This window comes from Rhamphochromis sp. 'chilingali', assembly GCF_963969265.1.
Source record: "Rhamphochromis sp. 'chilingali' genome assembly, chromosome: 11".
In the NCBI taxonomy this organism is placed as follows: domain Eukaryota; kingdom Metazoa; phylum Chordata; class Actinopteri; order Cichliformes; family Cichlidae; genus Rhamphochromis; species Rhamphochromis sp. 'chilingali'.
This window is the reverse complement of record NC_137938.1, coordinates 31,752,211-31,806,617: the sequence shown is the minus strand read 5'-3', so window position 1 is coordinate 31,806,617 and position 54,407 is coordinate 31,752,211. Positions and strand designations below refer to the sequence as shown.

The 54,407-nt window shown below is 39.5% G+C and overlaps 3 protein-coding genes across 3 annotated transcripts; 1 reads left to right on the top strand and 2 right to left on the bottom strand.

Annotated features, from left to right (window-relative positions):
* The first annotated feature begins 9,595 nt into the window (after positions 1-9,595).
* onecutl (one cut domain, family member, like) lies at positions 9,596-20,475 on the top strand. Its single transcript, XM_080895697.1, has 3 exons — positions 9,596-9,989; positions 10,433-11,810; positions 18,118-20,475. Exons 2-3 carry the CDS (start codon positions 10,766-10,768, stop codon positions 18,426-18,428), a joined length of 1,356 nt encoding a protein of 451 aa, XP_080751823.1. The 5' UTR covers positions 9,596-9,989; positions 10,433-10,765; the 3' UTR covers positions 18,429-20,475.
* A 2,877-nt stretch (positions 20,476-23,352) lies between these two features.
* LOC308405740 (cathepsin S-like) lies at positions 23,353-35,335 on the bottom strand. Its single transcript, XM_080896464.1, has 8 exons — positions 35,200-35,335; positions 30,973-31,088; positions 30,729-30,851; positions 29,087-29,239; positions 27,935-28,159; positions 26,360-26,525; positions 26,074-26,176; positions 23,353-24,608 (listed from the first exon to the last, which is right to left on the bottom strand). The coding sequence occupies exons 1-8, from the start codon at positions 35,216-35,218 to the stop codon at positions 24,509-24,511; spliced, it is 1,005 nt and encodes a 334-aa protein (XP_080752590.1). The 5' UTR covers positions 35,219-35,335; the 3' UTR covers positions 23,353-24,508.
* An 8,246-nt stretch (positions 35,336-43,581) lies between these two features.
* LOC308406055 (cathepsin K-like) lies at positions 43,582-48,925 on the bottom strand (the record flags this gene model as incomplete). The annotated part of the gene is made up of 6 exons (XM_080896857.1): positions 43,582-43,694; positions 43,876-43,984; positions 44,368-44,533; positions 45,487-45,633; positions 48,132-48,350; positions 48,914-48,925. 6 exons carry the CDS (start codon positions 48,923-48,925, stop codon positions 43,595-43,597), a joined length of 753 nt encoding a protein of 250 aa, XP_080752983.1. The 3' UTR covers positions 43,582-43,594.
* Between the last annotated feature and the right edge of the window lie 5,482 nt (positions 48,926-54,407).

Here is a 54,407-nt window from a genome sequence, read left to right as displayed (position 1 = left end):
GAGGAGGAAAAGAAGAAGCACGGGGGGTGGAGGGGTGGGGGGATAAACTGGGAGACAAATGTAAAAGGATCTACCTCACACTGTAAGCTTCTTTGCACTGAGACAGAAGTTACCAGAAGGCAAAAGCAGCACAGAAGGGGTGGGAGGTTTGTGTGTGTACTTGTGTGTGTGTCGGGGTGAGGGTCATGGGGAGAAACCCATTCAGTCAGCCCTGAAAGGCCACCTTGCATTCTTGCAGTTGCCTGTGTTGTTCCTGTATGAAGGATTTCCCTTCATCCTGTGCCATGCCTCTAATGTCCTCCTCAGAAGGAGCCTGAGTTTTTTCATGTCTGTTGGAGTTCCATATCCTGAGGAGGGAGGACTTATGTGTCTTTGTGTGCGCGCTTGTGTATTTTCCTTCCTGCTATCTATTAATAATATTGGGGGAGAGACAGGGAGATAGAAGTGGATGTTTGCTTTGGTATAAGGCGAGATGTTTCTCTGTTTGCAGCCCTAAGCTGTGTGAGTATTCAGCTCTTAAATATTCCCTCCCTTGTGATTTCAAACTATCTTGTGCCCTAAAGGGATGCATGGACCTCCCTGGCCAAATATCCACATACCTTTAACAGCAACTGGCAACTGACTTTTTTTTAAATGGGAGAATTTAGGGCTTGGTGGCTGGAGACAGAGTTAAAGATGAGAACAAATGGAACAGAGCAAAAGTACAGTGCTGGATATAAAGGCAGCCATTTATTAGGAGAGATTGGTACCTTAAAGCTTCAAAACTCAAAACTGTAATAAGTGAAAAGCATGAAAAGTTCAATACAAGCTAAATGTTTTAAATTATCTGCCTAAAACCTTTTTTTTCTATTCCAATCTCGTCTTTGAGAAGCATTCAGTCCTACAGTTCAGTCCACCTGCCTACAGCTGTGAATGTTTTCCAAAGCATTTTTTTCCCCTTTCATCAGGAGAAAGTTACACACTCTCGTGTTTTGTCATGTAGATCACTGTAACTTTAATGTAACGATTGAATTGCTTTCAGTTTAGTCAACTTGATCAGAATGCTTGTACTGATTTTAAAATGACGATGCTTGTTTGTATGGCGTGTATTTGGGAGTTCATGCCAGGTTTCATGGTGAAAAATCAGAACAGCTGCTCTTTCAGAATTGATTGACATAACAGGTCTTTTGACTTTACCTCCAAATTGCTGATACGTGATCAGGGCTTTTTCTTATTAAAAGAACAACTTTGCTTGGTGCATGTATAACCAGCCTTTAAAAAAATTATGATATGCATGACCATTTTCTCATCCACCATCACTCTGTACGCTCCAAAAGCATATGTCTGAAGAGTTAATTTACAGGTGGAAGAATAGTGTTTGATAGCACCGAGTGTGGGGCTTGGGGTGCGGCTGAGTGCATGTTATGTGTGTTTATAGCAGTGCAGCTCAACTTTACTGTCTGAGTTAGTTTGTTTAAGGATCAGGCAAAAGGGCTATGACTCTAAAAGTCACTGCTTTGAGCTGACCCTCTAACCTGAATTTATCTGTCACAATCACTAATGTGACTCTGAGACTAGCAAAAGGCCTCACTCTTAACAACCAAATGATTCTACAAAAAAAAGTCCTGCATCAAAGGTATTTGAGCATTTCTTTAACTTCTTTGTCAGCTGCACTCGAATCACTATCAGTGTACGTCCCAACATCTGATTACTCACACATGAGAAGAGTTTTGACATAATTTTAGGTCAGGCTTTGCTGTTTATTAATGTGCCTTCTAAATAAAATGACTTGAATAAATTACCATTAAGGGCCTCTGCACCCAAGAGAGTCCTGCAGTTGTGTGTCCGTGTGTGCGTGTTGATCCGTATGTGTGCGTGTGTGTTTAGCAGCACAGAGCGAGGGGGAGGTGGATGGAGATCGTATCAATCGCCAAGCCAGGCCATTGAATGTATTGATTAGTTACCTTTCTTATTAACATGCTGATTAAAGAGAGAGAGAGAGAGAGAGGGAGTGAAAGAGAGGCAGATGAGGCTGCACACACACACGCACTCCTTCCCTCAGCTCGGATGGACGGAGAGGAAGCAGCAGCCGATGCCGGGGAAAAGAAAAGGATGCAGAGTGGATTTAACAGCCGAGCAGGGAAGGAAAATCAGGGAATAATTGGGAAGAGGAGGAGAGAGGGAAGCGAGGAGCGGATGCAAGAGAAGAGGAGGAGGGTGAGGAAGAGGAGGAGGTGGTGGCAGTGGTGAGGGGGTGGAAGTAAAAGGGAGGGGGGTGGTGGTGGTGGGGGGGAACCTGACTGGAAAAACCAGGAAAAAGAGAGAAACCCTGCTGCCTTTGATCCCCCACCAAGTTACACTGGCTGGATAGGCTGACACACAGTTTTCAGCTGGTAGACACACACTTTTACACCCACACACACTCTCACAAGCTTATACACACACACCTGAAAGCTAGCGTAGACACACACTCACACACCCTTAGAGACTGACAGGCCTTGGCAAACGCATGCATTACCGCAGCCGAAAATAGCTGCGAGTTTTTATGTGATCAATATGTAGATGCTTTTTAAAAGGTATTTTTATCTGTTAGTGACCATGTTAAGCAGCATGCAACAAGGGATTTCTTAAGATGCACACCAAGGTTGCCTGAGAAAGGGCGTGTTTTATTCCGATAGGGACCAGAAGGTGTGAAGGGCAAGATGGAGGAAGAGAGGGAGGGATGAAAAACAGGATGCAAACTTGTTTATGTGTATGTTTGTGTGGAGGCATTTGAGTTGGTGTGTCTGCTTGTTTCTCAGTAATTTTGCATGTAAGAGAAGAACGTGGGTTTCAGTGTTTCACCAAGGAGCCGACTCTCATTAGAAATGGACATGTGCATGTTGTTTCATTTAGAAAAATAGCTCAGGCTGTTTGCCGCATACAGTAATATGGTGACATTTTCGGTAATGTGTATTTTGTGCAGTGTTGCTGTGAATGTATACCTGCAGCTTGCAGTGCTAACAATCCAGGCCCAGAAATGCATGTGTGTATTATACATTAGGCCATGTGTTGTTCTTGCGTCTTGTTTTTCTTTAGCATGCGTGATCTTTGTGTGGAATCTTTTTAAAATTCACTCAAAGTATGTGTCTCTCGGCCCTGGCATTAATCTGATCTCCAATCAGAAAACAAGTGGAAAATGACAACAAAACAAATCCACTGACTGAGACCAAACTCTTTTTTTTTTTAACATTATTTGGTTGCCTAATTACTAAAGTATATTATTTTATTTTTTATTGGAAGGGAAAAGGGTTGAAAATGACCTTCACAGTCCTTTCCCCCTACAAATGTTATTTTTTTCTTCTTTTTTCCTTTTTTTTGGGGGGGGGGGGGGGGGGGGGTGTAAGTGTGAGTGGGTTTGATTAATTTTGCAAATGATATTCATGTACATTCATGTGACATCTTATTGGCCTCCACTTAACACTCAAGCCCCAGAAAAATAAATTGGATTAATTATTACTAAACCCCTGCACTTTCAGCAACAACACCTATATGCAATTAAAGCTTAGACAAAAAAAAATTGTAGATGTAAAACACAGTTACAATTTAACATATTTGTCTCAGTATAAGGTGATGAACATGAAAACATAATTTCTGACCGACCTGCACAGTTAAAGCACCAAATTTAAATCATTTTTCAAAACTTGGTGAAAACGTCTGAGTGCAGGGCTTCGTTTACTTCCACTGCTCCCCGACTAACATGGGAAAGCGCTAATTGTTTAACTTTTACGAACTTGTAATGAGCACTGACTCAGAAATAGACACATGCACAGAGAAGGGGGGGGGGGGGAATAAACTCAGACAAGTTGCAACTTATCGACCTTTGCACCCCCTTGAGCTCCATTTTGCATAAACACTTTTTCTTTTCTCCCCTCGCGGACGGGGGCCAGCAGATAATTTCATTTACATAAAGAATGCAGAGCCAATTACAGAGGGACATATTTGCATTTTATATGAAAAATAGTTGTAGGGCAAATAGGAGGCTGTTTAAAATGCACGGATCGATATTAACTGATGTGCGCTCACACACACACACAAACACACGCACACACCTACACTTTATCCCTTACAACTTCACAAAATAAAAGCTTTTATCTTCCCATAAATAAAAAAAAATTATAAAAAGTCCGAGAGATGTTTTAAACACCTTGATATGCTGTTCGAAGGGAAAATATAACAAATGAAATCATTTAATTTCTCCTCATGTTTTCTTTGCTTTTTGCAAGTTTTGTAGATTTTTTTCTTTTCTGTAGTGCATTATTGGCTCGTGAGCACAGGAGGCGAACTCAGTGAATTAAACGAGTGAATTTGCATTAATCCAGATATGATCGATAATAACATTATTCACGCTGCGAAGTCAAGTTCCACATCACGGCGTACACGATCATTACTGCAACTAAACCTGCAAATAATAGACGAAAATAATGTGATTATCATTCATTCACTTGCTCAAACTTTCCAGCAGCAGCTCCAGTAGGCTATTTTACATTTTCGACCTGATGGAGGATGGGGCCAGGTGGACTCCACTCTGTGTCGAAAAAATAGATTTTTATTTATTTATTTAGGGTTTTTTTTTTTTGTTAAACATATTTCTATAGCGTGAGGCATCTGTTTTGAGCTGTAGGCTAACTTAACCACCGCTGAATATGGTGTGAGAATAAATATCTATTATAAATAATATAGTATAATATTAGGCTTTATTCATTTTGCTGTAATATTTAGTGTGAAATCGAGTGTTCATATTCAGTTAACAGTGTGTGTGTTTGTGTGTGTGTGTGTTTTTTTTTATCAGGCCATACACTGATAAATTGTAGGCCTGCATCATGAAAACATATTTGCCTGCAGCTTATTCTTGTTTGTTTCAACCCCCCTTAAAACAGCGTATGTGAAAAGGCCATAAAAGGATCACCCAGCATCATATTGATCACATTTTCTCATATTGGTGAACAGATCAAATGCTGAAATCATTTTTAACTTCATAATGAGCCACATGTATGTTGCGCAGAATCAGTCTTGCAGGTTAATGAGTGCGTCATTCATTCAGCTTGTCTGATAACCAGCTAAATGTGTTGAGTCAATATGGTGGTTACATCTGTGCTCATTTCTACCATTATTATCATCAGGTATATTTTGTTCATTTTCTTCCCATTCAGGTCTCATCTAGCCATACTTATTTAGTTATTGATTATTCACATTGTGATCTGTGTAACGCCAGGTCTCGTGGTAATAATTGATTCTATCGATCAGTTAGGGATGGGAAAGGGGAGAAAAGGCAACAACAGGGGCAAAGGAAGAGAAAAACAGCGCACTGTCAAAGTGATAAAATATTATTATTCACTAGTGAAAGTTTTATTTGTAAATTATAACAGGGTAAATTTCACTGAGCTCGTGTGATGTCAAAATTAAATGTTTTTGTTTGTTTATTTTTCAGACGCAAATTGTTACATTTTATTTATTAATTTTTTCCCTTTGTCTTTTCTAGTTTTCAAGTTATAACTTAGTTATTATGTGCTTTAAAAAATACAAACATTGTCAGGCACCTTAGTAAAAACCGGTTAAATAATAAACATTTTTAGAAAATAATATAAGGAAAGTTGTTGCTTTAATTACATTTGTTAACTCTTTACAAAGTCAGTCTAAAGATGTGCATGACAAGAGCATTAAAACTAAGTCTCAGTCGGCACAAAAACGTCAAAGTTTGATTAATAAGTTTTAAATGTCTGCTTTAAAACTTCTATCTGACACAAAAAAATCAAATAACAGTGCTACCAAAATTTCTGAAGTCAATTTAATAGATAGTTTTTTGTCTACATATGGAAAAACCATTATTATTATTATTTTTCTTTTTAAATATTTCCGCTGGTAAATAATGCCAGGTATCTAATAATAAAAACCATCTTTGGCAGCATAAGGAATTTATTACTTTATTAACAACTGTAGTTGTGATTTTTTTAATCGTCTCGTGAAAGCCATATTTGCGTGTCTTGCAGAGGAACAGGTGATATTTGTTTTTTCACGGTCGCCCTTTTCTAATGATTTCCATCACATAGAAAATCCCCCACTCCCACATATTTGTCTCACATGGTTTTAGTTTGGATCATATATAAACTAGTTGTAAATAAATGTGCGACGTTTATAGCAAACCCTTCATGGCACATTGTCATTGTCAAGCAAAATAGAAGTGACAGGTAACGGGGGGCGGTGAAATGAGTGAGAAAGTTAGACTTGATGAATGTATATGTGTGAATGTGATGAACAAAACCAACATTACTGATGGAAACTTCAGGTATGAAAACTGAGCTTTTCACACCTGAAGCTTTTTTTTGTAATATCCCTGATGAACTTTGTTTCCAGTACGCGTGTTTATGAAGTTGTTTTTTGTCACAAAAAAGATGAAAACTTGTCCACTGTATATTTTTCTTTCAAAATAAGACATGGGGGAATATTAACTGTTCTGTAAGTTTTCTTACATATGACAATAAATAACTTGAAAATCAACTTGTGTTTTGTGTTCATTGTGTAGCGTATGCGTGCTGCGAGCTGAAGTGTTTACACACCCACGCAACACTCAAGATTGTAGATGCCACATATACCAGCCATTATCGCGCGCGCGCGTGTATGTGCGCTTGCGTGATTAAATGACGCATGGGTGTGTAGATGAGATGAAAACAAACTAATCTAATATGAGAATGAAACCTTGAATCTTCCACCTCATCATCAACAAGAGATTTTTAAGGATGCATGAATATATGAAATATATATTAATGTCTATGTTTGCAACTGAACAGGCAAAATCTCATGACTTAAGTCACCAGAATGAGAAGGATGCTGCTTTTTGTCGTTTAATTCTTCAGAATAAATTCCTTTTCCCTGAAACAGGCTGCATAAAATCGTCAATTTGGGTGCTTATTTTTTTTCTTTTTCACGGCTGCAAAGAGAGCGTCAATATCTCATTCAAAACTGCAACCCTGCGCGTGCGCTTCATCCATTATGATTTACCCATAAGTGATCACGTTTACTCGGTGATTAACCAGAAGATTTGAGAAGGGAGTGTAAGTTGCAGGATGAAAACAAAAACGTTGCTGTATTTTTCTCCTACAGATCAGTGTGGTGGATGTTTGCAGGCCGTCGTGTCCAGCATTCATAGCACGTCCATATCTGCAGACATTTTTTTTCCTAATAAAATATGAATTTATGAATCTTGACAAGCCAGATGCTGGAAATTCATCTGCTCGGGAGAAGCTGTCTCTCTCACACCGTCCTTAATCAGTGCAACAGAAAATCAGCCGCTTCTGTTCCTTTGACTGATTCTGTTTATTTTCTGCTGCATGCATGGTCATTTTAAGGTCAGGACAATGTCCTTTGACCCCCTGACCTTCCTGCTATTGCATGTTTGTTTTATTGGCGATGGAGGACTGCAGTCATATGTGTCTTTAATGAAACTTCAGCTAAACGGTTGCAATCTAAAAAGGCTCAGCATTGGATTTAGATTAAAAAGTCTTTCCCCACCCACCGTATCTATAAAGCAGGCCTTCCTTTGATAAGAGCTGCAGTTAATACTCAAACAGAGCATCCTTCGGTATATTTATTGCCTGTATTGTAATGGGGAAGTTGGGCATCCACCGTTTCTTTTCCCAAGTCCTTCTGAGGGCATCAGCTAAATGGCTGAAATGTAAATGTTTTGGCTGCAGTGTTGCTGATCCTGCTGCCGCTCTCATTGTGAGGAAAGTGACTCTCAGAGCATCAGCTAAATGCCTAAAATGGAAATACGCTTATTATCTGTGATCAAAAGATTTGAAGCTTGAATAAATCAGATAAATCAGGTGGATAGAAATGCATTTTTTTCATCAGAACTCATTAGGCATAAGACAGAAATATGAGGCTTTTTCAGCATTGTTATGACTGTATGTGGCTAACTTCAAAACCCAGTGTTGACAAACCCACACCCTGAACATCCTGCTGTGTGTCAGTTTCCCCTCTAGGCCCGCTGCGTAAAAGTTGGGGGCGTTTTGCAGCTCGGGTGTCGGCCTGCTTTCTCGGGTTTTCCAGCCACAGCAGGTGAACTTTCACCCCGACCTCCGAGAGGACCTTTTATTTTCGTTCTGTAGCCGTTGACCATTTTTACCTCCAGCTACTTGCCATCCATACACGCATCCCTTCGTGCTTGCTGTGCGCGGGGCGGATCGATAGGGCAGCATCTGCTCCAGGAAGCCCGCGGTCCCACACCGCGCACCGCTTCGCTGTTTCCAAACGCCAGAACTGCTCATCTCTGAAAATTAAACTGACAGACAGATATGATTAGTATGCGCTCTGCCTCCCTGCTTCTGTCTGTCTCCCTGTTTCTCTCTGAGGCCGATTCGCGCGCAAACATGCACGCTCAGGTCTCGCCACACAGACCAGATGTAATTTGCGCATATTGTATGCGCATGCAGGCACTCTCATGTAAACACACAAGTTGCACAAGCCACACCATAAGTGCACAGAGCCATGTATGCAGGCGCGCATTAGCGCGCTCCCACACACAAAACGAGAATAAACTAAAAAACAAACAAAACACAAAACAAACAGAAAACCAGGTATTGTAAGATGCTAAATTTACACACGCACGCGCTCTCCGTATTCCGGGCCTGCATTATATGTGTCTACGTGGTGCTGCGACAGCAGCAGGTCGTGGGGCTTCTGGAAAAAAGGGTCGCATTGATCTTCTTTAGGGACTTTCCAGATTGAAGTGTTGGCAGTGTGAGTGAATGGAGGCGCGTGCTGAGTGCTGATTAAGAGCTGAGCAAAACACGAGCGCCACTTGACACCATTGTTTTCCTGAGAGGTAGGATTTACATTAAACCAACACAAGATATTAAGACCAAAAGCACAAATCATTTTCTATTAATAGTTTATAAAGAAAATAATAAAAACAAATAAATTGTGGCATGGGTTGAATTTTATACACAACACACTGCTAAATGAGATATGTTTATATTATTTATTTATTTCTATTTTTTTATATTTATTTCTATTTTTCCCCTCAGTTAGTGAAGTGACTCATATAACTACATATTCACTAAAAGGGCCTCCTGTTCTGCACATATACTTGAAATTATATTAGGGGGGAAAGCACAACTTTTGACAAAATCATGACATTAATAAATGAAAATAGCATTAATAATAATTTCAAAAACAAAAGGCTCGCGTGTTAGCTAGCGTGGTCTCTTTCCGTCTTCGTGATATATTATTTCATACTGACAAAAGGAGCAACAGCATTACTTGTTACATAAAAAGGACAGAATGACATTAGCTGCAGCCAGTGAAATCAATTGATCAGATAAACAGGCGAGCGCAGCAGAATGACCAGGCTGTGCGCACATAATTCATAAGTTGTGCTTGCAATCAGCTGAAGAAGGCTTAACCTGTGGGGTTATGAGAAAGAGAGCATCTCCACCTCAACGCTTCCCCCGCCTCGTCACACCCACACCCTCTCCCCTCCTCCCCCCGGAGAGAAAGGGTTAATTGGAGTAGGAATTTCATCGCACATCTGTCAGATTTTTAAGGCCGTGACGCACTGAAAGCAGAGAGTCAATGTGAGCAAGGGGGAGGAGGAGGAGGAGGAGAAGGAGAAAGAGTTGGTGGTGAGATCGATGAAGTGGCAGGCAGAGGGAAGAGGAGGAGGAGGAGGAAAATCTCACGAGATAATGAAAGAACAAGAAGAGAGCTGCTAGTGTAGAGCAACAAACGAGGCTAGAACGGGACATTTTTTGGAGTGAAAACCAAAGACTGGGAGAAAAACAAGGACGGAAAGACCGAGAGAGGCTCGTTTGTGACCGCAGATGGTTTGTGGTGTCTGGTTTTAGTGAATGTTACACCCCGGGGCGCAGCGGACCAATTGTGTGAATCTGCAGGCTGCTCGCTGACAGAGTCGGAGAGATGCACAGGACGGACAAGAGTCGCGGACGCGCTCTGAGAAGTGGATAATAAAGGTAGGATTTTGCACGTTTTTGTAAAACCAATACGTGGTGGTGATATATTTTCTGAATCGCCACCATGTGTGATAGTTAGTTTACGTGTCCTACATGTGGAGCGAAAATGCAAAGGAACTGGTCATTTACAGCGCTTCGCATGCGCGCTGTGGGCTGCTTCTGTATCATAACTTTGCATAAGATTCAAAAAGAGCAAAAATATTACATTCCAAGAGAATATTAGGTTGGAGTGAAAAGTGATATCTGTGTTTTCTGGCGCTTTCCGAGGAGTGTGTGTGGCAGAAAAACAAAAGTGCTTTTTAATTAATTTTTTTAAATTATTTGTTGCTCTTGTTGTTGTTTGGGCTACATTTTATTTTCTCTCACTGGGCTGCTTTATTTTTTCTCTGTAACGACTGAAGTTTAAATAAAGCGAATAACAGCGCCTGTCTTGTCTCACGCAGGCACAAAAGCGAGGCTTTTGCCGAGGAACCCAGCTGAGCACCAAAGAGACAAGCAGAGCGCTGATGCACAAGCGAGAATAAAATCTCAGTTAGAGCTCCTAATGTTGTTGCAATCTCGTTTTCCGGGAGTTTGAGGAAGTACTTAACGTTATCAGATAATTAATTAGACACCCTATAAGCCCGGAAATCAATTAATTCACAAATCAATAAATCTATAGTCTGGTGTAACAAGAGACCTTACAGACTGTTGGCCCAGTTGTCCAACAACAATAACAAGAGGAGACCAGCCACACATCACGGCAAGAAATACAACTTTATTTGTTGAAATTAACGATGGATGGGAGTCTAGGGGAGATGTCCCTCCACAGCCACTCTGATCTGGCTCACAGCCAGGATGGCAGGGCTATGCTGCACTCCCGGGACCTTTCAGCTGCTTTCCCCAGGCCTTCCCTTGGGGGCTCCTCCATGTCTCTGGAACCTGAGCCCCGTCCACCAGGCTTCGATCACTCCATGTCAGCACTGGGCTACAGCGGCGACTCCCCATCCAGCTCTGGCAGCACATACACTACCCTGACCCCCCTGCAGCCCTTTGACGACAAGTTCCACCACCACCATCACCATCACCCCTGTCTCCCTGTCAGCAATGTTATTGGTAGCTTTACCCTTATGCGTGAGGATCGAGGCCTCAGCACCAACTTCTACAACCCTTATGGCAAGGAACTGGCCATGTCCCAAAGCCTGTCGCCTCCATCCACAGGATCAGGCCTGGGTTCCTCCATGCATGGCTACGGAAGTCTGGGCAACAGCCCTAATGGTAACGGCAGTCAGATGCTCCCTGGTGGTTATGATGTACATGGAGGGAGCCTTTTCTGCCGAACATCGGATTTTGGCCGAGAGATGTCACCGCCAGGCCTAGGAGGAGGTGATGTTTCAGTGGGGCATCAGCTAAATAAAATGGAGACTCACCAGCATGCCCCAGGCCATCACCCACACATCTATAGCCAGCACTACCAGCCACACCATCACCCGAGCCAGCAGGCCACCAAGATGGGTGACCACCTGCACTTTTCATCGTCTGCTTCATCCTCACCCAGCGAGGGCATGCTGCTGGGCTCACAGGGCAGTGGAGGCAGCACTGGAGAGGAGATCAACACCAGGGATGTGGCCCAAAGGATCATCACTGAGCTGAAGAGGTACAGCATCCCCCAGGCCATCTTTGCTGAGAGGGTTTTGTGTAGGTCACAGGGCACACTGTCTGACCTCCTGAGGAACCCTAAGCCCTGGGGCAAGCTCAAGTCTGGCCGTGAGACCTTTAAAAGGATGTCCCGCTGGCTCCAGGAACCGGAGTTTCAAAGAATGGCCTCGCTCAGGCTGGAGGGTAAGATCTGGCTTTACTCTGTATTTTTTCCACACACACACACACACACACACACACACACACACACACACACACACACACACACACACACACACACACACACACACACACACACACACACACACACACACAGAGGCTCAAACAGAAACCACAACAACAGACACGCTCACTCTCCTTGTTTTCCCCAAACGCCTCCCTTCTCCGTGTCTTCCAAAAAAAATCTCCTCTCCAGCAATCAGTATGCAGCTCAGGTTGGTACATGAGTAAAAGCAAAAGCATCATACTGATGTTTCCCTCCTTCCCACTGCTGTGAATGTACAACCGCTGTGTCTGTTGTCTCATCAGCCTGGGTAATAAGAACTTAGCAGCACATTAAGGTCAGTTTGATCAAGAACAGGCCATATGTGCCGTTCCTTTGTTTACTTTGCTCCCAAACAGTTCCTATTGATTTGTACAGTAGCTACAATAAAAAAAACCCCACAGACATTTGCCCTCCTCTTAAATGAACCATGAAGATCAGTGTGAGCAGCGATTGGCAATTTAATCGCTTTTGAGCCCACAAAATAATTTGCGCAGATATGCCATTCTGAAGCGATTGATTAATTTCAGCAGTGATTTATATCTGCTCAGCGCCTGACTCAAGTTGAGTTGGCAAGGTAACTGATGCAAATTAGACTTGAGCTTTTGCCAGACACCTTTTATCAACGTTGTCACTGAGGCAATTACTGCGGGGCTAAATACGGATGTTGTTCAGCTCTAAGGCAGCTCCTTCCAGGTTTCTCACATGTGGAAAAGAAGATGTTGCTGCTTAAGTGAGGTGCATGTAGTCATTAGTGCAGAATCACTCAGTCATATGGAAAATTTGACAACAGTTTTGAAAGTTAATAGAATTTAGTTACAAAGTAAAAAAAAAAAAAGAAAGTTTTTTCCAATGTAGAACACCAGCTTTCTTCTTTTGCTATGATTTGCTACATCTTTTCAGTTAAATAAATATCATAATAATAATATTTCATTGTAATTATTTCTTGCTTTTTATACAGATTTCATGGCAAATTTTAATTATTACTAGTATTATTTTTTAAAGGCACATTACAGTGTGCTGCTTGCCATTTAATATTCTTTGGGGATGTGGATTCAAGACGTGACAGCACGCCGTACAGTGCCGTGTTACAGTGTAGTCCCTCCACAGGGATCTAAGACCCATCTGATACACGCAGCACAGAAAGAGATCCAAGTGAACGCGGTAATATGAGATGAGCATAGACGAGTGTGTATCTGCAAGTGGTCGGCTCACTGCGGGGGTCTGTGAGCTGTACGTGTGTGTGAGCCTCCCCACTTGATCACCGCTTCTTTCGTTTCTGTTGGCAGCTCGACTGATTAAGCCGAGCAACACAATAGGGTTCATAGGTAATGATTGTGCGCTCTTGCAATCCCTTCACAATTATTGATCTTTGATTGTTCAACTCTGAGAGCACATGTGTACATCCTCCATTCAGCAAAACGTTAGCGCAATCACAACCAAACCTCTTTTCTAAAGATTAGTTATCTTGGGTTTTGCTCTGTAATTTGACCCAAACGCCGTTTGATTAATCCCATCCCGTGATGTGTGAATGCTTTGTACGCAAAACACCTATTATCTCCCCCACGAAAAGGCAAATCTTCATCATGATAAATCAGCCCTTTGTTCTTTGGAGCAGATTTAATCATCGTTCTTTCTTTATGTGCAGCATCCTTGTTTCTTCATTGTCACAAACACAAACATTATTTTTAACGAGTCAGACCGCCAAGTCCGAGCAGCCGATCAATCAGACTCATAAAAAAGTCCCTACACAGAGAAGCGTACTAATGTTTGACAATGCTCCTACTCTCTCTCTCTCTCTGCTCTCACACTCTCTGAAATTGCATATTTAGTTCTTGGCAAAGCCACAATTTGGACAGCTCGGCACTTTTCTACATAACCTACTTTCCGAAGGGGGTTGTTGTGTTTTCCCCCCCCTGGCCAACCCCCTTTTGTTTAATTACAAGCCTCTATTGATTTCCATGGGAAAGAGCAGCACGCTTTGCCCACACACACCTCGGCCGCATCGGCAAATCGAGACTGGAATTAGAATGCGCGGTGCCCTGTGCTCCCCAGTCTGAAGATAGCTCAAGTGCTCTCTGCTTCACGCCTCAAGTTTTAAGATGATCCTCCTTAATGCAGCACTTGCTTAAATACATAGAAGGCCCTTTAGTGTCAGCCAGAAGCACTGTTATTTCCATAATGTCTCTTCTATAGAGGGCTGCAGAGCTCTCTCCAAAGCTTGACGCACCGTAATTGTGGAATTTAGTTGCTGCCATTTTGTATTTTCATATGTCTTTTTTGCAGAAACCTTTTGGTAAAAATGCTGTGATCCCTGGGATTTATCTGCAGTATCTTGTGTGTGTGCTGTATGGATTACTGCACTGTATATGAGATGCATCTCCAGCCCAACCTCAGGCTGTGGAGGAGGCAATCAGGATTTAGTCAGAGAAGAAGGCAGGATAAAGACCACACAGCCTTGCTCTGACACTTAAAGTCAAGGAGGGGGGATCAGAGACTATAACTTTAAAGATGATGGCCGAAGCCCTTGACTAAAGGTCTAAATGAATAAGAAAGGTCAATGCGGTTTACGTGTCAGCTCCAGTGCCCGCACCACCCCCACAGTAATGAAAGCCACAAAGCCTTGTCCACCGCTCGCTGCGTACAGTTCACGTTTTGCTAGCGAGGCTCAAAGGTCAAACCCAATGCCATTTGCATATCAGGAATTGCAAACAGGCCGGCGTGACCTTAGCTGTGCAACATCAAACAAACAGGGTTGTTGTTTTTGTTGTGTTGTGTTGTTTGTTTTTTTTTATCTGACTCTTGCAGCTCCCCCCACTCTGGCGCTGAAGGGGTTAACCAGCCTCTGTGGGTCGAGGAGTCTGAGCTGCACAGATTTAATCAATAATTTCTATCAGCCCCTGGCCCAAGAAATCAGCAGGGGGTGGGCTGGGGCTGGGTGGGGGGTGGAGGGGGTGTGGAGGGAGAGGACAGGGAGGGGAGTGGTGGTGGTTGTGAGGGGGGGGGGCTGAGACGCCAGGGGGTAGGGAAAGGGCTTTCGATCACGTTTCAGCAACACGAGACAGGGGCATACATCATGATTAGGGGCTGTTCCCACGATCATAAGAAGCCTATAGGGGAATATTTATGTCTCCAAGAGTAGCCCCGGTGCTGGGGATTTATAGCATGGTAATTGTGAGCCTTTTACACATGATTACAGCATAAGGAAGCATTTACTTAATGGTCGGCGTTATGATCGTCAGTAAGGGAGAGAGCTGAGGATAGGATGGCGGCGAGGAGGAGGAGAGCGGCAGGACACGGCAGCTCCTCCAACGAGCCATAAATCCACGCTACAAGCGAGCTAGCCAGCACTATCATGTCATTCCTTTCATTACTACATGAGCTCAGAGTGCACCACTGTATATACATTCCATAGCTGCAGCTCACATCCCAACACCCCCAACCCTGAAATATTGACCGTGGTGATGGTATAACTCATATGAAGAATGCAGCACAAATACTATATATATATATATATATATATATATATATATATATATATATATATATATATATATATATATATATATATATATATATATATATATATATATATATATATATAATTTCACTTGTGGTGATATTGACATGTTGCTGACATCTCGGCCTGTTCAGATTTTAATGAGACGTGGTTCGATAACTCTCAGAAATGCAAACGAGCTCTGGATGCCTAAAAGCTAACAGGCCCCTGTAATCTCAAGTTGACAAGAGTGCATCCCCGAGTCAAAACACTTCCTTCAGATAATGATTTTAGAGGAGAATGTTCACAGGGAATTCATGGGGAAATTTATTCATGTCCAGTTGAGTACTTAAGTTTCAGAAACTCAGCTGGATGTTAGAGCAATCAAAGCCAGACGGTGCGAAGTACACACACACACACACACACACACACACACACACACACACACACACACACACACACACACACACACCCTTTAGACCTGCGTCTAATTCTGCTGTTGTGATTGCACTCTGTGAAAAAAAAGATGGCGGTGAGGTCACACTTTTTCCTAAAACGCTCTGCTAATGAGAGAAATTTGCCACTGTGCGTTTGAAGAGTGAAAAGACAGTCATACAGTTAACATCAGCAGCACCCCTCAGTATGTGAGATGTTTCTCAATGGGAAACTGTGAGCCAATCAATTGGACGCGTCAGTGCTGTTGTGAGAGCAAAAGGCAGCATCTGTGTTTTATATAATGTATGTTTGCAGCGTGAGTTGGGTTGTGTTTCTCCGTGTGTTAGGGTTTGAAATATTGGATCTCAAGGTTATTGCGAGCTGAAATCTCCATATAATCACATATTTTTTTTGTCAATAATAGAACTCCATACATATTTCTCTGTGTTTTCTTAATATAAGTTAAAAAAAAATCTGCCTGTGCAGCAGGATTATTTCAACCAGCTTCAACACGAATACAGCTTATTCCTCTCTTGCTTGAAAAATGGTGTGTGTTAAATCTCGAAAAGAAAGAAAGAGTTTCTCTTTTCTTGCAATAAAAATGACACGTTTGTTACACTGAGGGCTGTTTTGGTTGGCTAAATGCTCAAAAAGCCCAAAGAGCATGTGTAACCCCAGCATCTTATCTTTCTGAGATCGAGAAAGCTTCTGACACAACATGCCAAATAACATGCATATCTAATATCATACCTATTAGAAGAATTCATATTTTATACCCCCCCTGAAAAAAAACCCACTCTCTATATAGGCACTAATCCATCTGTCCTTGCTCATTTGTGTGTGTGTATTTGTGTCTTTGTGTTTTTTGTGCACGTACACCAGTGTGCTTACACTTAGAAATGCATTTGATACCATCAGCAAAATAGTCGCCCAGCAACCGCACAGTGCTGATTGAAACCTCTTAAAAGTGTGCATTTAGGTAATTGCACGACTCTCCCAAATATGTTTTAGCCCACTTAAGGCTTCTAAATGCCCTGGGCAATGCCGACTCTGCTTGTTTCACTCACCCCTGACGTAACCTGCCTTTAATAGAAAATAAATTAGTTCCCCCTAAAGTGATTATTACTCACTCACTGCCGCCACATGTAAATGACTTTTATGAGAAACTAATGATGTTGAAGTGTCCACTAAGGGAAAGGAAAGAGTGGAAGTGGAGGGAGATGGTTAGAGAAAAAGAGCGGGATGGAGGGTGGGAGGGAAGGGAGGAGAAGTTGGCTCGGTACACAAAGGCAGAGGTTGGTGTTGTGTTTCCTGTAAATACAGAATTACAGCGTGTTAGAGGTGAAAGGTTCAGCGATGGATATGCAGAGGAACATGCAGCCTGAATTCAAAATGCTCGTCTGATTCTCAAAATGGATCTGAGCTCAGCCCACACGCATCAGGCTATTTTTCTCTCTCACTAAACAAAACTGTTCTTTGCACTCTTTTTTTTCCCTTCAAAATAAATTTCAGACTTTTTCGCGAGAAAATATCGATTATATAATTGGGCGGGCTGCCGCAGCTAGAGTGGTGTTTAACCCAGACCCCGGGATTTTATTTTGTGGTTGTTGTACGCAAGACTTAGATTAAAAAAAGAATCACCAGAAGACTTAACTGTTACTGTAGATTGGATTTGGATAACTTTGATACTGGACAAATGCTGCTAAAGCTTTTTATCTTCTGAGGACTAAAGATGCAGAAATATACGGATGTTAAATAAGGGAGAGTCTAAGAGGGACAAAACGTGACATTTGATGTGATGAAAGGTTATATTTCAAATTTTTAAGGGGAGAAATTTGATATACATCTGTTTTTGTGTTTGAATTCAATTTTTGTTTGGAAGATATTGCCATTATCAGTGCAACACCAGATTTAGTTTGTCTCCAGGCCATATCTATGTAAAAAATTAGACCATTTTCCAAAATGTAATTAAAGGGAATAATGAAAAACATCATGGAAGACTTCAGGACTTTGGTCTGGATGTAGTTATATGTTTTTTTCTCCCTAGCAGCTTAGAGCAGCTCACTGGTAATAAGATGTGATAGGTTGAACATCTTGATTCCTTTACTGCACAGTGAAACAAGTTGCTGATTCATCTCTTTTAACTAATCAAAGTTGCTTAGCTAATCTGTTTTCTTTCAACAAATCCACTTTCCCACAGCTTAATCCATTTGTCCTAGTTAGCCAGCCAGTCTGTTAGCTAACCTGCTTCCCCTTTCCTTTTTTTAATTTATCTTTTATCCATCTGCCTGCAGCCTGCAAGCGTAAGGAACAGGAGCAGAACAAGCTGGAGCGCAACCAGGGCCCGAAGCGCACCAGGCTGGTGTTCACAGACCTGCAGCGGCGTACGCTTCTGGCCATCTTCAGGGAGAACCACCGCCCAACCAAAGAGCTCCAGGTCACCATTGCCCAGCAGCTGGGCCTGGAGCTCTCAACTGTCAGCAATTTCTTCATGAATGCCCGCCGACGCAACCTCAACAAGTGGGCAGACGAGGGCCGTCCTTCTTCCACCGGTTCCTCGGGCTCCAGCATTTCCTCCTCCGCAGTGTCCTGCAGCACGGCGTGATGCTAGACCGTCGCGGAGGTGCGGTGAGGAGGGCGCTGAGGGAGCAAGGGGGCACATAGACTGGTCTAGGCAGAGATCAGCCGTAATAAATGTCCTCCTCGTTATCAGAAGGAGAGATGGAGCCAGCTATTATAGATGAGTTTATGAAGATGAAGCATTTTTCCCAAACCAAAGTTAATTGCTCCCTTGAAAAGGAAGGGGCAATGCTTAGTGATATGATTGCAAGATGTGAGGTCTTGCCTGTATAGTCAAGGGTGCAAAGATGATTTGACTCAAAGAAGAGTCACACCCTTACATAGACACCATCTCATTGCATTATTTTGATTATGTAGATTAGAGATAATGAGGGTATTGCAAATCAGGAGTAAGCATATTTTGGTGTACCTTCAAATCTTTTCTCATCTCTCCAAACGTGAAGAATCAAGAGGTGTCGTTTGCTCACATCTGGAGAGCTTCATTGTGTAACTTCCTAATCAAGTGATCGCCATCATCCGAAGACATTAATCCTTCCCCGATGTTATTGTAGTCCCTTTATTCCTCCAGAATCAAGGTGAAAGAGGAAGAAGAGGCATTTTTTTTAAGTCCTCTTTTTTTTTTCTTGGAGAACTGAATGCCCTTTTCTTAGCATGTGTTTCCATGGTAATGGTTCCCAGGACTGTATGGCGTTGTTCCAAGCTTGGAGCCTGGAATAATCAGGAGGGTTCTGTAGCGCCTGTGACTCCCAATTGTCAATCATTTCCCATCAACAGGAGCCTCTTCTGTATTGTGTCAAGACGGTCCCACCTCGAATGAATCAGAGTTTTCAAGGGGGAATCGCGGCACATCTCACCGTATGCCAGGACAGAATCGATAAACACAAGTAGGACACAGAAACAGACTTGTTGGTGCAACCGTCTAGCTTTAAGACTCTCACTGAGCTTCCAAATTAAAGCTCCAGAGCCATTTTTTTGGACTCCAAATCAAAAAGAAAAAAACCAAAACACACACACAAAAAAAACGAAAACAAAAACAATTTGAACACAAAGGCTCTCTGGAGAAGAGGTACACCTGACACAATGTATAGTGACATTGTAGTATTTTTTCCACTCATTTCCAAACAACTGTATACTCCTCCATTACAAAATCTTTTTTTTACAGATGTCTAGAAAATGGAGGAATGTGATTCTTTCCAATGTTTTTGTACAGATTTCAAGCACATCGCTCTATTTATAGTAACACGTTGGAAGTGTGGGGCAGTTTGTTTCAGCCCTGCTGACGTACAAGGTCATTTTTTTGGTCCACAAAGGAATGGCTTTAACCATGCCTCCTTATAGCCAATAGATGAATCAAACCAAGAACTTTTCAAATGCAATTAATGATCTGATCAACATATTTATTACTGCATTTGTGTATTTATTGGTTTCCCTTTTTCTTTCCTTTATTTATTTGGTTATTTATTTATTTATGCTATCTATATACTGTAAGTATTTATTTAACAATGCTCTGTATGTCTGTGTGAAACTGAAAACTTTTTGTGATGGGCACTTTTAGCTGTAGAATCCCATCGTAATACCAAAGATTAACATTGCCTCCCTGAATGTACGGCCTGAATCCCTAAACCCAGTACCCGATCCACCCGGATCCAGCCCGACCCACCCAGTGATGTTAAGTATCTCTCTATCTTTAAGGCCTGGCCCTTTTTGTTTTCTTTGTTTTGTTGTAGAATTATGGGGAATTCTTTACTCTTGCAAATGTCTCTGCTGTCAGCTCTTAACGCCAAGGCCAAAGCTTGTTTGAATGTTGTGATAATATTTATAATTAATAATACTACCAATAATGACAATAACAATAATAACAAAGATGATGTGGCATCCCATAGGCTCACAAGTTGCTTGTAAAGTTGTGTTCAGACCAATGCCATCTGGCAGAGTGCGTAATGTGTCTGGGGACCCACTTAAAGCACTGTCTAATGTTGCGTAAGTCCTTCGGGGTCACGCGCAAACATGCGTACTGTGCATCTGCCTGGGGAAATGCATGGTTATGACCCCCCACCCCGCCCAATCTCCCTCACCTAACCCCTTCCCCAGTGCAGTGCAGACACTACTGTCTATGTCCTTCTCAGTGTGATCTCACCGTCCACCACACGCAAAGGCTTCTGCTAGTTGTCTCAGTTCCAAGACGTTTAGTAGGGTTCACTCCTGACTCCTCCCGTGTTTTCCTCAACTTGAATTGAGATACTGGAGTTTTTTTCTGGGTTTGTTTGCTGTCCAATGTGATTCTTAAAGGGTGTTCCTCATCTTCCGGGGAATTGGATTTATGTACCCGTGGTTTTTAAGGTCTTTTGAAGGTTTTTCCCATTCTCGTTTTCTGGGAATCTTTAATTTCTTTTGTAAGATTCTTTAGTTTTATGACCTATGCCCTCTGCCATCCAAAGTTCAGTGTTTGAGAAGTCTTAGATTTTGTTGTAAGGCTTGTGGGGCTTGTCCCTGACCCTGTAAGAGCTTCATGGATCTTTCCAAATCATTTGGAGTTTTGGCATTTGTTCTAGGTCCTCCTTCCTTACCTGGATTTTCCATTCTGAGTAGTGGGTGCTGAAATCAGGAGAAGTCACCTAAGATTTAATTTTCTCACTCTCGACTAAATGCTGCCCAAGTGTGGCAAAGCTAGATTTGCCGTTTTCAACATTGACTCTTTCCCTGTCTCATTTTCTCTCCCTTTCTCTGTCTTTAACGTTGTAAGAGGCGGATTGCCGGGGCCCCCTTCACAGCGTGCACTTGAAAGACGGGTGGTCATGAAAGAGGCCATCGACTTTTTCGTGGACTTCAAAGGGGAGGCTTTTTTCATCCCGTCTCCTCTCTGGGTATCTGGTCTGGGGTCTGCTCTTGGCCAGACCTGTGGGCTTTAGGGGGCATTCAAAAAGGGGTGGGGGGAGATCAGAGAGGAGGCTGAATCGTCCAGAATGAGGATGGTGGTAGCAGTGTGTGCGGAGAAGTAGGAGGGGGGGTTGTTTGAGGAACAGGAGGTGTTGGAGTAGTGGGGCATAGAGCTGAATTAAACTTTAATGAGTAACAATTGTAAGCATGCTGAGAGCTACGGGGGGTGGCAGTGGGGTTGTGTGGCTGTGTCTGTACAGCGGTGAAAAAATTAAAAATAAAAGAGCTTGAAGGCTCTTCTGCTGATCTCTGCCCACTGCTGTCATTGTATCAAAGCTGAGGTGACACCTTTCAGGTTTTTCTTTGTCTCTCTGACTGCGAGTCTAAAATGGAGACAGTGCTTTTTGTATTGAGCCACCCTCTGCTCCGTGTCAAGCAGGGAAGCTCTTCCCTTTCTGTACAGAGGGTAGGCGGGAGGGAGGAGTGAATCCAGTTGGCTGCTGCAGGTGATCCGCATTGCCATTTTAGCCTGCGGCACCCCCTAGTGACTTTTCTAGAAACTTGACCCTGAGACAAGCCTGGCAGCCGAGGCCATTGCAGAGCAATTCTTAGGAGCGCGTTAATAATGAAATAGCAGAACTGAAAGCTGACATATACTTTCAGAATAAAAAATTTAAAAAGACCAAAAAAGTACTGTTTTTGATAACGTTTGAACGAAAAAACAACCAAAGATCAATGAGTAACTGCTGAATCATTATGTAATGTAGGTAGTTTTAGCAGTTCCTCATCAGAGCTACCGTAGCACTCAGAGGATTCAAAAAAGCACCAGTGGGGTTCCGTGTGCTGGTTATTTATGTTGCATAAATCAGTATTATGTTGAGCTGGAACTGAGAAACTGACATGAAGCAGTGTCTTCAGATGAAAGTCTTTTGACCCCAGTGTCTCCCCCTCTGTCCCTGTCTTCTCCCGTGTGCGTACATGAAGACTTTACTCATCTACCTCAACTGTGTGAGATGTTGTGTGGCAAAAATGTTCCTTAACCAAAGAATCCATTCTGTCAGGGTGTCTGTCTATCTATCTATCTATCTTGTCTGTTCATCCGTCTCTTCTTCTTCATGCCTTTTACTTCTTCAAACCAAATGTGCTGGAATCAATCTGTGAAGGGGCTGAAGGAACCCCCTGTCCAGCCAAAGCTCAAGTCGAGTATGCTAGTGTCCCATTGATCCATGTTCTGTATATAAATAAAATCATTCTCAAGACCAAAAAAGAAGGAGGTGACAATCCAAGCAAGGAGGATCTTGCTGTAATCAACGTTGCCTGTTCCTTGTTTTCCAAAAGCTAGAATTATGCGAATTGCTGTAATAGAAAAAAAAAAAAAACCCAAATCAAGCACTCATCCTAACATAAAAAAAAGATCAGAGGAGACAGAAGCTATTTTTCCACATTTGTAAGCCACCCCTCCCACCTGTTTTTTTTTTCAAAATGTTTAGTGTAGTTGAAATACTGTTCAATCCCACTGTTGTAAGTAGGAATTAATAAGATCCATACAAAAAGCTTTAAACGGGAAAGAGCTGAGGGAAATATCTGACTGAGTCTGACTTTCCCCAGCTTGGACTCGACCCACCATGCTTTATTGTGCCATTCTTGTCCATGTGTTAGACTTACTAATGAATGTGGCTAACCAACCAAAGGCTTTAAAAAAAGATATACAAAACTTTAAACGTCAATCATGGTGGGACATTTTGTATCAACAACTAAAGAAAATCCCTTTGAATACCTCATGTGAAAATTGTTTGTTGTGATGTTGCACTAAAAAAAATAAAAATGACTCATTTGTAACCCAACACTGCAGTCTGTTGACTTTATTCTGACCTTGTTCAAGATGTTAGCAGGAAAGATATGTGGGTTTTAAAGGCCAACACCAATAGCTGCTCTGAAATCTGATTTATTTTTTATTTTGTCCAAAAACAAGAAAACACACTTACGAAACCAAGGCTTCCTTTTAAACGTCCTTTTTGTTTAACGAAAATGCTGTATAACATGCACATTTTAGTACTCAACCAGTTAAAACCCTCAACATCCCAGGCATGTTTACATAAATACATATCCCCCTTTTGTCAGGTCTGTGATGGCAGACTGTGTGGGGAGTGTGGACCCAATTGCAGAGTAAGGAGGACTGCAGTCAAAAATGAAAGTGAGCTTTTTATTTTTGACTGCACAAAATACAACCAAAGCAAAAGGGAGACTAAGATTAAATCAACAAAAACTAAACACAAGGTACCAGAAAACCTGAGACTTGAAACATGACGGATGATGAACATGACGAGGATCTGACGAGGGACAAAGGGACAAACTCACACAATAAAGATACACAAAGGCAAAAGAGAGGGAACGAAACAGAACTAACTAAAAGTAATTAAGAACCAGAAATCTAAATGATTAAACCAGGAAACTAAGTAATACCAGAAAAGGGCTAAGAAACATAAACCGCTACCATCGTAAGAAAACAAGACCAAAAGTCCAAAGACATAAACGCAGTAACAGACACAGCACCATGACACCCTTAAAGTTAAATATTATAATTCCGTGTTCATTATTTTGTGAATAAGGAACCAGATTTTTGGAAAATGTTTTATTTTTACATTGAGTCTGATTACATAATATAAGTGTCAACAACAAAGCAGCAGTACATGTTGTGTTGTGAATTTAATCTTAATCTCACTCATGTCATAAAATATACAGTAGTCCAGCGCTAAACATCCAGTACATTCACAACTTTTTACCACAGATATAGAAAGATTTTTAATTAAACCTTGTAACCTTGAACAAATGTCTATACTTCTGGTAACCCCCTGATTTAGTAGTTAATGCTAACCAAAGTAAACATTGGGGGATAAATATTTTTCTTTAACTTGTGAAAAATCAAATCTTTTAAAGCAATTGCTGAACCTTACCTTTCAAGGAGAAAAGTAGTTTGAACTTTGATAAGCGGGTATACCAAAAATGTGTGTACTCACACACAGAGATACACACATTAGCATTTCCACAATGTCACACGCCAAATAAAGTCAGTGATAATGATTCCTCCTCAAGATATAATTTTTCAAGAGAAGCACCAAAAAGTGTTAGTTTGAAGCTGTAGTTTTTGAAGACTTAATAAAAAAAGTCATAAATGATATATTCATTTATATTCATTTTGCAAGAGATTCATTTCAGTTCCCTCTGCAGTTACATGACGGGGTAGCAGGCATCCAGAGCAATGCCACACTGATCATTCTGGTTGCGTGCCATCCGGATGTATCCCTGATCTCCGAAGGAAGTTCCCCAGCTGGAGAGTACAAAATAATGAATTATCAGATAAATGTAATTAAATGTTTTAAAACTTCACATTTTGTTATTGATGTATTAAATCATTCTTATCTTGTTTTTTTGACGTTTTTATTAAAAAAGAAAACAAAAGAAGATAAAACCAGGTCCAGTGGATGATTAAATGCTTGTTCATATGAATTCTAAAAATGAAATGACTTCAGCAGCTGGTACATTTGTTTTTTCATCTTTGAATAAACATTAACAAAACTGTCTTTCTTCCTACTTTTACATCTAACTCAGTATAGTTTATGTTTAAGTATTAACAAAGGACAGGGATGTCATATGAATGGATGTGTCCATTAGTCGAACCTCAGATACAGGAGGAACAATGCATTTTTTTGTCCTGGTCGTGGAACACTTGACCAGCTCTTGGTCTGCAAAGTCCAATAAGTTGGACTTGTTCCTGGTGGGTGATGGGCTTTGCCAGGGCAGCCCTTAGTCACCTATTCTTTTCATAATTTTTATGGACAGAATTCCTAGGCGTACCCAAGTGGCAGAGGGCTTTCACTTGGGTGGTCTCAGAATGTCATCTCTGCTTTTCGCAGATGATATGGTTCTGTTGGCTTCATCGGGTGATGGCCTCCAGCTCGCCTTGGAATGGTTCGCAGCTGAGTGTGAAGCTTTGGGAATGAGAATCAGCACCTCCAAATCTGAGGCAATGGTCCTCAGCCAGGAAAAGGGTGGAGTGCCCACTCCGGGTCAGGGACAAGTTCTTGCCCCAAGTGGAGGAGTTCAAGTACTTGTTCACGACTGATGGGAAAAGGGAGTGGGAGATCGACAGATGGATTGGTGATGCGGCTGAGTGATGCGGACGCTGTATCGGTCTGTTGTGGTAAAGAGAGAGCTGAGTGTAAAAGCAAAGCTCTCAATTTGCTGGTCAGTCTACGTCCCTACCCTCACCTATGGTCACTAGATGTGGGCAGTGACCGAAAGAACGAGATAAAAGAGGCAGAAATGGGCTTCCTCCGAAGGGTGGCTAGCCTCCCTCTTATAGGATGAGAAGTTCAGCCATCCGGGAGGGGCTCAGAGTAGAGCCGCTGCTCCTCCACAACAAAAGGAGCCAGTCGAGGTGGTTCGGGCATCTGACAAGGACGCTACCTGGGTGCCCCCCTGGGTGAGGTGTTCGGGGCATGTCCCACTGGGAGGAGGCCCTGGGGCAGACCCAGGACACTCTGGAGAGATTATATCTCTCGGCTGGCCTGGGAAAACCTTGGTATTCCCAGGCCAGGTCAGTTTTTGCGTGTTGATGATATGTACTTTTTTAAAAAGCCTGACTTCTCTCTTTCACTTCTTATTTGTCTTCTAGAGTCCTCCAGTATGCACCACATTAGTGAACAGATGGTGGAAGACAATAAAGGCCCTGTCCATGAAATCACTTTGTATATAAAAGCCAGATTCAAGAGAAATCAGTGAAAATGTCTCACCTGTTCTTTATGAGCCAGTAGTCTTGTCCATTCAGAGTGCCGTAGCCCACAGCTAACACAGCGTGATTCACATTCTGAGTGCATGATGGGTCATTATACACTCCTGAAATTATAAGAAGAAATGATCAATCTGATTAAAAATTTCTAAGCAGCCATAAATAATAATTTCCAGGAAAACTGAACTCAAATTTGTCTTCTAAAAAACAAAAAAAAAACCCTCCTTCATCCGCCAAACATTTTAAAACTGTTTTTCCATTTACTTTGCATCTGATGAGGTGTATCTTACCACTCCTATATAAAATAAACGTGGGCCGCCTAGCATCAATTCCCACTGAAATGGGTCCAATGGTAGCAAGACCCTGCTTCAGAGCGTTCTCGTCCCCTTCAGGCAGACACTGGTAACTGGAGCAGTTGGCAGCACGGGTTGCTGGGTTGTAGTGGCACTGATCATCCTGAAGTTAAAGAAAAAAATGTTAAAGGATCTGATGCAGTCAGGAAAGAACTTCATACACATTAAAAAAAAATCTAAAAATATTCTTGTTTTACAACATACAGGGCTGCCCTAAGGCAGAATTGGGAGGGACACCAACAAATTGAAAATATATTCATTAACTAGGTTTTTGAACTCAGTTAAAATCACTCCTTTAGTCTTGTAGGCTCTCCATTGATTGGACTGCATCTCACTTCTCAAAGGAATAAGTCAGTGGTGTCATAATTTGCACTTCAGGACAAAAATAAACCTAAAGACTGTTGCAAACTACATAGATATTGTCATAATTTCCATGCTTGATATTTTTGGTAAGGATAGTCACTGAGTATTTCACATTACAAAGTTCTTGTTTTGTTTTTGTTTTTTTGTTTTTTTTTTTAATTTTCTTTTGGCTAAATTAAAAACATTGCCACCCCCGCGAGGCTGGAACAGTCTGTTGAATCGTCTCAGAACTGGCCTCCTCCACACAAACAACAGCAAACTACATAAAGCCTGGAGGACAAACATGTTGTCCGCTCCGATTAATTTATTGTTGCTCCAAAGAGACGTTAACAGCTGACCACAGACAAGTGTGAGTGTTGCTGTCTACAGCCTGAAGGATCGGACTCAACTTCTTGCTGGTGTTTATACACCCAGGTGTCTCATACAGGGTTTTGTAAAGCTTGTGTTAGAGTCCTATGTTTAAATTTTTGTAAAAGTTTTGTAAAAGTTGGCTTGTTGGAACAGAATATACTGATTTCAAATTATTTAAACTCTGTTATTAATTGAATATAATATAAAGACGGTATAAACTAGGATTATATTAGGATTTTATTAAAAACATAACATTTCTTAATTAAAAGTTACAAATTGTTTTTATTTCTACACACATTTTAAACTAAGACATGTTTTTCTTTATATAATCATAATATAATCCTAGTTTATGTTTATCTTTATGAGCAAAAAATAACTTTGCTACTGTCTACTCCATTTTTGTTGTAAATAATGAATTTTGATATTTGACCTTCTGTTAACGAAGAAGGAGATACACTTTATTAATCCCATTGGAAATTAGTCCACTGCATTTAATCATTCACTCAGTGAAGCAACCACCAATACAGTGTCCGGGGAGCGGTGTGTAGAGATGCTGAGGAAAGTACCTTTCTTAGGGGTACTTGCTTCTCATATGTTTAATATTTGTATTAATTATATTTGTCCCTACTAACCTGGAGATGGCTGATTAATGAAAGGAGGGTGACAGGGATTGTGATGAATTACTATTTTAACTGAGATTTTGTTTTTGCCTTGGAATTATCACTTAAATAAGTGCTGAATGTTCTTTTAGCACAGAAGTGTGCACATGAGGTCACACATGCATGTATGTTTACTTACATGTCCTGTATATGGGTATGAAGCATCAGAGTCAATTCCGTGGTTGTCGATGACATATTGGAAAGCTCGGTCTATGTAGCCTCCGTTGCAGCCTTCGTTACCATATTTGCCAGAACAATCCACCAGGTTTTGGGGACTGAGATCCACCAGCTTTCCTGTTGTCTTGGCTAACTGACCTTCCAGGGCCCCTGCAACACTGAAGGCCCAGCAAGCTCCACAAGCACCCTGAATAAAAAAAAAATTAAATGTCATGCTCATATTCTTAAGTCTTCCTCTAAATGTCCACTTTAAGAGCATAGAAGCACTTTTTATAACTCCAATTCCAAAAATATTGGACCGCTGTGTAAAATGTAAATACAAACAGAATGCAATGATTTTCAAATCCAATATTTCATTTATAGTAGAACATAAAAACTATTTCATACTATTTCATGTCAGATATTAGCTCATTCTACATTTCATGTTAGCAAACGTTGTCTCAAAAAATTTAGGCCACTGACAACCAAAGGCTGGGAAGGCTACAAAGAAACAGCTGGAAGAATACTTTTCAAATAATAAGGTTACTGGCAACAGGTCAGTAACATGATTGGGCATTAAAAACATCTTAGAGAGGCAGAGTTTGTCAGAAGTAAAGACTGTCAGGGGTTCACCAATTTTTTTCACCAAAAACTGCTTATATGAACTGTGAAATATTTTTAGAAGAATGTTCCTCAACATAAAATTGTAAAGACTTTGAACATCTCAATATCCTGTTTTCTAACATACATGATTTATTTTATAATCTTATCATATCATATAAAAAATGCAAAAATATAAATAAATAAATATGCACTGCTTTAAAACAGTGATGATTGCTATGTTCTAGTGTGAATACAGTACAGGTTTATGAGATTTGCAAATTATTGCGTTCTGTTTTTGTTTTTTTTCAACAGTGTTACACCTTTTTTGGGATGTAAAACTATGAAAAAACATAAAAAAAATAACAAACAAAAAAACCCCAGAGAACTTTCAGGGTTCAGTAAACGAGAGGCAGTCATCTTCTTCGTAGTAGTAAAAGTGGATATGGTGAAATTCTTCTCGTGCAAACATGAACTGATTCTTCTCAGCAGCACTAATACACAAACCCTGATATAAATGACCTCTTTTTTTTACCTGCATCTTGACACTGGTGACATAACCCTTCTCTCTCCAGTCCACAGTGTCTGGTATGCCAGAACCTGATGCCCCTGCAAAGGGAGATGGCGCCCTCTGGATGCCAGTGGGAGGTTTGAGAGTTGCAAAAGACTGCAGGATCTCTTCTTCTGTCTATGAGGAAGAACACAAATTATGGAATGAGACACAAATATCTGTTACAATCAGCCTTTTCTGTCTGAATGCGGAAATTCCAGTTCATTTAATGGATGTAGGATTATTTTGACAGTTTTTTGATGTCGCTTTCAATTAAATAATAAAAAACACTTGACATTTTTAATTCATGAAAATGCTATATTATTATTTAAGTTTTTGTTGATTTTTGCTACAATCATTTTATATGTTCCCAAAGACTGGGAACATTTTAAAATATTTTTTTCCCTCAAACGAATTATTTGTTGATTGCGGATAACCTCTCCAGGACAATAAGAGCCTTTTTAATATTGATTGAATGGAGAGAGCAGTCAAAAAAGAGAACAGTTTCAGTTTGCTGCTCCTGCTGTTGCACGAGATCATATGTAAACAAATAACTACCATTTCAGATTTTCATGAGCACATATTAAAAAAATGCCCTGATAACACTCTTGACAGTATGCAAAATAAAACCAATGTGTTAAAAAAGGTAAACATGTTTCACTGTCCACTTTATATACAGTAATCTGTGTCTGTCCTTTTCAAATCTGATTCCTCTCAGGAATCACATTTGTTTCTTTTGGTATAGATGAAGTCAATAAATAAACAGAATGGACTCAGTTCTGTCTGAATGCTCAAAAACATTCTCCAACAAAGACTAAGGTGAAGCAGGTCACTGACCAGACAACGGTTGAGATTCCAGTATGCAGTCTGAGTGCTTTGGTTATTCATTAAGTTAGCTCAGGAATATACTGTAGGGTCTTGACTGGAGAATAGATCCTAGTCAGCCTGATGATTATTTGAGCTAAGAGGAGAAATCACCTCATTACTCCAGTCAAGTCTCAAAGGCCAGAACCAAAACTCTGCAGCTAATCAGGAAAGAAAGGTTAGAAGAGCCAAAAGGTTAAAGGTAAAGCTTGGTGCTTTACCAGTTAATGTTGCTAATTTACATTCTGCAGAAAGTCAAAGCAAAGGTACCATAATTTATTTTTTGAATATTTGATAGTTTTTTTTTAAACTCAGTTTAAGTGTTACCACAGCATATTGAAATGTTATGAATGCTAACTGAATAAATTAAGAGACCTGAGATAAAATTAGCAATGTGAAACTATACATGTGTGCCCCAACATATGTTTAATATTAGCCTGCTTGACTTGTATTTGTTTTTGTTAGAGGTATCTAGCCTGCATTAATTGATAAAGCACCCAAAAGACACTAAATACAAAATATGAAGACACTGAAACATGAAAACTGACACGGAACATAAAGACAGAGAAAGGGGAACTCAGAAAACAAAAATAGGGAAACCAGAAACATGAAGTGCCAGTAATCTGTTATCTATTCATAGCTACTCTTTAAGACAGATCAGCTTTAATTCTGTTGACCTTTTCAACATCATTAATACAATCACCATTAATGAATAAAAAATATCATAAGTCAAAAGCATTAATGAAGCAAGAGAGTGTCTCACCAGGTCTCCCATGTGATTCATGCCCAGTTCATAGGTGTGAAGTCCCATTGAGGCCTCCAGGTTGTGCACGGTAATCATCTTCAGGTTATTCTCCCACAGCTTGCGGCGGTGAGCATCCTCCACCTCACATAAAGAAAGAGCAGATGAGGTGAAAATGCCGTATAAGTTAATTATAAGCCTTGTGCAGAGTTTGTCCATATATAACACAAAAAAATATTTATTACTACTACTTTTTGTCACATACATCTTTTTTGTAGCTCTTCCCATGTGTCTTCTTCCACAGCTCCCAGTGTGCGTCCAGTGTGGATTCAAACATGGCTGCTGCCCCGGCACACAGGGAGATGAGCAGCAACAGCAGGCCTGCAAACACACAAACATAGACGATGACACGAGAAGACAGGATGTCACCTGACCTTTGATGAGACTGATGCTCACTAACACACTGAGAAAACAACCTGCCTGGCAGAAAGTTCAGGTTTCCAGTCAGAAACAGACCTTAGTTTCATAAAAACCACACATAGAGACTCTGGCACGACACAGGCCAAAATATTTTCAGTGCTGCTTTACATACTAACAAAAAGAAAACAACAAAAAGATGGAGATAGGCGTTTAGTAACTCTAAAGGGTCAAAAGAGGCCACAATTATTTTTCTAGATACATCCATGGTTATTTTTCCCAAATGAAAAGGCATTTTTTTCACAATTTTACTGTCTCTAATTCTCAGAATGGGGACAAAACACACTTGTAAATATTGGTTTACGTCACTTGTTATCAGATTGCTGGCAATAAATCTAAACCAAACTGATCTAGGTCACCTCTGCGTCTCAGAAACAGGGCATAAACATATCAGCATGTACTAGAATCAACAAAAAGGTCTCAAAATACAAAAAGGGAGAGTGTTTGGAAAGTTTTCTTACAATGACTAAGATGAAATATACAAAACTGTAGACATTAAAGTGATTCCACTGAAAACTGCTGTTTGAACTCAGAGTTCAAGCATGTTACCAGGCTGTAATTGGTGCTGATGTTGTCTTCAGGGGTTTTATACCAAGGTGGCTCATTGGCCTCATCTACATAGCAAATAGTGATGTGTCATTCGCGAACGAAATTGCTCTTTGAGCCGACTCTTTGAAGTGAACGAGGCAAGGCGTGTTTTTCTTTTCTTTCTCTCACCCTTTCTCTCGCACTGTTTTTCCGCTTCACTCCGCATGCGAGCCTTGTGCTTGCGCTGAGCAGAGGGGGGAGGGGCGGTAGTTAAACTCGCAGTAGCACAGGAACAGAGCGGGAGGGCAAGAGAGCCAAGGACAACAACGTCACATCAGAAAGGTACAGTGATGGGAATAACGGCGCTACAAGTAACGGCGTTACTTTTTTCAGTAACGAGTAATCTAACTAATTACTGTTCCTATCGTTACAACGCCGTTACAGTTACTAACAAGAAAATGCGGTCCGTTACTATTTTTCAACAAACAGACGGTTGAAGCTGTGTTCAGCTTAACGCATCTTATATCAGTTGCACGGAAGCAGCTGTAAGTAATCTGGGCGATACAGCTTTAAGCAGCTGCGCGCGCTCCCGCGGACGGTAATCATGATCACTGTCTAGCACAACACCTGGAGCTAAGGGGGCAAAACAATGGCATGAGTGCTGCTGTTTGACTGAGGAAGAATAAAGTAGTCGTGGTAAGCCAATCACACGGCCACTTAAAGACAAAGCAACAAGGTGATATATACCAGTTTTTAAACTGTGTTGATAGGCCATGTAAAACCAGAGTCATGATAAACAATATATACGTGTGTTTTTTCCTCAATAGTTTCGTCACGTTTACTGTCTAAGGACAGCGCTAGCAAGCACGCTCTGCTTATGAGCAAAAAATAAAAAAACAAAACAAAAAATAGGGGAAGTTTTAGGAGTGACGCGGAGAGAGAGAGATAGAGAGATAGATAGAGAGAGAGAGAGAGAGAGGGAGTTTTGAGATGTGAGAGATTAGTGACGTTTAGCGTGTTTGGGGTGTGTAGTTAATGTGTTGTCTGGTGTAGTTAGTGTGTAGTGTTGTGGATAGTTTTGTGTTGTGTGTCAGAACAATGAGGCGACTGTTTTTTTTTTTGGAATGGCACAAATAATTTGTGTGGCATCTTATTGAATGCAGAACAGCTGATTGTTCTGTAAATAGTTTGAAATGGTTATTTAAAAAAATCAATGTAAAAGGTAAATGGATGCAAATAACTTTGTTGTTTGCAAAACTTGTGCATAGGATTTTAAAATTGACAATTTATATTTCCATTTAAAGTTATGAAATATGATTCATTAAACATGTTTGCGATTGTTAAAAAATATAACTTTTTCTTCTCTGATTTTATGTTCTTTGTCTGATTTTAGATCAATTGTGTTAATACAGTATGTCAAAATGAAAACATAACTGTAAATTCAGACACATGAGGTTGTGCTGAAAAGGATGATACCAAACAAGGTAAAGTAAATCGTTTTTAAAGGTGAAATGTGGAGGGAAAATCAAAAGTAGTTAAAAAATGGCCAATTATACCCTGGACCCCAGAGGGTTATATGTTTTTTTTTTGTTTTTTTGTTTTTTTAAGTAATGCAATAGTTACTTTTCAAGTATTTAATTACTTTGAGAATATTGTAACTCAGTTACTAACTCAGTTACTTTTTTGAAGAAGTAACTAGTAACTATAATTAATTACTTTTTCAAAGTAACTTGCCCAACACTGGAAAGGTATAGTAACCATCCACAATTTTCAGTTGTGGATGATAAAGGATTCAGAAAGTTTATTCATGCAGACCTATATGACAGAGAATGTGGATCTTTTTGTTTTGCATATTTTAATCTAGATTTAATTGTGTTGTGGTTTGCAGTGTTTTGTGTTGTTTCACTTTAAAGCTGAAAGTTTAAATAGTTAAAAGTTGAAATGTAAATAGTTGTTCTTTTGTATTATATGATTTATTGATTACATTTTATGTGGAGTGAATAAACAAAAGTATATTTACGGTGGCCCCAAAACACGTGCAAACTCAAAACACAACAGAAGTGCTCCAGGATGCTAGGCACAGTGTTGAGCTTTTGTTACCTACACATGCCAAGAAGTACCAACGACTGGATTTGGTGTGCAACAGGTAAATGAACATTTTTTTTAAATTATTTGACTATATATGAGTGCTTGTGTATAAATACACAAACAATACACATATGCTTTCAATTGTGTAATTTAAGTGATCTAGATATCTCTGTTTTGGAAGTTCAGTTAACGCTAGAAATGTGTTTTGGAGTTTGTAAATGCTTCAGAGTTTTTACATGCTTTTTTGAGTTTGTACAAGCTTTGTCTCCAAGGACCACCATTTATATTTATATGTAAATATATAAATAAATAAAACAACGTTGTTGTTTTTTTAATTACTAATTTCTTTTGTGCATGATTTTATATTGTTGTTGATAATAAATGAATTAAAGCAACAAAACAACCTGAAGAGTCGATTGGGAGCTGAAAGAGCCGGGTTTTTTTTTTTTTAGTGAGGCGAGCCGAAAGATCCGGTTCTCTAAAAAGAGCCGGAATTCTCATCACTAATAGCAAAAGTCACTTTTAAAAAAAACAACTTTTTGCACAGATCACTGTGTCTTTAGGGTCACTGTGTTAAGATGAGTCTCAAGTATCACATCCACATATTTAAGGCTGTGCAAGTTTTCAAAATGACTCCACAGTCACAAGACCTGAAGTGAAACTTATGAAAACGCAAAAAGTACAGCGATGAATATGAAGCTCCACCTCTTATACCTGGTACAGTTCTCAACTGGGAAGAGGACCCTCTTCAAACAATACCGGTACATACAATACCCTCAGTGTATAACCTTAATTTAATATGATATATATAATATTTTTTAACGAGAATTTATAACTCATCAGGCTTCTCATACTAATGTATGCGATTTAAAGCAATTTAAGTAAGCCATCTACTCCGTTTGTACTTGGAGTTTTACCCAAAAGTGACTTTGACTGGCTCTTTTTTCCGCTTCGCTTTGTTGTCAGTTTCATAAATACAAATACAAAAACGAAGAATTCCGGTTTTATATTACTTTTAAATTGTTTTACTAAACAAATGCTACAGCGTAGTTGTACAACACAGCCTTCATTTCTATGGTGTAATTACATAAGAATATACTAAACATACACCGAGTGTGTTTGGACAATTTCTTTCTTTCTTTCTTTTTTATTTTTACAATTATTAAACATTATAGAAACACTTTACTTCACTGTCATGACATTATAACAAGGTTACAATATATTTTTTATCGTTGAACACACCTGCGGCCTGAACAAAGAAAAGTCTTTGAAAGCTACAAAAACGAAAGTAAACTAAATTATGAAGCTTTTTATGGGGCGATGTCCGCCTTTTTGTTTTACCAGCGATTAATATTTCTACTAAAGCTGTTAAAGTATTACTGGAAAGTGTTTCACTTGCCTTGATTAGTCGGACTCATCTTTGCTGCGCGGAAATTCAGTCTGACTGCGTTTCCTTGTTGCTATTATTTAAGAACGAAGTGTCACATGTTCTCTCGCAGTTCTTCCTCTTTCGAAAGTAAAAGCTACACCGTTTTCCTCACAGTGCAGGAAAGGAATAGTTGAACGCATAAGATATGAAACAGAAGGTAAACAAAAAACACTTATTCAGAGGTTTTCTCAAAAATTGAACCACACAATTGCACACTTTCGGAAAGTATGACAAGTACACACTCAGAAAAATTATGGTTCTTAAATGGTTCTTCAGATGTCTTCATGGTTCTTTAAAAAACCATCATACGTCAAAGAACCTTTTTATTTTGTGGATGGTTCTTCAGCTATAACAAATGGTTCTTTAAAGAACAAAAGGTTCTTCATCTTTAGCAATCTAAGTTTGATGGTGTAAATGGCATAAATATTTATTCACTATAATGAGGCTGTGAATTATACTGTGTGTTTTCTTTGTGTGCATGTGTGTGCGAAGGGGGAGGGCGGGATACCTGGCAATTACCCTTTAAGAGAAGATGGTAGGAAACTGAATATTCAAATAAAAGTTAGAAATATTTGCAAACAGTAGACACAATACACACATTCAAATACTGTACTTTAGTTTTAAATTTTAATAAAGCATTACTATTTTCTACTCCAAGGCATTACTTTTGAGATTATTATATATTTTTGAAAATATAGCATAATGATAATACTAGTTACTGTAAACTTTACAAACCACCCAGCAGTATGTAAAGTCAAATTATAAAATACAAGTAAATAACAATTGCAGAACAGAATGTTAGTGTAATGGACACAGACTTCGTTTTGACAAAGCACACTGCTTAGGTAAATGATCTGAGTAGTTGTTCATCACTGAGCAATTTGTTAATATGTGTTTCGAGCCAAATAAATGACAGGGAGAGAGAGAGTGACGTCAGAACACGTCATACTATAACCTCCCGGGAGCGGACGGAGGGGGTCAGTCGTTGAGATGCGCATGCGCAGACGGAGTGTGCGAGCGGCGGGCCTTGACTAGTGATGGGCAGATGAAGCCTCATGAAGCACTGAAGCTTTTCATCCAATTGGTTCACCCCAACGCGAAGCTTCATGAAGCTTCATTTGCTCTAGCAGGACACCTACTGGACGTAAAAATAATAGCTGGCATGAATTTGAAGAGTGTGGCCTTTTGCACACAGCCTGTAAATGTCAACAACAAAAGGAGTGTGTAAAACATGTATATTGTATTGATGGCAGTATACTGTGTATATTTATACTGGCAGTATGGAAAATGATTATTTGGAAATGCTTAAAATGGAAATGATCATTTACTGTGAGGTGAGGTGTGGTTGGGGTGTGGACAGTAGTTGTGCTTTTGTAACGTTGAGGTATGGACAGCTACACACTGAGGCCTCAGTCCTGCCTGTTCACATTTTATTCTGTAAAAACTAAATTTTCACTGCTTTTATGACCTTTTTAGTGGGGAGAACATAGCTAGGATTTAATGATTTAACAAATCTTTTAAATCCTTTGTCCTCCACAATGCTAAATGGCTGGGAGTCCTCAATCACCATGCTGACCAGGTCTTCATCTATTTGAGATTGTTCTCCTGAGGAAAGACAATAAAGACAAAGCACAAATATAAATATCACACACGTAACTTATTACAGCTGTATAATATTGTTATATCATTTAGTAACATTACAGCATGCTATATTATCATTGCATTTGATGGCTCACCTGGTTTTGCTCCACAATCGGTGTTCCCCTTATTCTCATGCATAGCTCTGTAGTGCCTAAGCATGGATGAGGTGTTGCTGTTATATCCCAGCTCCCTGGCACATAGCAAACACTTCACCTTGTACAAAAGTACAGACAGCTTCACATAGGTTTTATTGCACCATCAGTATTATGAAAATACATCTTCTGTAGAAATTTACATACCTTGTTGGGAGATATAAGCTCAAAATGTTCCCACACAGGGGAGGACATCCTCCTCTTCTTAGCTGGCTCCATTCTCTCCTGACTTTCTCTCCTCACTCTCCTAAACCTCCAACCTCTCTCCAAACTGTCTCTAACTCTCACTAACCGCAACTCTCCATCAAACACCCACATTTTGAATGGGGTCTGAGGGTTTTATATCGCTGTCAAAGTTCGAACCGCTTCCTGAACCAGTCACGTGGTACAGCCGGGCAGCGAGGCTTCGGACGTCATCATTTTCAGCTCCTCCCATAAATGAAGCAAGCCTCGATACGCGCTTCGCGGAAACGCCCCCTCCATTACTCGACACACGCTTCGAAGCCTCGATACAGAACGTCACATCACTAGCCTTGACCTTTCGGGAAAAAAAACTCATGGACGGTGACAGCGAAACGGATAGCAGTCTTCAGTACCTGCTGGACTTTGAAGCTGTGGATTCTGGGATTGTTAGAAAAGGTAAAACATTTTCATTAAAACCTTATTACGGTTTTATTTTTGTTACTCGTCATTGTAGCTTGCTGTTAATGTTGTGCTAACAGTAGCGATTAGCTAGATACGTTAGCCGTTGAGGTCAGCGCAATTTAGTATCCAACTGTTTTCCTAACAAAACCACTGTTATAATTAAGTGAAGCTGCTCCCAGCTAATTTGAACCTTTGGCTTCTAAAATATGTGGTTCAATTGCGTGCTGCGTACATAACCCAATGTCAGCTAGACCGAAATTAAAATTTAATATATTATTAAAGTCACTAAAATGGCGCCTGAAGCCTGTTGTGATGTGAGCTCTGTGTCTGCTCTAGAAACTCTGAAATTCTGTAGATCTCAGCCGTACATTAAATACTCACATGAACCTCTACTTTGAATTCTGTATGAGCTGTATAAAATACAGCTATGCATAAGAGTTTTGAATGAATAATTAGATTAGATGACTCTTTATTGTCTAATCTAATTATATACAAATGAATAGAAATGTGACATGAGAAGGTGTGTCTTTGACTGTTCCTGCATAACTTAGTTTCGGACTAGTTGACAAGTTATGCTCCGGTCATTTGATGTTTCCAAGATAGATGTTCTTTTGTAATATAGTTAATTTTTTTGTATATCTCATTTATCCACCATCATACATTAAGCTAAGAAGAGGTCGTTATACTAACAAGAGGTATCAACGCTGGGCCAAAGTTCAGCACATGGTTAAAGTTTGTAATCCAGCCAGGGTGTAAATATCACTCAGCAGCCAGAGCTGAAGCAGGTAGCATCAACACATAAATCTACTCTACCCGGCTTAAATCACAAGAGCACCTCTAACCAAAAAGCTGTAGATTTTTCTTGTTTGCACAAATTAATCCAGATTCACATTAATTGTGTTCACAGCTCCAACAAAATGAGGAAGAGGAGGGGGAGAAACACAATTAGGTTGAATTACAATTGGATGGAAGGCGAGGACAAGGAGAAGGAAGCTTAGGATGAGGAGGAAGAGAAGCAGCAGGAGCATCTTTAGGGCTCCCTATGATGTCATTGAGGTTTGTTTCATTAATATGGTCCTCTCACAAAGAAAGATGACTTGTTTTAGTTCACCTACTTCCTGTATTAAATAGTGATGTGCAAAACGTTGTGAAAAACCATGGAGCAGGCACGTATAGTGCATCTGCAGGTAAATGAACATCAAATCTCTAAGACAGACTGAAATCTGTATATTTATCACCCTTATGATAAAACCCATGTCAGCCATTGGTTTATGGACTTTGTATTTTGAAGCCTCAACACTTTCTTTATTGCTGTTGCTATGTTGGGACCATATTAGGATGAGGGATCAGAATCTGGAGTCATGCACACTATTGTTTCATTTAGTGTGTATCCATAAGATTCGTACAGCAGATCCAAGTTGTGCCTTGAAAACAGGAAAGTCGTCTGCATAGAGGAGAACTGTAATAGCAGGCTTGTACAAAGTGAAGCTTTGTGCTCTCGTTTTACTTCTGTCACCCTGTTTTGATGCAGAATTCACTTGAAATCAGGCAAGAACTGGACTTATTTTTTATAATGTGTTCTTGTGAATTGATTGTGTATCGCATATGTTTGATTTGACTTTCTGCAAGACAACAGTCGTCCACTGGCCAAAAAAGTTTTCCAAATACCTCCACTTGATCTAGCCTGCATTTAGAAAAGAATAGCAAAAAAATCTGCACCTCCTGCTTCAGATGCAATTTGTGTTTCTGTGTTCAGAGGCAGCGGCGAGAGGGGAGATCTCGGCTCATCCAGCTGGAGAGCCTGACCAGGAGGAGTGGAACATTAACTCAGCTCTTCCAGGGCACCTGGGCAGACTCGGCTGTTGGCATCGGCGAGGGATGACGTGAACGCCAAACTGGAGTCCATCACAGGTCAACTGCAGGTATGCGAGTCAGACCTTCTGAGGAGGGTTTCACTTTTCTCTTCTTTATAATTGACTCTTTTCTCTCTCTTTCAGCTCCTTGTCTCAGAGTGGGAGGGATTTGAAGCACAAAGGGAGGAACTTGTCGTTTGTTTGGCTGATATGGATGTCCGCCTGAGTGAGGTTGACCAGCTGACAGGAAACGCCAGTGAAAAACTGAAACAACTGCAGGTGTGGGTTTGTTTTGATATGACATATACAGGGAGTGCAGAATTATTAGGCAAGTTGTATTTTTGAGGAATAATTTTATTATTGAACAACAACCATGTTCTCAATGAACCCAAAAAACTCATTAATATCAAAGCTGAATGTTTTTGGAAGTAGTTTTAGTTTGTTTTTAGTTTTAGCTGTTTTAGGGGGATATCTGTGTGTGCAGGTGACTATTACTGTGCATAATTATTAGGCAACTTAACAAAAAACAAATATATACCCATTTCAATTATTTATTTTTACCAGTGACACCAATATAACATCTCCACATTCACAAATATACATTTCTGACATTCAAAAACAAAACAAAAACAAATCAGCGACCAATATAGCCACCTTTCTTTGCAAGGACACTCAAAAGCCTGCCATCCATGGATTCTGTCAGTGTTTTGATCTGTTCACCATCAACATTGCGTGCAGCAGCAACCACAGCCTCCCAGGCACTGTTCAGAGAGGTGTACTGTTTTCCCTCCTTGTAAATCTCACATTTGATGATGGACCACAGGTTCTCAATGGGGTTCAGATCAGGTGAACAAGGAGGCCATGTCATTAGTTTTCCTTCTTTTATACCCTTTCTTGCCAGCCACGCTGTGGAGTACTTGGACGCGTGTGATGGAGCATTGTCCTGCATGAAAATCATGTTTTTCTTGAAGGATGCAGACTTCTTCCTGTACCACTGCTTGAAGAAGGTGTCTTCCAGAAACTGGCAGTAGGACTGGGAGTTGAGCTTGACTCCATCCTCAACCCGAAAAGGCCCCACAAGCTCCTCTTTGATGATACCAGCCCAAACCAGTACTCCACCTCCACCTTGCTGGCGTCTGAGTCGGACTGGAGCTCTCTGCCCTTTACCAATCCAGCCACGGGCCCATCCATCTGGCCCATCAAGACTCACTCTCATTTCATCAGTCCATAAAACCTTAGTCAGTCTTGAGATATTTCTTGGCCCAGTCTTGACGTTTCAGCTTGTGTGTCTTGTTCAGTGGTGGTCGTCTTTCAGCCTTTCTTACCTTGGCCATGTCTCTGAGTATTGCACACCTTGTGCTTTTGGGCACTCCAGTGATGTTGCAGCTCTGAAATATGGCCAAACTGGTGGCAAGTGGCATCTTGGCAGCTGCACGCTTGACTTTTCTCAGTTCATGGGCAGTTATTTGGCGCCTTGGTTTTTCCACACGCTTCTTTCGACCCTGTTGACTATTTTGAATGAAACGCTTGATTGTTCGATGATCACGCTTCAGAAGCTTTGCAATTTTGAGACTGCTGCATCCCTCTGCAAGATATCTCACTATTTTTGACTTTTCTGAGCCTGTCAAGTCCTTCTTTTGACCCATTTTGCCAAAGGAAAGGACGTTGCCTAATAATTATGCACACCTGATATAGGGTGTTGATGTCATTAGACCACACCCCTTCTCATTACAGAGATGCACATGACCTAATATGCTTAATTGGTAGTTGGCTTTCGAGCCTATACAGCTTGGAGTAAGACAACATGTATGAAGAGGATGAAGTGGACAAAATACTCATTTGCCTAATAATTCTGCACTCCCTGTATTTGATATGAAACATACGTCAGAGACATTATCCTAAACTGGACTAACAAAGGACCATGAGTACAACATGAAACGTACATTACATGGTGTAATGCTAAAGTTCATTGATCATTTTAATCATAAACTTGTTGAAATATTGTTACTGAACATGCAAACATCTGCTGATGAAAATGTGTTGATTTATTGGTCTGTTATGAAGCTATTGCTATTTCTAATGTGTTTTATCACTTTCTGATGTTTTATTAATTAAACAATACATGTATTGTTGTGTTATCTGTAGCTATAGTATTTATATATATTTATTTATAGTATAGCAAATATATTTAATTATTACTGTTTAAAACACTAATATGTGACATGTATTAGTAGTGATGTTGTGCTGAGGGTTAAAATGCCTTTTTGTCTTTTGGTATACTACAAAATGACAATAAACCATTAATATATGTCTATGCTGTGCTCGTATTTATTTTACCCTACTCAAATTCAATTTATGATGCATTTTATTTTGAAAGATTTAAAATGGTTCTTTAAAGAACCACTCAAAAAAGGTTCTTTAAAATGGTTCTTTTAAAGAACCATTTGAAGGACCTTTTTAAAAATGGTTCTTTAAAGAACCATTTTTAAAAAGGTTCTTTGAAAAACCATTAAAGGTGCCCCAAAGAACCATTTCTTGATGGTTCTGTGGGGCACCTTTAAAGGTTCTTCAATGAACCACTGAAAGAAATGGTTCTTCAAAGAACCATTGTTTGAAAGGTTCTTTGTGGCACCAAAAAAGGTTCTTCTATGGCATCAGTCTAAAGAACCACTTTTGGTTCCAGTTGGCACCTTTATTTTTCTGAGTGCACACACTCAGCATTTTATGCACATTAAAAGTGTCTTACTTCCCACATTTAGCCTTTTCATTACACCCTATGAGCAATCAAGTTTTTTTTAGTTTTAATTTATTAATTTATTTATCTTTAGTTCAGTGTAGTTGGGTTTATTTCCAGATTGGGGTTTCCTCGTTATTATTTTATGTTTTAGTTTAGCTTCTTATTAGACTGAGAGTTGTGTTTCTGTTTTATATTAGTATGGCAGAGGCAAGATTAAAGTTCAGAATAAACACAACAGAAGCACATCGTTTTGTCAAAGAAGGTATCTCACAGTCATGTTTCATATGCCAGAATTCCTTTCTTGAAATTACAAATTCGACCAAGCTGACAAAGTTATTTCCAACAATATTTCCTTTGAGTTTTCATTTGATCTTGTGAGTTTTGTACAGAATGGCATAAAATCATAATTTTAGCTGTAGCTACCCATATTAACTATGAGACTATCATGTGTCCAAATGACAGTTTTCTCTGAGGGTTAGAAATATGGAAATGGAAAACTTGGAGAATGGAAAATTATATTATGGCAATTTACTTATTAGAATTTTATATTTAATTCATTGAAACTAATCAGAAAGGTCAGGAAGGTCATTAAAAATCTTGGAAGTTAATTCTGCAGTTACAGAAGGTCAAAATAAATATTTGACCTGTCAGCTGTAAATGAAAGATCATGAGGTCAGTACGTTGTCTGCTGTTGGATGAACACAGAACACTGAAAGAGGAACAAACCAAATCATGCATTTCAGTCATGAACATATAAGTTCAAGCAATGGTTTCATGGCACTACATGCTTTTATAGAGTAATTCAGCACCATATAAATAATAATCATTAATGCAAACTCCTTGTGGTGCCAACTATGGCCGAAAAAATACAAACGTCACTCATTTTCCTACATGAAAATAGTCATGGAGTTAGTGTTGGAGTGATGGTGTTCCTTACTTCAAAAAATATAGAAATATTGCACACTTAGTAGAATAATTAAATTATAAATATAAACACAACAGCCACTTTATATACCTGTTAAACCACTCATTAAAACAATGACTGATTATCAGCCAATCCAATGGCAGCCACTCATTACATTTAGGCACATAGACAGGTCAAAACAACCTGCTGAAGTTCAAAATGTGAAAATATCCATTGATATTATAGGAAGGAAACAGTAACTCAAAAAAATCAGTAATTATAACCAAGGTGTGTAGAAAAGTATTCCAAATCTTTGAATGCACAACATGTCAAGCAGCTGTTATGGCCGGTCTAGGGGTGGGGTGTTCAGAGTAAATGCTTAAGTGTATATTCGTCTTATAGTAGTCTAAGCAAAGCCCATTCCCTAGTCTGTTCACACGATGGGGTAGCTAGCGAGGTTGGTGATGCCGCAGACATTGCCACGGTTATGTGCCATCAAGATGTATCCCTTGTTGCCCCATTCCTCACCCCAGCTGTGAAGAAAAGACAAAAGATGGACTTGGAAATGACGGAGAAAATGAAATATCACCAGGAGTCAAACAGCATTTCAGCTTATCATTTTGACAGATGACATGAAAACAACAACCAACCAACACTTAATTTTAGTGGACATTTGAGCCACCTGATGCCATTCAGACAAGTGACATGTCCCACCTGTTCTTTACAATCCAGTACTTCTTCCCCTTGGTGTTCACTCCATAGCCTACTGCCAGTACGGCATGATTGACGTCATCTTTGTTACAGTTGGGATCGTAGTAAACACCTGGGTTCACAACAGAGAGAGAGAGAGAAAAAAAGAGTGAGCTGCATTAGTGAACAGTGCATAAACTATGTACCTCGCACACTTTTTAATGTTGAATATAACCAGAAAGTTGTTGATGTGTTATTATGTTTAATTGTTTTACTAGCTTATACAGACCATTATAACTAAATTTTACTGCTGCCTAATTTAAAGTTTATTGCTCAAAATGAAGGTGTGAACTCCATGTTTAGTTTATTTAATTCATATTTAATTAAGAAACCCTGACTAAACAGGCCCTTAAATTCTAGGATTTTATTCCACACACTTTCCTTCCCTTATATGAAGTAGGTGCAGGTAACAATTTCATTTGACCAGACATATGAGAAGTTCATATGTTCATATACCATGCTTGTAGAACTGGAAGCTGCTCTGTTGTGCATCGATGCCCACAGACACTGGACCAACTTTGTAGAGTGCAACAGCCAGTGCGCGCTCATTACCCACTGGGATCTCCTTGTAGCCTTTGCACTGGGCTGCCATGCCTGATGCATTGTAGCGGCAGGTCTGATCCTGCAGGCAAGACAAAGGAGGAGAAAATGCTAAAAGCGTTTGTTGCCGATTTTAAAAGTGTCAATTCTTGATATTTAAGATGCTACTTTTCATGTCCTTACCTCACAGTATAATCATATTTAGGTAGAATATCGAATTTTAATCCAATGGTTATTACTGATTAACCGACAATAAAAGAAAGTTAATAATTGCTGTATAAAATCAATAGTCAAAATACTTGCTATGCAAGGTTTTAGTACCTTGTGACTCTTTTGTCACATGTTATATCACATGATGTGTTTGGTGCAATTCCAACTAGCCAAACAATAGAGAGACGGCAGATTTTTATCATTACCGAGCAGATGTACTTCCTTCTCATATTACCAAATGACTAAAGAGGAAACTATGCTCACTCTGTGGGAGAGTTTCCACTTCATCATTTCTGCTGAATCACCTCCCTCTGGTAAGATGTTTGCAGCTACTTTACTGTCAAAATGAAATATTTTCTTCCTCGTTGCATGTTGTTGGTGAAGCGTGTGAAGGGGACAAACGTGACACCCTCACAGCCAAGTGAGAACCTCTTCACCATCTATGCATCTGCAGCTAACAGCTGATTACTGGGTATTATTTATAACAACTAGGTTAAAAGACTTTTTATGCAAAGCTTCTTTGTAAGAGTGCGTTACCAGAACAACTTCGAGCTTATCTTAAGTACTGGAAGAGGTGGGGCAATCACTCATTTAAAAAACAACAAACACCAACTAAATTATACTTGTTTATTACTTTAAAAACCCCCGCTTGACTGCTTTGGACCATCTTGCTTTTATGTGTTCAAGCACCCAGTGATATTAAAATATAAGTGCTTAGTTTATATAGGATGTGGCACTCACTACATGAAACCAACTGAAGTGAAAGGCTCAGATTAATAAGCTACTTCAAGTTTAGTTGTGTGTTTGGCAGAGTGGGTTGCTCACCTGTCCAACATATGGGTAGGCCGCTTCAGAGTCAATACCTCCATTTTCATTCACATACTGGAAGGCATTGGTCATGTAGCCTCCTCCACAGCCGTCGTTCTCTGTAACACAGTCCACCAGGTTCTGAGGACTGAGGTCAACGAGTTGCTAAAACCGTTTGTTGCCGATTTTAAAAGTGTCAATTCTTGATATTAAAGATTTTCAATTTCTACTGTGTGTCAGTACACTGACACACAGTGGCGCTAATGAATGAATACATGCTAGGTATTAAGTGAAATATTGGGTTATTATTAGTCAAAAGATTTAGGAATTGCTACTGGAGCTCATGGGCATTAACTAATAAATACACACACACACAACACAAAATGCTTTTGCAGGTACCATGTATTTAACCAAAACCAAAGGAAAATAACAAGGAAAGAAAAGGGAAAACTTCAATAAGCACTCCAGCTGCAGCGGTGCAATTAATCAAACATACCCAATTGGGGTGTATAAAGACAATTAAATAATCCTATACCTTTTATCAAGCAATATAGATTCTCAAATCAACAAAAAATGTTCCCCTATAAATAACACACATCAACATCAAAAACACTGATCCACTCTGAAAGGGAGAAAGTCCATGGATTTTATCTATGAATTTTATTTATGCAGTGTGCATTAGAGATATCCAAGCACTATTGTCCATAAACGGGGGAATGGTGTGTATGAATGTGGAAATCAGTGTGATTGGATAATCTTTGATAACTTCCTACCAGACCAGTGGAAGTGGAAGCTTCAATGCAGAACGACTTCTGCTCCTTGCCGTTCATTGGCTGGCCATCCTTTTTTTTTTTTTTTTTTATCCTTTTTTAAACCCAAAAAGGGTCACCTGGCCTGCATCAAATAAACATGGCCAATAAGAAATCACAAGAATATGAAAATATCAGCCAGTTGAGCTAAATACATTAAGTTATTCTTGTTCCTGTGTACACAATTTATAGATAGATAAATAATTAAATAAACAGTATATTTTATCAATAAGAATTTAACAAAAAATAGTTCAACTGCTATATACAGATTGTATAGCTTCAAAACATTTGTTATCCAACAAATATTAGTCAACTCAAAACAATCCAATTAGCGTCAGCTGCTAGCACCACAACAGTCCAAAGTTCAAACTCACCAATTCCGTTCTGTTTGGTGTATGACAACACTATGCGGCTCTTGCTCACAGTAGTCGGTGTCTAAGTCACATAAAGTTATAGTGGTTGTTAAAATAATGCATTAGAACGGGAAAGCAAGTGTTTGCCAATACGAACCTCCAGTAACAGCTCTGTCAACTGGCTTGCCTCCACGCATCTGACCGGAGGAAGCCGGGACATGCTTTTGAGCAAAAAATTAAAAAACAAAACAAAAAACAAAACAAAAACAAAAACGCCCTTTTGTGTTGGTGGAAAAATGTGCCATGTCGACCAATCAAAAAATGATATGGCAACATGACATTTGGTTGTTTAGGAGAAGTTTTGAGAGAGGGAGAGGGGGGGGAGGGGGGGGAGAGAGGGAGAGACAGCAGAAAAACAGAGAGAGTGAGTACATACATATTGAATGCAGAACACCTGATTGTTATATAAATAGTTTGAAATTGTTATAAAAAAAAGAGGGTAAAATGTAAATAGCTGCAAATAACTTTGTTGTTTGAAAAGATTTGTGCATATAACATTAAAATTGACAATTTATATTTGCATTTAAAGTTATGAAATATGATTCAATAAACATGTTTGCGATTGTTAAAAAATATAACTTTTTCTGCTCGGATTTTATGTTTTTTGTCTGATTTAGATCATTTTTATGTCAAAATGAAAGCATAACTGTAAATTCAGAAACGTGAGGTTGTGCTGAAAAGAATGATACCAAACAAGGCAAAGTGCATAGTTTTTAAAGGTTAAATGTAGAGGTAAAATCAAAAGTGGTTAAAAAAGGCCAATTATACACTGGAGCCCAGAGGGTTAAACATTTTTTTTAAAAGTAACGCAATAGTTATTTTTCAAGTAATTAATTACTTTTAGAATCTTGTAACTCAGTTACTAACTCAGTTACTCTTTTGAAGAAGTAACTAGTAACTATAATTAATTACTTTTTCAAAGTAACTTGCCCGACACTGATTTTAATCCAATGGTTATTACTGATTAACCGACAATAAAAACAAATTAATAATTGTAGTATAAATTAATAATCAAAATACTTGCTATGCAAGTTTTGGTACCTTGTGACTCTTCTGTCACAAGATTCACAAGGTACCACTGATTACTGGGTATTATTTATAACAACTAGGTTTTTGTGAAAAGTCTGCAAAGCTTCTTTGTAAGAGTGCCTTCACAGAACACACTTCTAGCTTATCTTAAGTACTGGAAGTACTGGAAGATAATTTAAAAAAGAACAAACACCAACTAAATTATACTTATTTATTACTTGGAAAAAAAAACTTGCCTGACTGTTTTGGTCCATCTTGCCTTTATGTGTTCAAGCACCCAGTGATATTAAAATATAAGTGCTTAGTTTATAGAGGATGTGGCACTCACGACATGAAACGAACTGAAGTGAAAGGCTCAGATTAATAAGCTACTTCAAGTTTAGTTGTGTGTTTGGCAGAGTGGGTTGCTCACCTGTCCAACATATGGGTAGGCCGCTTCAGAGTCAATACCTCCATTTTCCTTCACATACTGGAAGGCATTGGTCATGTAGCCTCCTCCACAGCCGTCGTTCTCTGTAACACAGTCCACCAGGTTCTGAGGACTGAGGTCAACGAGCTGCCCGGTCTGCTTGGCCAACTGCCCCTCAAGGGCCCCGGCAGAGCTAAAGGCCCAGCAGGAGCCACAGGAGCCCTGTCAGGGGTCAAAGAAAGACTGGTGAGTAAGAGGTTTAGTTTGATATGTACATACCACTGTGACTGGACTGTTGCTGACAACAGTAAGAGGAAACTAAGCCGACATGGAAGCTATAATCAGCAGAAATGTAAGAAACCCAGACCAGACCAGAGTTGGTAGGAAACAGGAATAAATGTGCACATTGTAAGGAAATATAAACCCAGCTGTTCTGATAGGCATTATTTGTTAAGCAAACCATTTGCAGAGAGCCTGTTTTTTTCATCAAGATTTATCATATTAAAGAGAATCAAGTTAAACAGATTAAATCAACATCACAGCAAATGCTGTGTCTTCTCCTGTCTGTCCACCGGGAGGCAGACTGTGACCACATTGACAATGAAAGAAAGCCATTTCTGTTTGCTGATCGAAATTCTGTAACTGCTGTGAATTTGGGTTGTAAATAGAATCAGCTGCTGGGCAGTTTGTGGTGTTCAGTAATGTCGAAACAGTGTTCATGACACACAGTGAGAAATGGGCTTTTTTACAGGTCTGGACTGACACATCCAGCGCTAATGAATCACTGACACCGCCATCGTGTTTGGCTTTCACCCAGGAAACAGGGACTTGCTGTAATATAGATGAACGTTTATGTTGAATTTAAATGAAAAGGTTATTCTTGTTAACATGTGTTGGGTGTAACTAATGCTTCTGTGCCTGAAAAGGAACAGATCCCTTTCCCTGCATGTTATGAACAACCTCCCTGGAGGAGTGCATGATGTAATAACACTAGATTAATGCTTATAGCTCTGAAACACTTACATGTAAACATACATTTGGTTTTAAAGTGTGTCTCATTCCCTAATCAGACGAACATTTATTAGCTTATTATTTTCTTTTTTTGGCCTTCATTTTGAAATATCTGAGTCTTCACACCTCTAATGCTCCACCTCACTCTGCTGCTTAGAGATGCCCCAATTAAAAACGTTGTAAATCTTAAATCAGATCGCTGAATGTTGTTTGTGGCTTTGAGCTCTGCGATAACAGAAATTTGCCTGAACTGAAGAAAACATCAGAAACAGAATTCAGTCATCATAAAATGAGCTCAGGATGAAGCAGCAGAGCTGTTACTATGCAGAGACTGCAACCAGTCTGCTGCATAATTCATGAACCAAAGGAACCAAAGCAAGAGCTAAAAAAAAAAAAAAAAAAAAATCCTGTTTATGGCTGTGTGTTCAAATACATCCGCCAGGGGGAGACAACGTAACACACAATCCCTCAAAGAATGTATGTTTTACTAATTTATATTATCTGGCCTGTGAATGGCCTGTATTTGTATAGCGCTTTACTAGTTCCTAAGGACCCTAAAGCGCTTTACACATTCAGTCATCCAAACTGTTGAAATACATTCATACAAATATAGTCACCAATTCCACCAGATGAATGTTGTTTACATAAATGTTTTTTTTAATTTGCTCTTAACAACCAATTACATCTAATAATGAAGGCCTTTGTTACCAAGTCAATTAACCATGAGAACAGCCTGTTACTTTTAGTGTTGATCTGAGCATTAAGTGGGACTGGTTACGTCTTTAAATGTTTAAATAAATGCTGCAAAGATTCAAGCTTTTTTCCAAGTTTTTCTGAATCTTTTTTTTGAGTTTACAGTAAAAAAAAAAAAAAAACTTCACAAATTGTGAAGTCAGTCTTTTCAATTTTACACAGGTGGTTGGATGTTACACTCTGGAAATGGAAGGAAGGTGAGTGTTATTAACCATGTGGTCCACGGACACGCTGCACCTCCACCTCCATGACAATTTTAAGCTGACATAGCAAAAAGCTGCAGCCACGCTGAGTCTCTATTTCAGCCCACACTGAAAGTTCGGACTTCAAAGTTTTTAAATTTTAATTACAGGCCAGTAAATCCAGAGTTATAATAATATATATAAGCCATGCTTTTTCTAAATACTGTCGTCACATTTTTGTGTGTGTGTTTTAAGCGTTTTCTAAGGACAGCGTGAAAACAGTAAAGAAAGGAAAAAAAGCCACCTCTTTCCTATCGGTAGAAAAATGTACCATGTGGACGAATTAAAAAAAAGTCAACATGTGGGATTTGGTTGTTTAGGAAGAGGGAAAAGTTTTGGGAGTGACAGTGACAGTAATGGCAGCGAGACAGAGCGAGTGAGAGAGAGAGCGAGAGAGAGAGTTTTTAGATGTGGGAGATTTGTGACGTGTGGAGTGTATACTTAGTGTGTTGTGTTGACTTGTGTAGCTGTTCTGTTGTGTAGTCGTTTTGTTTTGTGTGTCAGTGAGGGCACTAATGAATGTCACAAAGGCACATTTGAAAGGTAAACACTGTCACTAAGTAGAAAACCAGCGGAGTGATACACCTCCTGTTGTCAGGCCTGCAGGTTTATCCCTGTGCCGTTCTCCTCTGTCTTTTGGTGGACAAACTTTTTTTTTTACTGGCACACATCATTTGTGGGGCATCTTATTGCGAAACCTGATTGTTCTCTCATTTTAGTTTTAGTAATATTTTTAAATGGTTGTAGAAAATGAAAAAACAAAACAAACAGCAGGTGTATTGTCTGCATTTTTAGATAAATAGTTGTATATGTTTAGAAAATGTACATTTTATATTTGCATTTCAAGTTATAAAAATTTACTCAAAATGTCTGGTTTTTTTTTACAGTAAAAAATACTACTAGGATTTTAAGTTCTTTGTGTGATTTCAGATCAGTAATAGTACTATTAATAGTAATTGTAGTACAAATGCAGTATGTCAGTGAAAAAAACAACAAAATTCAGTTGAGCTGAAAAGAATGATACCAAACAAGGCAAGGGGAAAAAAATAAAATGAAACAAACGTAAACTCAAAAGGAGCCAAAAATGGCCGGTTGTATTTCAGGCCTCAGTGGGTTAATCCAACAAATGATGAAAAATTAGGTTTAAATTTTTGTTCATGACAGTGCATTTCTGACATTTTGTGTAATTTAAGCATCTAACAATGTGATTGTTTTCTAACAAAAAACAGTGTGAAACTTAAATTAGACTTGTGTTTGTAAATGAACCGCCCCATGTTGTGTAGCTTTCTGGATTGGGCTACATATTATTTAATATACAGGCTATACAGTACATAACATCAAAACTCACATGTTTTATGTAACTAAAGTGTGTAATTATGTGGGCTACAGACAATAATTAAGTTATAGACTATATTTATACGAAAAACGTGTATACTTAGTGCATTTGAATCATTTTAACCATATGTAACCACCTGCATATGTGGGGGGTTGATTTCTTTGCCACCCTAAGAAAATTTCTCTAGATCCGCCCCTGCTCACGGGCACACGGGGAATAAACTCAAAAAGCACAGCTTTATTGCTGGAAAACAGATCACAAATAATACAATATTAAACTGGGAAAATCTAAATGTAAGGTACACCAGGAAACACAAGGAGAACCACACACAGCATATGAGAGATCTCAACACTAACACAGAGAAACACAGGGCTTAAATACACTGGGAAATAATGAGGGGAATGAGACACAGAAGGGGAGCACAGCTGAGAGAAATTGGACATAACCAGACCCAAAGGAAGCGAAACTCAGTACATTCACGTAGGACACAGACCTTCAAAGTAAAACAGGAAATGTAACAGACACAGACTTGACTAGGGGAGACAGCACTAAGAAACACAGAAAACAACAACAAGGAGACATGGAGGGCAGCTACTAAATACTTAGAAAACTAAAGAGAATACAAGAAAGCCAAACTAAGACACTAGACTAAAGAATAAACTGGGGCAACAAAGAGAAGTAAGATAAAAATACAAAAATTTAGAGACACAAGAAACTCAAAACACTGGGTCACCGACCCAGCACCGTGACAAACAGGGGAACTGTTGTGTCCCTCCCACCTGTTCTTTTCAAAATGTTTAGTGTAGCTGAAATACTGTTCAATCCCACTGTTGTAAGTAGAAATTAATAAGATCCATACAAAAAGCTTTAAACTGGAAAGGCTGTGGGAAATATCTGACTGAGTCTAACTTTCCCCAGCTTGACTCGACCCACCATGCTTTATTGTGCCATTCTTGTCCATGTGTTAGACTTACTACAGTCCAGCTCTGAGGTCTTTACACTGCCTGCCTGTCCGTCAGAGGATAGACTTTAAAGTTCTGATGCTGGTCTATAAAGCTCTGAATGGTTTAGTACCAAAATACATCAGTGACCTCCTGACCCACTATGAACCTTCCGGATCCCTCAGGTCATCTGGATCGTTTTTTTTTTTTATCAGTTCCCAGAGTCAGAACCAGCCACGGAGAAGCTGCATTCAGCTTTTATGCTCCATATATGTGGAACAAACTCCCAGAAAGCCTCAGATCAGCTGAAATTTGCTTAGTTTACTTAAATCCAGGTTGAAGACTCACCTATTCTCAGCTGCATTTGAGTAAAACACCAAATCCACACTTTTAAGCTTAAATTTCAAAGCTTACATTTTAACTACTGATTTCATCTGCTGTTCTGATTTTATCTACTGTTTTTTTTAAATCAATTTTAAATCATGCTTTTTATTCGTTTTTGTTTTTTAATGTCTCTGTAAACCACTTTGAATCACCTTGTGGTTGAATTGTGCTATATAAATAAACTTGCCTTGCTAATGAATGTGGCTAACCAACCAAAGGCTTTAAAAAAAGATATACAAAACTTTAAACGTCAATCATGGTGGGACATTTTGTATCAACAACTAAAGAAAATCCCTTTGAATACCTCATGTGAAAATTGTTTGTTGTGATGTTGCACTAAAAAAATTAAAAATGACTCATTTGTAACCCAACACTGCAGTCTGTTGACTTTATTCTGACCTTGTTCAAGGTGTTAGCAGGAAAGATATGTGGGTTTTAAGGACCAACTCCAGCACCAGTAGCTGCTCTGAAATCTGATTTATTTTTTATTTGATCCAAAAACAAGAAAACACCCTCACGAAACCAACTCTTCTTTTTAAACGTCCTTTTTGTTTAACAAAAATGCTGTATAACATGCACAATTCAGTACCTGATCAGTTAAAACCCTCAACCTCCCAGGCATATTTACATAAATACATATCCCCCCCTTTGTCAGGTCTGTGATGGCAGACTGTGTGGAGAGTGGACAGAGTGTGGACCCAAATGCAGACTAAAGACACGGTACTGGACTGCAGTCAAAAATGAAAGTGAGCTTTTTATTTTTGACTGCACAAAATACAACCAAAGCAAAAGGGAGACTAAGATTAAACCAACGAAAACTAAACACAAGGTACCTGGAACAAGGAAACCTGAGACCTGAAACATGACGGATGATGAACATGACAAGGATCTGACGAGGGACAAAGGGAGACTCACATAATAAAGATACACAAAGGCAAACGAGAGGGAACAAAAGGGAACTAACTCAAAGTAATTAAGAACCAGAAATCTAAATGATTAAACCGGGAAACTAAATAATACCAGAAAAGGACTAAGAAACATAAATCGCTACCATCGTAAGAAAACAAGGCCAGAAGTCCAAAAACATAAATGCTCAGTAACAGACCTATCACCATAACATCTATAAATTTACATATTATAATTCCGTGTCCATTATTTTGTGAATAAGGAACCAGATTTTCGGACAATGTTTTATTTTTATATTGAGTCAGGTTACATAATATCAGTATCAACAACAAAGCAGCAGTCAAAAAATATACAATTGTCAGGCGCTAAACATCCGGTAAAGTCACAGCTTTTTACAATAGATATAAACATATTTTTAATGAAACCTTGTAGCCTTGGACAGACGTCTGTACTTCTGGTTACCCCTGATTTAGTAGTTAATAATAGCCACAGTGTTGGAGTGTAATGGAATACATGTACCGCCGTTACGTATTTAAAATACAAAATACGAGTAACTGTATTCCGTTACAATTACCGTTTAAAAAGGTAGTATTCAGAATACAGTTACTTTGTTGAAATGAATGGATTACACTGCGGTATTTTTCTGTTTCATATGTTAGGCTATGCCATCTCTATTTTTGGGAATTCCACGCCGGTGGAATGTGTC

Bases quoted from the DNA above. Each gene is read 5' to 3' on its own strand.
- onecutl (XM_080895697.1), top strand. From the start codon at position 10,766: ATGGATGGGAGTCTAGGGGAGATGTCCCTCCACAGCCACTCTGATCTG. The intron at 11,811-18,117 runs GTAAGATCTGGC...ATCTGCCTGCAG, and splicing joins GGCCTCGCTCAGGCTGGAGG to CCTGCAAGCGTAAGGAACAG.
- LOC308405740 (XM_080896464.1), bottom strand. The intron at 28,160-29,086 runs GTAAAAAAAAGA...TTTTTTATTCAG, and splicing joins TCACCAGTGTCAAGATGCAG to GGTGCTTGTGGAGCTTGCTG. The intron at 26,177-26,359 runs GTAAGATACACC...TTATAATTTCAG, and splicing joins GTTTATTTTATATAGGAGTG to GAGTGTATAATGACCCATCA.